The sequence below is a fragment of the Biomphalaria glabrata genome, chromosome 10 (genome assembly GCF_947242115.1).
Source record: "Biomphalaria glabrata chromosome 10, xgBioGlab47.1, whole genome shotgun sequence".
Taxonomy (NCBI): Eukaryota; Metazoa; Mollusca; class Gastropoda; family Planorbidae; genus Biomphalaria; species Biomphalaria glabrata.
This window is the reverse complement of record NC_074720.1, coordinates 35,599,258-35,671,346: the sequence shown is the minus strand read 5'-3', so window position 1 is coordinate 35,671,346 and position 72,089 is coordinate 35,599,258. Positions and strand designations below refer to the sequence as shown.

At 34.8% G+C, this 72,089-nt stretch overlaps 1 protein-coding gene across 1 annotated transcript; it reads left to right on the top strand.

Annotated features, from left to right (window-relative positions):
* Nucleotides 1–28,617: 28,617 nt before the first annotated feature.
* LOC129928511 (uncharacterized) lies at nucleotides 28,618–67,076 on the top strand. Its single transcript, XM_056043080.1, has 11 exons — nucleotides 28,618–28,708; nucleotides 40,921–41,070; nucleotides 42,019–42,220; nucleotides 42,658–42,740; nucleotides 44,676–44,794; nucleotides 46,657–46,798; nucleotides 48,836–48,981; nucleotides 56,334–56,469; nucleotides 57,612–57,863; nucleotides 62,753–62,908; nucleotides 65,837–67,076. The coding sequence occupies exons 1-11, from the start codon at nucleotides 28,669–28,671 to the stop codon at nucleotides 65,908–65,910; spliced, it is 1,500 nt and encodes a 499-aa protein (XP_055899055.1). The 5' UTR covers nucleotides 28,618–28,668; the 3' UTR covers nucleotides 65,911–67,076.
* Nucleotides 67,077–72,089: the final 5,013 nt, after the last annotated feature.

Sequence of the window (72,089 nt, the reverse complement as noted above, 5' to 3'; positions counted from 1 at the left end):
TAGTGTTTCCCCTTCCACTTTACATTCTTGTTGAGAAATCTTATAATTATTTATAATATATTGTAAATCCTGGTGTGTACTTAGCTATAGCGGTTCTATGGGATGTGGGGGATTTAATATTATAATATTTTCTTGCGCATGACGTAATGATAACAGGCCAAGGTGTGGTGGAAGTAGTGGAAATTTTTTGAGAGATGAGAACGATTAAAATACTTATGATCAGGCCACTGATTACTCATGACAACCATCTTTCACTTTATTTTATTTTTTTTATTTTTCAATCGCTCTTTCTTGAAAATGGGCGCGTCATTTTTAGCCTTGAAATAAGGTTTTATTTTTTAGAACAAAGGCTGACTTCACCCATCCTCAGGATATCACGTCACCCATTTAAGTTTTCCTTTATCCTTTTAAACATTAAAGTTGTAAATTGTATTATAGGCAAAGAGAATTACAAACATTGTTCAGCAATATGAATCAATGGATCGTCTTTTGTACCTACAATCAATATCAATCTATCTTAATGATCTAGATCAGGGGTGGGCAACCTTTTTGTATCACGGGCCGCATTTAAAAAAGTTTGGGAATGGCGGGCCGCATATATATATATATAGCTAAGTGTGTAGAATGTCTTTCAACTCATATTTACACTTTATTATAGTCACGTTTCTTTCTTTTTTTTTTCCAAAACACTTCACGTTGAAAAATTACAATAAAGAGTTAGCAATTTTGGAAACCAATTTTACGATTTTTTAAATTTGCTGTTGTCTTTTTATATCACAATAACCCCACAAATAAACAGTTGTAGTTAATGTGCATTATTTTACTTTTTACACTCGTGTATAATGTTCCGGAACTGTGAAACTATCTTACTAGTTGTTACCATTGTGACTGCTCTCAAATTACAGTCAGTCAACATTGACCAGAGATTATACTTGTTTAGTTTCCACAAAAACATTTGCTCACTGAATGAGACAATAATATATGTTCTGGAAGTTAAATGTCTGGACGAGTGAAACCTGCCCTTGTGGAGCATCTCCAGAGAATGCTGACCATGTCCTTCAATGATGCATACTAAATCAAGAGACCTGAGCAAGACTCTTCAAAGACTATTAGGATGACTGCCTGATCTGGAAACCACTGCGCGGATCATCTCAGATATAGAATTACTGACCTCCGACATGTAAAATGAGAACAGAGAAGAAGAAGAACAGATGTATGTGTACTCAAATAGTGTGAACAGCAGCAAAGGTTTTTTAATTTTGAAAATACAGCTTCTGGCACCCATAAGACTCCCGTGGAAGTACTGACTGGGGCTTCTCTTTGCTTGGAGCAGCATGTCCTCTGGAGATGAATCAGCTTCTGCGATAAATGGTGAGCTGATGGTATTGAAAACTGGTTCTTGACGTCTTAAAATTTGCTGTTATAAATTGCGCAATTAAGGAATCTTAATAAGTGTTGTACTTTAATTATTTCACTAAAAATAGTTTCACTAAAAATAGTTTCACTTTTCAGCAAAGGAAGATGACAAAAACTATTTTCTTTTGCTTGGCTGTAGAAATGGGAAAGCCTTGTTTGAAAAGATTCAACATGCATTATTATTTCATATGTAAACAACCCATTGCAATAGCAATTATTAAAAAAACATTAAATCTGTCTTCCACTCTTCATTAGAAATATTGGTAACAAGGTCACACTCAATGTCCTTCAAGTAACATAACAACTTCTTCCTTGAGATTTTATATCTCATTTGCCTTTCCCAAGCAAAGCTAGTGATACGTTGGATTATTTTGTTCATAATTCGGAACTACCCATGGTTAACACCCATATAAGTTTGATGTCTCTATGGTTTCGGTCAGTATAATGTAGAAATTGTGTTCAGCTTTGTGCAAACTTTCCTGTTTAGAGTTTATGGTTGGGATATTTTTTATTAAAAATATTTGTCTCAGTCAAAGATCGAGCTCCATCAGTTGTTACACTTGCCATCTAGGTCCAAGCCTACCCAACACTCAGACATTGTGTCTTGAATTGAGTGTTATGATGTATAACCAATAAGCATAATCTTCGTTTACTTAAAACTTTTTATAATGAGACAATTTCAATAATTTATATATATATTATTTTTAATATTTGCATTTTTATATGTATATACTGTGTGCACACCTAATTTCTATAGGTGTCGGCGGGCCGCATAAAACACTTTGGCGGGCCGCATGTGGCCCAAGGGCCTTAATTTGCCCACCCATGATCTAGATGAACACATAAATTTTTTTATTACATGACCTTTATATTAAAATATGTTAAATTTTTTATAGTTTGTAATGGCATTTAATTCTATTCTAACCTAATGTGTTACACTTTTTGTCATGTAAATAAAAATGAATATAATAAATATTGCTTTTTTCATGATTTGTACAATAACTATTTGTTAGATAAAATAATCAGATGATGAAAAGATCAGGAGATGAAATGACCAGGGGATGAAGTGACTTGGGGATGAAATGACCGGGGATGAAGTGACCAGGGATAAAATGACCGGGAACCTTTTTTTTGTATACAAAGCTTATATCTATTCACTTATGTATCTCTCCAACATTCATTCTCAGATTAAGTTTAAACTTGCACTAGACATGAATCAATAAAAAAAAAATAATTATTAAATTTATTACTGGTGATAAATTATTTTGTTTGATACCAACAAGGGAAATGAATCCTTCAGTATTTACAAATATGTAGGGTTTGGTCTCCTTAAATAATTGTGTGTGCTATTTCTCCCACACCCCTTTTTGGATCAAGTTGAAATTATTGGCTCTTGCTGTTCCTTTGGATACATCAGCTGCATGAAGAGGGTGGAACTGCTGCATTGGCCATGGAAATGAGATGATCCATAGTCGCTTCGCGACTGAAAGAGATCATATATGGGTAATGAATTAATTTGTTTGATATTGAATAAAGAAAATAATTTCTACTTTATTAAGAGATCTTGTAGTATGCCCAGAGTTCTTTCCCTTAGTATTTTTTTAAAAAGATTTTTAAATTTATTTTGCTTGTTTTCTTTTTCTTTTTGTTTTTTTTTAGCGGCCCCTGAAAAGGGAAAAGACGCTATTAGTTTTTTGTGAAGTGTCTATCCGTCCGTCGTCCATTTGTCGTCCCTTTTACATCTCATAAACTAGAAAAGATAGTAAAAATCCGACATCATAATATTTTAAACCAGGGGTGGGCAACCTTTTTCTACCGAGGGCCGCATTAAAAAAATGTGGGGACTGGCGGGCCGCATACATTTTTTTTTACTCCCAATTGAGGAATTACAACAACAGTTAGCAATTTCTTGAACTAATTTTACGAATAATTTTTTTAATTTTGTTATTGATTTTTTTACCTTTAAAGACAATGTTTATTTAGCCTCTTCATGATAAGTGATAAGAATCAAAAGTTTCAATAATTTCTAGATCTATAGATATTTACAATTATTTATTTAAATATATTTGCATTTTTTATATGTGTAATGTGTGGGTACACCTGATTTGTTTAGGCGTCAGCGGGCCGCATAAAACACTTCAGCGAAAAAAGCGAAAAAACTCATTTTTTAAATCTTTTATGCAAGCAGTTTTTTCATAAAAATACACCACTTTTACAACCATTTACTATTAATAGGTACAAACACGGAAGGCTCTTTAGTAGGGCAGGAAACTGTTTACCATATTGTGAACATATTTATGCAAGTGGTTTTAGATTTTTTGTCAATAAAAATATTTTTTTTTACATTTGTATTGCTAAGTTATTTAAGTTCTGTCATACTAACTACTACATTTACACAATTTTTTTAAATACTTTTTTTTAAAGAGGAAAAAAAAAAGAGAAAAAAAGTATGCATATAAATTGGACATAATTTAAAACGACAATCAATAAATGGTTTTTCGTATTATCGCGTGAACTGTGGTTGTTCACTATAGTACACTTAACTAAAGGATTTTTTTTTTCGAAATGTTTTTTTCTTGAGGATTTAAATAAGAGATTGAATCTTTACAAAATAATTAGATCAATTAGATATTCATTATAAGACATTAGTTAGGCCAGGTTCACATCTACCTTCACATTCACTTTCACCTATCCTTTGGTCTGCTGGACCGCTGGGGCATCACACAGGATCTGTCAACCTTCTTTCTCCATTCTTCTCGAATCTGTCATTTGTCTTTGAAAGAATTTAATTCTGATGTTCTTTCTGAAAATATTGAAACCTACCTTTTTACCTGCCTGGGTGGACCACTTCGGGGGCTGATTTTGAGTTTGTGTTTTACACAAACTGTCTTTGTAACCTTGTTTACATTTAATTTAATGAAAAAAAAAAGCATTTACAGTACACTAAATATCACAATGCAAAAATTTATAGAAGTGAATCTTTATTTGTTATTTATCGTGTCTCGGATGTCCGGAACATAGGTACGGTTCTTTTGAAGCTATGACTAAGAGCCATAGGTTGCCACTTCCAAACCATGCACCACACCTGGTCACAACATATAGCAGCTATTAGCTCCAACGATGAGGTTCCGGGTACTGCGTAGAGTCACTTCGTCTGAGAAATACAACTTACTTGATGTTTTAATGTCAATTTTTTTTCTCTCTATGTCCTTCATTGTTAACGTTTATGTCCTACATTTAGGGTTTCCTCTGGGCATGCGGGTGTCAGGTAACACTACCTATTGATCAACGTTTGAGAAATAGGTACAGTCAAAGACAAGATTTCATGTAGAGTAGCTAAGGACATTTAAAAAAAAAAAAAAAAACTACAACGGTGCATTTTTAAAGCGTGCAAACTTTTCATGGAAATTTGAACATGGGTGGATCTCGAAATTGGCTCTAACGAGTTTTCTAGTGTCACGTAGCAAGGTCACGGATGTATGTTCTTGCCTAAATTTCCGTCAGCTTTAAAAATAACACAGGAGTGGTTGGGAAAGTCCACATGCACGAGTGGAGATTGGCTAGGTCTAAAAAAAAAAAAAATCGGAAAGATGGAGATTGTAAAGGGTATTTAGAGGGAAGCATTGGTAGGTGAGAAGCGACTGTAATAAATGTATTGAAATTAAATTGTATGGAGTGTGTATGCTATATTAGTAAAGTGAATCGCCTTTGTTTTCATTTATGACAGTAGCCCGAGCCACACTCTTTACCCAACCTAACCGGACTTGAACTTAAATCGAACCGAACCCTAACTTTATAAAGTGGGTTCGATTGCCATCTGGAATATGCTTTGCTGTAAACCAGGGGTCGCGATCCCCTTGGGGGGTCGATTGACTATTTGACAGGGGTCGCCTATAAAAATATAGATTGTTATTGTCTATATTCTTCTATTGCTGTATGTGTGTGTGTGTGGGGGGGGGGGGTCGCGGCAGAGTGGGGGATTGTAAAAGGGGTCGCCGAGCTTAAAAGGATGAGAACCGCTACTGTAAACGTATACTAAAATATAATTCTAAAAATTCCCCGACTGGAGGAGACCCAAACAAAGTTACGGTAATTTCTCTTTTTACATAAGTGATCTTTTTTTTTTTTTCTTGGGTTTTCAATTATTTTTTTCTTTATTATTCGGGTAGTGTTTCTTAAAATATTATACCGTACTGTACACAGTGTATGAGACAATATTCATTGAGTTCTTCGAAACTTTCGAAACGTTAAGGGTATTGGTGTTTGGGGTATCTAGTAGCACCTATAGTGGACAGGCAGTCGTACTATCTATTAAGGGTAGCTTAGCTCAATCGTGGTCCCCATTCTGCCCGGGAACGCTGCCCTGCCTCATCGTGGCGCCCGGGTGGAAACGGTCGTGAGAGAGGACGGTTAGGCTAAAGGGTAGCACAACAAGGCTCCCGCGGGAGTGCCTAAGAGTGTGCGAGAGCCTCCTCATTGCACTTTGCGGATATGTAAAAGAGCTCTCGCAGCCGTCCCTCTAGGGGCCGTTACATAAATTGCGTGCCCCGCACGGTTAGCCTGGTAGGATAGCCGCCTGGTCGTGCGGTTTGCACGCTGGATTGTCGTTTGGATTTATCGATGGTCCCGGGTTCAAACCCTGCCCTCTTCCATCCCCCGTCGTGCTGCGGGAGGTTTGGTCTATGAAGTAAACTATCTTCAACTCTGAAGGAACATCCGAAACATGTAAAACATTTTACAAACATTTACAAGATCAACGGAAAATGACGGGGGTCCCGGTGGTGTGGCCTTCGGCTAGGTCTCTAGTCCACAAGTCCGGAGTGTCCATGTCCACCGGAAGTGAACTTACTATTATTATTATAGCTTTTATATTATTAATGTCATAGATTTTATATAGCGCTACATTCATGCCTTTAGCACAATGGCCCAGTCTCATTTGAACCAGTTGGGGGGGGGGGGGGAGGGTGTAAAGGGACAAGGTTTTTCTGTGATGCCTTTAGGAAGCAGTCGGGTGTCGAACCTCGGGCCCCCTTCATAGGTAGCCAACCCAAGCCAAGTCAAAGCGTACTTAGCCTCTCGACCACGCTTCCCACCATCAAATAAAGTATTTATAAAAAGCTTCACTCTTTAAAACAGATATCGTTTGCCAGACCTTAAGACACTTAATTTTGTTATTACTTGTAGCTTGAAGTGGTGTCTAGTGACACCCCCCCTCCCCGGGAGACTCATCTAGTGGTAGACAGTTGAGTCAAGTGTGGGGGGGGGGGGAAAGAACAATGAAAATGTTATTAAATTTAAAAACAATACAATTTGAAAAGAAACTTATCAAAAATGTGAGAAATTATTATTTTTTTTTTTAAACTCCACCATTGGTCTCGTTTTTGGTTCTCTGTTGAGAAGTGTTCATCTATCTTAATAGTAACTTCTTCTGAATTAGCCACTAGATTGCCTAGAATCTAGAACACCATCACATTCTTTCTTAAGTGGCTTTCTTTTCCCTCTTTTAATTATTTTGTGGTTTTAATATTAACAGTCGACCGGCGGCGTAGCAAACACCTCTATTTTGCAGGGCCGGCCTTAGGCCACTGCAACCTATGCGGCCGCAGTGGCCCCCGCACTTTCATAGGGCCCGCACTTTCTTAGGACCCCCGCTAATTCAAGGTGCATAAATTATTAAATTAAACTATTTTATAACTTAAAACAGATTTCCCGCGCCCTCCTGTCGATTTACCACAAGCTCCTGGAAGTCTCCCGAAATTGCAAAATATACCTTAAAATATACGGAAATATTTAGACAAAAATTGTTCTTTTGGGTTGTCATTCAATTTAGAAAACGCCAATCTTACGCGCGTCATTATGCATCAGCGTAATTGTGTAATCTGGTGAAAGAAGCTTCTCGCGCCTCAAACTTATGAAGAATTACTTGAGGTAAACAATGCTCAAAGATTGATTGAAACATTTGGTAATTCTTGCTATTGAGCGTGATCTATGTAGGAAACAGAATTATTATGATATACTGAATGACTTTGCTACACGCAAGGCTCGTAAAGTAATTCTGTACGTAGTAAAGAATGAATAAAATGCATAGACGAATTTATTTTCTAATACAAACTCTTAAATTTCACTTATTATCCGCTTCCATACCCAAACTTGGCCCCGCGAAATCTGTTTCGCATAGGGTCTCACAATGGTTAAGTCCGTCCCTGCTATTTAGTGACGGGTGAATAACATAGTAGATTACTTGTTCTCTTTCCATGACTTCTTGGTCACAATGGTTAAGTCCGGCGCTGCTATTTAGTGTTTGTAAAATGTTTGTTTGTAAAATGTTTTACATGTTTCGGATGTTCCATCAGAGTTGAAGGTAGTTTACTTCCTAGTCCAAACCTCCCGCAGGACGAATGGGGGGGGGGGCGTGGGGTAACTCTATCCGCAGAAATAAAAGAGTGATCTTTCCTTTACTTCTTCTCGACCAAACTCTTGAGCCATGAAGAAAATTATATATAGAGATATAGATTGACATTGTACTTTTGATACATCTCAGTGTTTGATAGGCGAGGTGACTACGTGGTAAAGCTTCCGAACTGGGGTTCGCGGTTGGAATCCTGGTGAAGACTAGGATTTTTAGTTTTGGGATCTCTGAGTCCAGCTCTGATGGGTACCTGACATTAGATGACATTAGATGGGGAAAAGTAAAGGCGGTCGGTCGTTGTGCTGGCCACATGACACCCCCGTTAACCGTAGGCTACAGAAACACCTAACCTATTCATCATCTGCCCTATAGATCACAAGGTCTGAAAGGGGAAAGGGGGCACTTCTTCTATGCAGCTTTTTGCTTCTTAGCTGTTGGCTCTTTTACAGTCTTGCGTTTTCTGATTGTTTATTTATTCACTTGTTCCGCAAAGCCATACATATTGCTGGTTATATTAGGTTGTAGCGTTCAAGGAACTCGTGGGAACAGTGTTTATAGATGGCTGAGTGTGTTGGTTGTATTTTATTGGCGTGAAGATTCAAAGGGGTTTGTCCTGTTCTGAGTTGGAAGATTGTAGATTTATCTTTGCGGGGGAGGAAATTGTTACTGTCCATTTTTTAGCGACCCCCGTAAGGGGAAAAGTCGCTATTAGGTTTGTGCAAAATGTCCGTCTGTCACACTCAGATCTCGAAAACTAAAAGAGAAATGAAAAATATTATTTTACCATGCGATGCGGGTTGAAAAGCTTAGGTGCAACGGCTACTTTTGGTTTTCTAAAAGAAAACCTTTCAGTTTATAAAATTAATTATGCTAGTGATTTTTTCATAAAAATACACCAATTCTAAAAAAAATTATGTAAATGTAAGGTAGGCAATGTTCTAATATGTTAACAAAGAAAGACAATTTTTCGTGTATGTTCAGTATCACTTGGTCGAATGTATATATCAAATGTAAAAGAAATGTTCACAACAAATATAAATATGATTTATAGGTGTTTTTTTTTGGTCAACTAGCTGCTAAAATTAAAAGTAAACATTTATATTTGTTTATAAAGGCTAAAAATTCACTTTGTATGTAAATATCACGCTAATTTTTTTTAAAATAAACTTTCTATACAGCGATTTTCGTGCAGTAGCGCGACAAGCTGTCGCATGACATGATACTAATCAGTTCCCTCAAAATTTTTAAAATAATTAGATTTTATTCATTTTTTGTTTAGTGCCCAGAATAAAAGACGCTTATTTTGTGCGCCTTTTGTCTGTCGGTTGGTCTGTCTGTCCCGTTTAAAAAAAAACACTCTAAGAGCTATTAAAAATCATATTTAACATTTCCATTTCCAACATTTCCAAAACATCTCAATAGTTGTAAGTATCTATAATAGATTGTTCCTGGTGTTTTTGTGAAAAACAAAGCAATCCCAACGAAAATTAGTTTTCTCTTCTAACTTATATTTCATTTAATTTCCATGCTTAAACGTTGCAAAAACAGATGATCAATAATATGTTGTTCCGTTTTTTTAAAAGTGTAAATAGCATATAAATGCTAAATGAAAATCTCTATACTGACTTATATTTCATTAACTATAAAGTTGTTCCGGATATTGTTTTATAAAAAATAAATTGTCCAATGATTGTTTAAAATCGCATAATTGACTAATATTACTCGTATATTCTTTAACAATATGTCACTATTGTTTAATTATTATATAAAGTTGTTCCGTATTTTCATCTTCATTTATGTCAAATGACTTTATTTTTTGAAAAATATCGACAATAGGTTGTTCAGGATTTTAAAATAAGAAAGTAATTTACTAGAAACGATTATTGAAAAACATTTTTTAGACTTATTTTACATTTAAGTTTCTTGCTGAAACATAACAAAAGTTTTTTAATCGGTTAAGAATGTTCCAGATTTTGTTTTGAAAAAAAAATCGACATACATTCTTTAAGTTTCTTACAAATCGTTGCCTAAAATTTCCGCATTTTATATGAAAATTTACTAACGCCAAATAACTGTTTGAAATCCCTCTTCTAATAAATAAAACAAAGAATCTTCTTCATTTACGAAAATAGGTTGTTCCGGATTTTTAATGAAATTTTTAAAAATTCTATTCATGTAAAATCTTACTTATCTCTTACACATTTAATTGTCTAGCAAGGACGTTACAAAATCTAATTATCTTTAAAATCATGTTTCGATTTTTAAGAAAAAAATAACTTCCTAACACCAAATTATGGTATGAAAATCTTTCTACAAGGCTATGTACATCTAATTTTTGTACAAGACCATCCCAAAAATTTTATTAACGGCATTAGATTTATCTGGAATTCTCTTTTTCTCTCACTACATATACAAACATTTGGAAAAATCTATTATACATACTTAAAACTATTCCGATGTTTTGGAAGGAAAATTAAAGGTGAATCAAATTTTCAATAGCTTTTATATACATTTTTTTATATTAACATTACGGACGGACAGACTGACAGACGAAATGCACAAAAATGCGGCTTTAATCCTTTTTAAATCCTATACTCTTAAGCGAGCAATTCTTGTATGTATGTATATATTATATATAAATATATATATATATATATATATATATATATATATATATATATATATATATATAAATTTTATTTCAAAAACGGCTCTAACGATTTTCTTTAAAATTTCAAGGTATGTGCATATTAGTGAGAAAAAATGTTTTATGAATGAAAATTTTCCATGACGTAAACGGGAAAAACGCTGCTTACGTCACTAGGCTTACCGCAGTACACTAAAATATTTCTTTGCAAACAATAACGAGTTTTAAAGGATCAATAGACCTAATTAAACATTTGCGCACCATCTTACTGTAGATTGATTTATTATAGAACTATGAAAGAAAAGTAATGAAATTAAATGTGCCTATATATGATTAGTTATTGTGTTTTAAGTGCTTAATAAGTTGTTTACACTTTAATTGTGTAGAGCGGTGTAGATACCTTTTACTTTGTTGTTTATTTTGCTGGTGACCTCCATCTGTCTCGTTCTGAGGTTGCATGCAACCATGTGCTCTCTTCTATGTCAGCTAAGTCAAGTTTGCGCCATAAGCTGGTCTTTTAAGGATTTCGGTGTTACGTCGACCACTTTTTAGCTCACCAAAAAAAGACTGCCTTTGGCATGCGTTCGTCTGAGATTCGTCTCCCATACAGGATACTGCTCTGTCCAGCGTAAATGTCGGACTTAAAGAATTCCCTCTATACAAAGGCCGCGGATACACATTTGAGACCAAAAGAAAATTTGCTGCCCAGGACTGACGCAGACGCTAAAAGAAAATCTTAATCGAGCATCGCGGACAATGGTTATGCTTGCCCTGGATGTGGCAAGATTTGTAGGTCACAGCTGCAATCCTCATTAATTTTCGGACTCTAAGACAAGCCTTATTATTATTATTATTTTGCTGGTGAATTATTACCATGTGTTCATGCTTCAGTGTCTACCTCTCCTGTACCAAAACAAAGGAAATGGTCATAACACAACTTCTCTACGCCTTACTTGCTCACACTAAACATGATATCCATCTAGCGGTCAACGAGTTTGCGTACACTGCAGCCTCTTTTGATTTAACTATAAACCTCGGTAAAAAGCTTGGAGTTATGGCCAGGAGAGATCTGAATGGATGGATGTGTAAAAGCAGGCCATAGCACCACTAGGATGGATGGATGGCAAAAGCCGGTATGAACTTCCTATAGTCCGACAGTCAGGCTGGGCAGGGCACGTATCCCGTATGGGTAACGAGCATATTGTTTGGCGTAACAGAGGTGCCCCACGGAAACGTTTCTTTAGAAAACTAATGCCATGATTTAAGTCTAATAAGAAAAAATGCGCCATTCTACTTTGTCACTAAGTGCATGTTTTACCCTATAACGTAGAGAAGTTACATTGCAAAGACTTTCTTCCAAGCCAATAATACTAGGCCTACAATAGTTTTACGCAAAAGATGGATTGTAAAACTATAAGACGGACGTGAGCTTAGTTTGTCTAGACTGTAGGAGGACTTAAGACTTTAAATTAAATCGACATGTACAATTAGGCCTACAATTAGAACTAACAGAACACTAAAACATCTCTTCAGATTAGTAGTCTTTATCCGATCGTTCATTTTCGTAATTACAAGAATATTCCCAAAATGACTTCGGGTATATAACCTTCCGAAATTATTTAACAGAGCGAGGTTCGGCCACCTGGTACAAAAATATTCTCAAAATGACTTCGGGTATATATCCTTCCTTAACAAATTATTCATCCGAGCGAGGCTCGGTCACCTGATATTGAATTCTATTTGAATTCAGTACACCAATGTCTATGAACCTTCGTTAAATCTCTCGTGTTGATAAAGAATTTTTTTTTGGTACTAGCCCATAGTGACTGACGTAATGGATTTTTTTCCTTTGACGTCATATGAATGAATTCTTTTAATGTTATGCTAAAAAAAAACCTCGGTCAACAATGTCTATGAGCCCTAAAAAACTTGCTCGTACTGATGAAGGCATTTTTTTTAGTCTAACTAGGCCGTGTGACTTTTTTTTTTCCTTTGACATCATATGGAATTCATTCGTTAAATGAAATGCTAAAACAACTTGGCATAGTAATGTCTATTAAACCTCGTATTTAAAAAAAGACATAATAGATTTGTTAAACTAGATCTAGATTTTATACAGTATATCGAGATTTTTAAACTAGATCTATAATTATGTTCTAATTAAAATCATTGTGGATTCTAGATCTAGATATATGACATTGTTACGTATTTTTGAATCTTCTGGCTAGATGCACTAGTAGGCACACAAATAAAAACACAGTAAAGAACTTGACGAATAAGCTCTCAGCTTCATATAACTTTATTGACTATTAATTCTAACAATTCGTCACTGTCACATGTAGCGTAGAAGACTGTACAATATCTGTCAGTTTACAGTTAGCTATACTTCGTTGCAATTCATCTCTTCACTTTTTTCGTTGCAATTCATCTCTTCTCAACTTGCATCGAGCCGTATTCCACAGAACAGACCAACGACACACTTCCCAGTGTCGCTCCAGGTCTCCCAAAGCTGAACCAAGTCGTACTCAATTCTACCGCATCAGAGCCGCACACGTCTTACATCGTCTGTATCGACTGTAACGGCTCACTCACGACTGACTTTCACATTAACTCTCTGGCTTATATAGAGTCCCTAATCGCTCCTCCAAAGTTGCACAAACACTGCTAGTATCATCTGGAACAACACGTGAGGAAACGTCACATCCTGTCTTCATTTATACATGTAGATTCCAGAGAAGACCTGCTGCAGTGTCATCAAGCCGGGGTCACACGTACTGACCTCTTATCTGTCACTGTTCATTAGTAACTGCCCCCTTCTTAGATCTGTTTGTCCCCTGGAACAACACGTGAAGACACGTTACATCCTGTCTTTGTTTATACGCGTAGATTCCAGAGAACACTGCTGCTATGTCATCTCCCTGGGGTCACACGTTGACCTCTACTTGTCACTGTTCATTTGTAACAATATAGACTAGATCAAGATATAGAATTTCAATTTCTAGACCTCAGTTAAAGATTTTGATTTACAAACTGTTGACAATGTAAATATTTAATGATATAAATATAAGTTATGATGACAAACTAATGGAGTAATGACATTGAATTTGGAACATTCTAATATTGTGAATCAATTAATTAAACAATAATTCTACACCTTGCTATCCGACCACGTGACACATAAATGCTCGCAATCACACCAAAACACACTGCTGAATCTAGTACTTAGTGTAGAACTCCAATCCCATACAAACTCCCTGTAAAGACAAAGTAAAGACAAACTAAAAAGGTCTAGTAGACTATCACTATGGCATCGAAACAACTGCGAAAGCAGTCATGCCTTAGATACTCACCCTAAACAGGGGAACACAGAAGAATCTCAACAAACGTTACACCAGCATAACAAAAACACTCCATCAGCTTACAAGCAAGGCAACAAAAAGAAAGTGCGTTCAAAAATAGTGCACTTAATACACATTGGTGCTAGAATGCCATAACCTACGCGCCGACAGTTCCATTAAAATGAAAATGCCACTAGCTCTGTTAACTGTGCTGAGACATTCAAGTAAAAGTAAAAAGTAAAGTTCCCCTTTCAGACCTTGTGGTCTATGGGGCAGATGTTGTAAAGGTCATCTGTTTCAGTGGCCTACGGTTAAAGAGGGTGTCATGTGGCCAGCACAACGACCAACCTCCTTTACTTTTCCCCAACTAATGTCAGGTACCCATTACTCAGAGGCGCCCAAAGATCCCGAAATTAAAAATCCCAGCCTTCACCAGGATTCGAAACCGAGACCCCCGGTTCGGAAGCCAAACGATTTACCGCTCAGCCACCGCGCCTCTTACATTAAAGTACAAGCACGATATCTGTTCTTTTCTTCTTCTTTTTTCTTCGATTACAAATCAATGCTAACAGATTATCTAAAATCGCTCGTCCGATGGATATACCGTAATGTGTAATATATCTCTTTATCAATAATAGGCTATCAGTTTGTAACCAGTTTGTTATTAAGTTAAAATCAATGCCTGGTCGTGCGGTTAGCGTGCTGGACTGATTAACTCGACGTCCCAGGTTCATGCCCTGCTCGCTGCCACCCCCCGTCGTCCAGAGGGAGGTTTGACAAGGAAGTTAATTATTTTTAACTTTGAAAGATCATCCAAAACATGTAAAACTGAAAAAAAAAAACACCTTTTTTTTTACAACGGCAATTGAATCTTTGAAACATTATTACTTTTGAGAATCAAAATAAAATCACGTCTCTAATATTCCTTGCGAATAGGCGGATCCGACAGTGATCCGACGGTGGCCCCCTCTGAGTTTGTGTGATAACACAAACTCTCTTTGTAATCTTGTTGTTGTTTTTTTTTTTTTGGCGTGATAATTTCTCTGCACATATCCTGTGCTTCCTGATGCCCTTTGATTATGCCATCCCACTTTTTGATTGCTGAATTGCATTGACTTGAAAAGATAGATAATTTACCAGTCTAGTTGTTCCCCCACTTTTGATAGTCTATCAGCATTTATTTTTTTATGATGCACGTGTGCCCATTGAACTATTATAATGTGATTTGTTATATTAAATTTAAACAATATATGATGGGTTGTCATGATTAGTGTTGCAAACTCTCTTGGGCTTATGAGAATCCTATCTTATATAATACAGACTTTAATTCAAAAAAGAAAATGATTACGTCCTACGCGTCATGCATTTTAAGTTTGTTAACCAATGACTTAAATTCTGCCAAGTCACTGGTTTTCCTGGCTAGCTCATGCAACCCGTTCCGTGCTCTAATAGCACTAGGGAAGGAGGAGCATTTGTACAAAAGTGTCCTAGCATATGGAACTAGAAATGTGCCTTTATCTTTGTCTTTCTATTTTATTAGCGGCCCCCGAAAGGGGAAAAGACGCTATTAGTTTTATGCGAAACGTCTGTCCGTCTGTCCGTCCGTCCCGTTTAGATCTCGTAAACTAGAAAAGATATTGAAAATCCGACATCACAACATTTTAGTCCATTCAAAGTTCTGATGCAACGGCTACTTTTTTTTTCCGAAAGCGAAAAAATCTAATTTTTAAAATCAGTTATGCAAGCATTTTTTTAAAGAGAAAAAGCTAATTAGTAATCTTGTAAACGTCATTTTCGTGAAAAATATTGAGGAAATAATTTCTTTTTTTTTTTTTGTTGAGCATTCGAAAAAGAGATTCAAAACAATTACATCTATTATAAGACTTCAGTTAGGCCAGTAAAGGCGCGGTAGCTGACCGGTAAAGCGCTTGGCTTCCGAACCGGGGGCCCCGGGTTCGAATCCTGGTGAAGACTGAGATTTTCAACTTCGGAATCCTTAGGCGCCTCTGAGTCCACCCAGCTCCAATGGGTACCTGATATTAGCTGGGGAAAAGTAAAGGCGGTTGGTCGTTGTGCTGGCTACATGACACCCTCGTTTACCGTAGGCCACAAAAACAGACAAACTTTACATCATCTGCCCTATAGACCACAAGGTCTGAAAGAGGAACTAGTTAGGCCAGGTTCACATCTAACTTTGCATTCACTTGCACCTATCCTTTGATCTGCTGTACCGTTGGGGCACTACACAAGATCTGTCAACCTTCTTTCTCCATTCTTATCTCTCATTTGTCTTTGATATAATTTCATTTGGATGTTCTTTCTGAAATATTGAAGCCTGCCTGGGTGGATCACTTCGGGGGCCGATTTTATGAGTTTGTGTTTCCACACAAACTGTCTTTGTAATCTTGTTAAATTTGTTTTTTGTATATTGGTTCAGTGTTTTATGTATAATTGCTACTTTACTTTTGAGTGTTCTGTCCTGAAGGCTTGCTAAATTTTGTAATTTTACTAAAGGTGTTACTCTAGTCAAATGTGAATATTCGTTTGTTATGAATCTAACTGCTCTATTTTGTGTCTGTTCCAGTTTTTTAATGTTTTCTTGAGTTGAGGAGTCCCAAACAGAGGATGCATATTCTATTATTGGCCTAACCAAGGTTAAATAACATTTTAGTTTTATGTTCGTATTTGATTTATAGAAATTTCTTTTAATAAACCCTAACTCTTTGTTTGATTTTTTGATAAATTTCATCAATGTCGTCTGTATAAAGTGCCTTATTACTGAAACAAAGTCTGAGATTCGTGAAGATTAGAGGGTTGAACGTTATTTTTCAAGTAATTATCAATCCATATTTAAATATTATCTAAGTAAAAGGACACATAATTTGAATATTTTAAGTAAGTGACGTCATTTCATCTTCTAACAATAATCTTTGTAACATATATACCATTTCTTTGAGAAGCGTCCGTAACAATATCAACTCACAAATATTTGAATATGACACTTCTGAACGCTTCCGCTAAGGTGATTCTTCGCGAATTTCAGAACGGTGGAAATTCACCCGACTGTTTTACATTATTATGTTGACGACTTTTGTGTGACCAAACAAAATATTGTTCAAACCCAGCCATGCACACCGCCATCCAAGATAGTGCAGAAGGTGCGCACTATTAGTGACTAGACTAGGAAGGATGTTGGCATTAGAGGAGAGAACGATTTCCGACCAAGTCTAGAGCCGAGATGAAGATGCTCTGTTCTAGGCAGATGTCCTATGTGTTTGTCATGTCTCCGTGTAAATAAACGTCTATGTCTCGTTGAGTTGCCTCCCTTAAGTTATTACAATATGTTATTTACAACACGTCTTACTTAACACTATGATCTACATCCATCACGCCCATTACAATGTTTCTCGCCTACTAATATTGGCCAGTGCTACAAAGCTTATATCAACCCACTCTGTCTGTCTGTCTGATAGATCGTGTGAACACGTTCTTTCTCCCACACCTATTCTTGGATGAAATTTCGTACATTTAATCATTGACTTAGACAAGACATGAATTAATAGCAATACGATAGTAACCAATTTGACAATTAATTACTGGTAATTCATTATTGTGTTCAATAGCAACAAAGGAAACTAATACTTTAGTATTCACAGATATGGCTTAATTTGGTTGGTTTAGTCCCCTTAAATACTTGTTAACGCTATTTCTCCCTCACGCATTCTCCGATCAAATTGATACTTTAAACAATTATTTATTGTAACTAACAAAACATAAATCGATAAACAGAAATGCTGAATTAGTCAATAAGTTATTGGTAATTAATTACTTTGTTTGATATCAAATAGGGAAAATAGCTTGTGCATTATTTGCAGATATAGTCTTAAGGACAGAGTTCTTCCCCTTTAGATAAGCTTTGCTTATTATAAAAGGGATTTTTCATATTACGCTTGTTATAAACCTATTATACCTGTTTTTTTTTTTTTTTTAAAGAAGAATGGTACATTTTGATTGCAAATACACTACTCAAAAAGGCGCCGCAGACGTTGAGAGAATGATTTTTGAAGCTAAGAACCCAGGAAACGGCTTTTTTTTTTTTTTTTTGTTACATTCTTTACACCCTACTAGACTGTTGTGGAAGTGTACAGCACTCCCCATTGGCTCCTGATGGCCAAAGGAGGGTCGATGCAATAAATTTTTATTTTTTTTTACTTTGGGCGCTCCACCGGAAAAAGTTTGAGAAACGCTGCTCGGTTCTCTTGGCTAACGCAAAGGAGAAAAAATTAAACACTCTGCATTCTTTCAATAATGCAATTTCTTTTTCATTCTTGATCTACCTTGAAAATAACTTCGTATAAAGTGCATGACTAGATTGACTTATGAAATGTGTAGAATGTAATTATCCACTTTTTGAAGTAACGTCTGTCATATATATATATATATATATATATATATATATATATATATATATATATATATATATATATATATATATATATATATATAAAAGATAAAATCGATCTAAATTGTCTTTTCTTTATTTATAACATTTGTCGTAAGTGCGTTTGTCTCTTTATGTGTGTATGTGTGTTTCTCTGTCTTTCAGTCGGATGGATTTATAGTAATTTTATGCAAAAGCTCTTGGCGCTTGCAGTCTAGCCTTAGTTTTATTGTCTTGTGGTTTAAGCCAATGTGTCAATCGCTGGAAAGGGGGGGGGAGAAAGAAGGGCTAATGGAGTTTGAAAAGAAATTAAAATGTTTGCTCTTTCCATGGTGACTGGCTTGGTGAACAGGAGAGGGAAACAATTTGCAGAAAAGATCGTCCCCCGTGATGGCCGATTTTGTAGGGTAGGTGGGCTTTTGCCTCTATCTATCTAACGGTATCTATCTTATCTATCCATCCATCCATCCATCCATCCATCCTATCTATCTACCGTTATCTATCCATCCATCCATCTATCTATCTATCTATCTATCTATCTATCTATCTATCTTGTACTTTCTACTTAAGGTTTGGTGGTTAGGGTTACGATTTGGAAATAAAATCGCCCCTTCCAAAGTTCTGGATCCACCTGTGATTCCCCTCGAGAACTGAATGACTTCAAACAGTCGCACAAAGAAACATTGTCCTCGTAAGCCCATATAGTTTATGTTTTTTTGTCTGTCACCTAAATAATGGTAGCAAATCCATAAAGAGATTAAAGGCGAATTCCCCTTCTTCCAAAGCTCTATCGCGCTATCTTATCCTTTCTTTAACTTTCATTCTTTTAAGAACTGTATACAACAAAACGTATTGCAATCTGTCTACCTCAAACACTATGGCGGCCACCATTTATTTTTTTGTCCCAGGGGCAAATCAATGTCGAATGTCACGGCAGCAGTATCGAAAATAAAATCTTTGAGTCCAATAAAATCGTGACCCTACTGCTCCATTATGAATGCAGAAACTTCGAGGGGCATGATAGCACTGCGCTATTGGTCGGATATGGTCCGCGGGAAGTGGGCTGGGCATCACTGCTCTGACAGATCCGGCAAACTTCTTAATCCAATTTAATGGACTTAAGGCAGAGAGAAAAAACTCATTATCAAGAAATGGTCAGTGCAAAATTAAATTCCTTCAAATTGCGACAAGGAATCATGAATCTAATAATATGTTTTCACAGCATTGGTTCTTCAAGGCATGTGAAGTGGTACTCTTGCGTTTTTGTTTCTCCCTGATATATGTTTCTGTATTTCTTTTTTTTTTTTACAAAGCTTATATATATATGTTTGTCTGGTAAAAAGTTTTTACATGTTATTTTTCCCACACCCGATTTTGGATCATACTAAAACTTTGCAGAGTTATTTCTTTTACCTGACAACACAAAAATCAATTTTAGAAAAATCAATTAATTAATTAACTACTGGTTATTAATTATTTTGTTTAGTATCTCGAAAAAAGGACAGAAACTGGTGATATAAGCTTAATTAATCCCCTTTATAGGTCGCCGCTCTATATTCAAACTAACAATAAATAACTATACAATCTTCCGAGTCATAAGTACCTCACCAGCAGAGTGGTTAGCACGTCGGCTTGAGGAGGAATGAGCCACGAGTTTCAATTCACGACTTTGACCCTCGTTTTTTTTTGTAAATGCTTTTAAAAGCCAGTTTTGTGAAAATCCACTCAAATATCCATTTCTTTCTCTCCCCCCTCCCTCCTCCCCACTCTCCCAATTGGTCCAGATAAGTGTTAGGATCATAGCGTGGTCGAGACGCTAAGGACGCTTGAACTTGGCTTTGGTTTGGCTACCTATGAAGGGAGCTTGAGGTTCGACACACAGTTGTGTTTACTGAAGGAAGCACGGAAAAACCTTCTCCCAGATACCCCCTCCCTCCCCCCACTGGCCCACAACCGAGATTGGAGACCAAAGCGCTCTGAGCATGCTATAAGCATGAAAGTAACGCTATATAAAAGCTATAATTTAATTTATTGGAAAGCTAAAAGCATGAAATATCGTTAAACAAAAACAAATATGTCAAAATATTTCTTTTCACACCGATTTATTATTGCTAGCCTAAATGTATTACAAATTTAATTACACGACTAATTAATACACCTAAATTGCGTTTTAAATTTTATATATGTATTTTTTTTTTTGTAATTTGCTTGTTTTTAATTATACTTTTACAATCAAGCATATCTCTTGACTATTTAGGAAAAATTATTTTCAATAATGAACTCCGGAGTTATTTCAAGTAATCTTGCATTAAAGTCGCTTGCCAGTTGGATGTGTCGCATTAGACCTCAAAACAATCATTTATTTAATCCAATTTATGGTTATGTCCCATGGAAGGTGCTTTTCCGATCTGTTTACAATTTTTTTCTCATGCTGTCCCTTGAAGATGGAGCATTTAGTCTGTTTGTAGTCCCAACACATTTAATAATAATAAGGCTTGTCTTCGAGTCCGAAGATAAGTCAGTAAAAAAAAGAAAAGTCTAGTTTCCCTTTCAGATCTTGCGATCTATTGGTCAGATGATGTTAAGGTCATCTGTTTCTGTGGCCAACGGTTAACAAGCAGGGTGTTATGTGGCAAGTACAACCGCCTTTACTTTCCCCAACTAAAGTCAGGTACCCATTAGAGTTGGGCGCCCTGAAAATCCCAAAATCTTCACTGAGATTTGAACCCAGGAGCCCAGGTTCAGAAGCCGAGCGCTTAACCACTCAGCCACCGCTTGCTTTCGAATCTGAAGATTATTGAGGTATGCAGTGTTTCCCGTGGTTGCGCAGCCCAAGCTGTGACCTACATATTTTGCCACAACAAGGGCAAGCATAACCATTGTCCGCAGGTGGTCGATTTAGATTTTCTTTTTGTCGTCTGCGTCTGTCCTCGGCAGCGAATTTTCTTTTCGTCTCAAATGTATATCCCTCGACCTTTTTGAGTGACCTTCAGCTGTCTCTTTCTGAGGCCGCGTGCAACCAGGTGCTCTCTTCTATGTCCGCTAAGGCAAGTTGGCGCCTCAGCTGGTCTTTAAAGCGTTTTCGTGGGGCGCCTCTGTTACCTCGACCACCTTTTAGCTCACCAAAAAAAAGACTGCCTTTGTCATACGTTCGTCTCCCATACGGGATACGTGCCCTGCCCAGCGTAACAATGACGTATTTCTAAACCAGTGATGCCCAAAGTACGGCACGCGGGCCAGAAACGGCCCGCGACGTGGTTCCATCCGGCCCGCCGAAACGTCGGCACAAAAAGTAGAAAATCCTCCCCCTTTCAAAAAAGTTGAAAATGTATCTTTACCTTCGTTACGGCTCTCGTATTTTTCTCTGATGGATTGGTACCATGACGTTTAACGAGTGTGCGTTTATGAGTTTATGAAATGGAACTCTGAATGTAGAGTCTACCAGAAAAGTGAATGGATCTTTTTTGTGGAACATAAGTCAACATAACTGTTTTGTAAAGAAAGTCTGACTTTTTGAGAAACAACAACATATAGAGCGGCATTATTAAACAAATATGAAGGCCTTCTTGGTTTTAGCTGCGTATAAAAGATTGATTAAACTACGTCTAGAGATTGCAGTGTCGATGGGAATATTTACCAAAAAGAGACAAGAAAATAAGTTGGTGATAAAGTTAACTAAAATGTTGCTCACATTTTAAGTAGAGAAATGAAGCCATTTTTAGATGCGTAAAAAATGATATACTTTAAATATCCCAATAAATTAATGTAAGTTCTAGATCCAATATTTTTAAATCGTTTCAGGTGAATTTTGATTTCATTTTTTTTTAATCTTTTGTTGATGTGGCCCGCGACACGCGTGTCGAAAGTTAAAATGGCCCGCAGGTCAAATTAAATTGAGCATCACTGTTCTAACCCAATGTATCCTTGTCTATCGTGAGTGCCAACATATTTACACCACTAAAAAATGGGTGGTTCGGGCAGGCTAGTTTTTCATACCTATATAAACTCGAAAGAACCACCTAAGAAAAACAAATGCAGTCTGCTGGACGAACTCGCAAGTACAGTGACACATTATTTGAAATTTACAATGACCTTTTAAAATGATATTTGCAACCTCTTTGCTTTATCTTTTTTTTACCTTTACCTATCCCTTAGTCTATTGGACCGTTGGGACACCATGTAAGACTCGTCGACCGTCTTTCTCCATTCCTCTCCATCTTTTGCCTTAGTTAGAACCTCTTTCAATGGCAGGCTCATCCACTCTTTTATGTTTTCCTCCCATCGCTTTCTCTGTTTGCCTCTTTTTCTTTTTCCTGGTACTGTTGCCTGAAGGAAGGTCTTAGCGAGCCCTGAAGATGTTGTAATATGACCATAGATTTTAAGCTTGCGTTTTTTTTATGACAGCAGGTCATCATGGGATCCAATCGCTGCAGTAACCCTGTCTCTAATCTCTTGGTTTGTAATGCGGTCTTTGAATGTGATACCTAGGATCATTCTGTAGCTTGTCAATTCCATTGCTAGGATCCTCCTCTCTAGCTCTGCAGTCAGCGTCCAAGACTCACAAGCATTTAAAAATTGGCCATGATCAGGCTGCTTTATCTACTCTGACGTATTTCTGAGCCAATGTATCCTTGTCTATTATGAGTGACGATATTTCCATCCAGCAGCTAATAATAATAACCCAGACAATCATTTCCAAGTAATGCTCAAAGAAAATTCTGTATAGATGAAACCAAGTAACCCTTTCCATATAGAATATGATTTCGAGGTCTCCGTAGGCTCACTTTCTTCAAAGATTAAGGACCTAGAACCAAAGAAATATAAACACGTACACACTAAAGACGGTGAGAGTGAGTAACCTTACAAAGTGATAACGTATTTTGCAAAGATCAGTGTTAGTATATTAAAGTTCTTATCAATTGCGAACATCTGATGTCTAATAACCGTGCATTTGAGTTAATTTGTGTTTTGTATATATACACGTCACATTTTAAAATAGTTCTTTAATAATTAAATTTAAATTATTTTAATACAACTTAGTCTTCATTCACCTATACTTTAGTCTTTTGAACTTTTGGGGCACCACACATGATCTTTTGACCATCATTCTCCATTCGCATTTTTCTTTCACCTAGACTACATCTCTTTTAGTCCATCTTTAATGTCTAACCATCGCTTACTCTGTCTTCCTCCTCTTCCATTCCCTGTTAATGTTCCCTGCAGGAAGATTTTGTGAGCCCTGAAGACCTCTTGATATGGTCATGCATTTTGGGTGTTCTTCATTGTACGAAAACTATTAATGACTTTTCTTCAGAATAACATTGGCAATAATTAACAAAACATTGACAGTGGTATTTCTATTTCATGGTCCTCACCGAGTGGTAGCCTACTTGTTGTTTTCTTTTAATTGAAGCACTGCTCTAGACCTCAATCAACAAGACACTGACATTTTTATTTGTTTCGTGGCCAGGCAGGTCTTTGTCCCTCGGTTATGTTAATGTTAGTGCAATGCTGACAAATATTGGATTCATTCTTTGCCTGCAATGAAGTCTACACATGTTTGAATAAGAAAAAAATGAAATAAAAATAGCTAGCTGTTGTATTTGAGAGTCCTTTCTTTTAAAGGAAAAAAAAACAGAAATTAAAAATGTAGATCTAGTCTTCGTAGGTAAAACATTTGTAAAGACAGGTTTGAAAGTATCAATGTAAGTCAGTTAATTTCAACTCTGTTTAACTGCAAATGCCTCTTAATAAAGAACTTAGTAGACTAAAATCCCCTTTAGCAATGTGCTTTTCTTTTCTTTATTACATCTTCATTAATCTATAAGATTATCACAACCTGAGATGACAGAAGCTGGGGTAGTCTATCGGTGTTATAATAAATGTTATCATTGAATTCCCATATTGACGATATTTTAAAAAATCGAACAAATCAAGATGGTTTATTAACTCTTTCTCTCCGTAGTTATTTTTCACCTTCCGACGGAACTCTTTGTTTTGCTCATTAGTATTTTTTTACAATAACTTTTTCGTTTGATATCAGAAAGTGTTTTATTTGGTCTAGAATTATAAGAAAATGCAGGCTCTTTTTATATAACACAAAGTAACATTTATAAAATCAAATATTAATTTAATCAAATCAACGCTGGTATCGTCAATTAGGAGAGAAAGAGTTAAAATAACTTGTTTACAAATCAAACAATACCATGAAACTAAAATGCTACTTTCATTGGTTAATGTATGCGTCCTTTGTTCGGTACTCTTCACTTCATGAAAACCAAGAAAATGGAACTGACGCAAAGCAAAGCCGTGCGATTTTTAATTAAGAAATATTCAAATCAAACTAGATTTACACCATTAGTAAAATGATGAAATAATAGAGATTCTTCAGAATAGAAGACAAATCGTGTAAGGTAGCGATAAAACATAAATAAAGAGCTTATAATATCTTCTTCTTCTATATATATATATATAATTCTCTTCTTCCCTCAAAAGTTTAAACGAAAAGTAAAGGAAAGATCACTCTCTTATTTCTGCGGATAGTCCACGAGAAAACACAAGAGTAGTGTTCACACTACGGATGGCTGCCTGAGCGCTGGACTGTCGTTTAAATTTATCAAACTCTGCCCGCTCCCATCCCCCTTTGTTCTGTGGAAGGTTTGGACTAGAAAGTAAACTATCTTTAACTCTGACGGAACATTCGAAACATTGTAAAACATTTTTACAAACAAACATTTTACAAACACAAAACAGCAGCGCCGGACTTAACCATTGTGACTTAGACGTCATGGAAAGAGATTAAGTAATCTACTATGTATATATATATGTAAATAGCAGGGCCGCACTTAACCATTGTGGGGCCCTATACGAAACGGATTTCGCGGGGCCAAGTTTGGGTAGGGAAGCGGACAATTAGTGAAATTTAAAAGAGTGAGCTGATATAAGCTTTGTAACAAAAAAAAGTAAATAAAATATAGTAAATGACTCACTATCGTTCTGGAAAACGAGCTGAAAATGTTTCAAAGGAAAAGGTTCCACTTCTATTGTGACATTTTGGACATTCGAGTCATCGATACAAGTTTTGTCATTTTGGTCTGTTAGTTCTGGGTACTCCACGTTCGGCCTTGCTATATTCACTAAAGGACAGGATAATGATAAGCAGTATTTAAAATACGTGTTTTAAAGTGAATAAACACTTCAGCAAAACACCCTAGTAATAATAATAATAGATAATAATAATAATGGCAATGTCTTCGATTCCGAAGATTAAGGATGAGTGCTGTTTTTCACTTGACTTCACAAAGCCATCCGGTGCAGACAAAGCTATAACTTATAAAAACAATTACCCTACGCTCATTTTATGGTTTTATTAATTATTACCTCCCCATATCATTATCATAAAACTTCATCATAGTGAAGGCCTCAGACGTTTAAAGTATTAAGCCTTTCTTGTAAAAGCTCTACGTTTTTTGGCGCAGCCGTTTTGGGAAAAAAAAATAATGGTGCAATCTTTTAGTTACATCACATGTGTTTATTTTGTAATGACGCGTAAAAGAGTTTCTCATTTCCTTGGTGTATGCGTTTTTGAGTTCAAATGTATTTTATGTAAAAAAAAAAAAGGTAACTCTGTCCATCAGATTAATTAGTTAATTATTCTTATATCACTAAGATTTATAATATATAATAATATTATAGTGTGCATATGGTTTTAATATTTTCCAAAAGCAATATGAACAAATGTTACCATATAAATCGATTTAATTTTTAATGGAGACAAAATAGATCAATTTCAACTTCCATAGAACCTGCGCTAATTCAAGGTGTATAAATTATTAAATTAAACCATTTTATAACTTAAAACAGATTTCCCGCGCCCTCCTGTCCATTTACCAGGAGCTCCTGGAAGTCTCCCGAAATTGCAAAATATACGAAAAAGTCCTTAAAATATACGGAAATATATAGACAAAAATGGTCATTTTGGGGTGTCATTCATTATGGAAAACGCCAATCTTACGCGCGTCATTATGCATCAGCCGTAATTGTGTAATCTGGTGATAGAAGCTTCTTGCGCCTCAAACTAATGAAGATAGATTGAAACATTTGGTAATTCTTGCTATTGAGCGTGATCTATGTAGGAAACAGAATTATTATGATATACTGTATGACTTTGCTACACGCAAGGCTCGTAAAGTAATTCTGTACGTAGTAAAAGATGAATAAAATGCAAAGACGAATTTATTTTCTAATACAAACTCTTAAATTTCACTTATTATCCGCTTCCCTACCCAAACTTGGCCCCGCGAAATCCGTTTTGCATAGGGCCCCACAATAGTTAAGTCCGGCCCTGCTATTTAGTGACCTGTAAATATACATAGTACATTACTGGTTCTTTTTCCATGACAACTTGGTCACAATGTCCGGCGCTGCTATTTAGTCTTTGTAAAATGTTTTACATGTTTCGGATGTTCCATCAGAGTTGATGATAGTTAACTTCCTAGTTCAAACCTCCCGCAGGACGGAGGGGTATGGGAGCGGGCAGGGTTTGACAGTCCAGCGTGCAGCCATCCATATCGACGTGTGAATACCCACTTCTTCCCCCCCCCCCTCTTGTTTTTTCGTGGGGCGACTATCCGCAAAAATAAGAGAGTGATCTTTCCTTTACTTCTTCTTGTCGTCCAAACTTTTGAGGGAAGAGAGAATTTTATATATATATATATAGTAAAAAGAAACAATGTTTGTTCTAGAAAATGTTGTTTTTTTTTTTAATTAATTTAATCGACACCTAGTGGGCCAAAACGTCGAATACCGGGTGTACTCAAGACTAATCGTTATAGAAACGTCTGAACACTGACCTACGACGTCGCAATCATGTGGAATGTTTAGACCAGGGGTGACCAACCTTTTGGTTCCATGCACTAATATAATATTTTTCTTTTCTGAATCAGATGCGCCACTTAAATTTGTTAAAGTTTTAGTCTTTTAAAGTATGGTATTTTGTACATATTTGGTTTATTATTCACATTAGTGTAATTGAAGATTGAAGAAAAATAAAACAACTTTACTTATTAAGTCTTGTATTTGTTAACATTTTAGTTTGGATTTATAATTTTAATTTATTATTTCTGTATGACCTAAAGAAAACACTTATAATTTATGAACACTGTCAGCAGTTTTAAATAAAATTAGGTTTAGCAAGTTTTTAACATTGTAACAAAAAGCTTAAATAGGTAACATAAAAAAATGTTCAAAGGTAACGAAAATCGATTGCGTACTGATTACACAATATGATAATCACATCAAACTTTTATTTTTGGTGTAACTAGTTTCATAAACATTTCGCTAAATTGGGACGTCGTAATAGACAATGAATTAAATTCTCGTAAAACTTATTTTTAAACATTGGTTATTATCATTCATTTTTTTTTCTTGGGGTGAAATGCGCCATTTGTAATTGTGCGATGCGCCACCTTTGGCGCATGCGTCATAGGTTCGCCACCCCTGGTTTAGACCAATAGCTCGTTGCCACGTAACCGGCAGATGTCAGGCCCTCTATAACAATTGGTTTTGGGTACGTCCGATACAGGTAAAAAGATTAAAGAACACAGCTCAGACATTCAAATATTGGCCTCCCATGTTGGAAAGTGGTACACAAACACACACATAAATATAAACATTGTGGCTAAGGAAACTGAGGTTAAGGTCAAAGGTTCTGGATTAGCCCCTAGATTGCCTAGAAAAAAGAAAACAATCAGTAATTATAAATTGACATTGAATTTTGCTAGGTATAGATCTCAATGTTTGAAAGGCGCAGCGGCAGAGTGGTAAAGCGGTTGGCTTCCTAACCAAGGGGCCCCGGTTTCAGATCCTGGTGGAGACTCAGATTTTAAATTTCGGGATATTTAAGTCTATTCTTCCAGCTCTGATGGGTACCTGACATTACTAGGGGAAAAGTAATGACGGTTGGTCGTTGTAACGGCCACATGACATCTTCGATAACCGTGGGCTACCGAAACAGATAGCTTTTACATCATCTGCCCTATAGATTGCAAGGTCTGAAATCGGATTTTTTTTTTTTTTTTGCTTTATTTCATTGTTTTAAACACATGTTACCTACAGACAAAATGGTTTGCTTTCAAATAAAAACAAAATAAAAATTCCGTTGAATTCAAGTTGAGAACGACGCAGGTAATGGAAATTTTAAGAAGTATCTTTCGACTCAGATAACCAATCAGCGTTTGCTTTATGAAGGCACGAGACCAGTCGCTTGGCGACAGTCATGTCACGTGACAAGAAACACTTCGAAGTCTTTAAAAACAATCACGCGGGCCAACTTCTGCATTAGGAGGCACTCAAATCCAAGAAAAGCGGTGAGATCTAAAGACTTTGCTAGCTGACTGCCACATCCAGGGCTGTAGGGATGGCTACTTTAGCCTTCCTCCTTTTTGGACTGATTTCGTGTAAGTACTTTTTTGATAGACAATCCTTTTACATATTCATGCTTTACACTGGTTGAAGATTGGGATTTTTAATTTTAAGGAGATTTTAGGAAATTTCGAGATTTTAAGGGTGCCACTGAGTCCACCCAACTCTAGAGCTATTCGGTACCTGAAATTACTTGGGGTGAAGCAATTTGTCTTTGCGCAAGCCACATGACACCCCCGTTAACCCTTGGAAACAGATGACCTCTACATCATCTGCCATTAAGATCGCAAGGTCTGGTTTTTTGTGTGTATTGTACACAAATGTAATTGAGTGTGATGATTTTACTCAAAATAAAATACGGTATAATATAAGTGTTTAGAGAATTCGATCTAGATCTATTAGCCTCTATCTGAAAGTAATAGAATGTAACATTATTTCGAGCAATCTTAAAAAAAAAAAATTTACATTTTGCTTACATAATTGTTAACGCTATTTCTCCCTCGCGCATTCTCCTATCAAGTTGATATCTTAAACAATTATTTATTGTACTTATTAACAAAACATGAATCGATAAACAAAAATTTTCAATTAGGCAATTTATTATTGGTAATTAATTATTTTGTTGGATATCGAATAAGGGAAATAACTTTGTACATTACTGGTCGATATAGTTTTAAGGACGGAGTTCTTTCCATCTAGAAACGCTTTGTTGTTGTTGTTGTTTTATTTTTATATGTTGCTTGTTTATAATTGTGTTAATACAGGGGGGTAACTAGGAATTTTCCATCGTTTGGGGGCCTTGGGGCTTGACCTCTTTTTATATGATCCAATACTAAATCTATAAGCTTGGTATGTTACAATGTTTCCCCCTTATTGTTTCAAAAGAAGTCCCGCTGGGAGTCTAGACGATATTTTTTTTATTGCACCTGTTCTTATTATAAAAGTTGATTTTCTTTTAATTTTTGTAATTTCATTTAGTTTCTTAAACTCACAAAAACGTATTTTGAGTCATCCACCGCAAACAGCAATATCATAAGTTGATTTTTTTTTAAAAAAGACACTGCATGAGTTCAAGGGGCAGCCATCTTTGTTATTGTTTAGACTGTAATCTTGTATCTTGGGTTTTCTCTCCGATTTGGGTTTTTGTTTGTTTTTATTTTTGAAGCTATTATAAATAATATGCTAGATCTAGCTATACTGGTATCATCTAGTCCTAATACGTCTATTAATTAGACTTATAATCTACCTTCTAGAACTAGACTAATTACTACATTAATATGACAAGGTTCTTAAAGGCAATAAAGGTCAATTAATTTTTGGTAATAAACTGTGCTGATATTTATTGTAGGCCTAGTTAAATTTAGATTCTCTATATCAGAACAATTCAGAATAGATATAGACAATATTTAGATTTTAACAATTAAAAAGAAGACAGAACAATAAGAAACGTATTGTATTGACACCAAGTCAAAATTAAAAGAAAAAATAGCATTGCTTTGAAAACACAGAAGTAATGTTAATTCTTGGTATTTTTTAAGACACTATCTTGGGATTTCTTTGGAACATAAACAATAACAAAATAGTAACAAAGATAGCTGCCCCTTGAATTCCTGCAGAATTACCTCTGCTTCTAATTGCCCACGTCTTACTTGCCCATGACACAGTCCATTCACCCTAACCACCAAAACAAACAATGATGGTATACACTTTATTTGAGGCCCTTTGAACATTGCCAGTAGAGGCTACATTGTTTGAAAAAAAAAATATATGGCATGGTCCCTTTCGATCCAACCACCCATCCATTTAATCAATTATTTAAAAAACAAGCAACCCATCCATCTATCCAGCCAACTATCCATCCTTACATTAACTCATTCGATGAAATACATGCTACTGCATCAATCCATCTAGCCAATTTTCATCAATTAAAAAGAACGTATTTGGTGACCATGTGAATGAATATCGTGATAGTAATGGAGCTGAAAACTTAGACACCTCTAGTAAAATTAGAAATAAAATAACAGTCCCTGAATATTGGAAAAACATCAAATTATTTTTTATTCCACCTCTATATTTCTCTCTCTCACGCATCCCCCCCCCTCTCTCTCTCTCTGTCTCATTCTTTCCCTCTCTCTTTCTCTCCCATTCTTTTCCTTTCTCAATCTTTCTCTCTCTCTCTCTCTCTCTCTCTCTCTCTTTCTCTCTTGTCTCTGAATCTTTCTCTCCCTCTCTCTCTCAATCTCTCTTTCATTCTTTTCTTTTCTCTCTCAATCTTTCTCTCTCTCTCTCTCAATCTTTTCTCTCTCTTTATATCTCTTTCTCTCTCTCTCTCTCTCACTTTTTCTTTTAGTTTCTTTGAAACTTGTTTTCATTTAGTTTGAGAAGCACTGCATTAATGTATGTTGCCAACAAAGGTGATGATAAGTTGATGCACAATAATATCCATTTTTCCCCTTACATATCTAATGAAAATGATTTATAGTTGTCTATTGGTGACGTTAACTCTAGATTCGGTCGTTTAAGCTTATAGTAACCGAGACAATAGCTAGACCAATAAATAGTAGTAACTAAGACTAAGACTGCTTTATTGATCCTTATGGAGATTTGTTGTGATTACAAGGACTCTTTTCTCATATAAAGACAACACAACAGAAAAATACACATAAGTACAACAGACACAACATAAAACGTTCATTCAGTGACTACACACAGACATTTTGGTCCTTTTCATGTTTCCTGATCAATGAGTGGCGTTGATAGAGTCTGACCGAGTAAGGTACGAACGAGTTTTTGTACCGCTCTGTTCTTGTTTTGATTGACAGTAGTCGCCCACTTCCCGACGTCCTGGAGCGGGTGGCCGTTGTCTTCCTAGATTTTTTCGATTTTCCTTAGACACTTTTGTTCAAAAAGTTTCTTTAAGTGTGGTAATGTTGTGAGTGTAATTTTTGATGCCTCTTTTATGATGGTTTCTATACGGCGCAACTGGTTAGATGAAGCGTTGCCTTGCCAACAAGTTATTCCGTGTGTATTGTCGCGCCGTAAAAAAGTATTTAGGATCTTTTTATTTAGTTTAAAACTATTCAGTTTGTATAGAAAAAAAAAGTCTTCCTTTGAGAGATTGTTATTAATGATAACGCCTAGATATTTATATGCATTCACTTGTTCTATAGATGTACTGTTTATTTGCAGTTCACGTATAGTTTGTTTATTCTTTCTGAAATCTATTATAAGTTCTTTAGTTTTTGTGACATTCAGTTCTATAATGTTGTCAGTGCAGCAGTTTATAAACTCTTCTATCAAGTTTCGATACTGAGTTTCGTCTCCTGAAATAAGACCGACTATGGCAGTATCATCAGCGAATTTAATGAGTTTAACTGAGTCATAGATGCTTCTTAGGTCATTAGTGTAAAGAGTGTACAGTACAGGAGAAAGTACACAACCTTGTGGAGCACCCGTACATAGTTACTCGAGTTGACGATTTGGTGTTGTTGACTTTAACATACTCGGGCCGTTTGGTTAAAAAGTTTAGAACCCATGCTTGTACGTAAGGGCTGACATTTAAGTTACTCAGTTTGTTTATCATTAGATGTGGCTGTATGGAATTGAAAGCAGAGAAGAAGTCTACAAAGAGCAGATATGTTTTGGGTGTATCGAGATGCTTATAAAGCTGGTCCAAAAGCAATAGAATTGCATCCTCAGTTCCCCTAGCTGCTTTATATGCAAATTGGTGAGGGTCTAGGCTGTTATTGACTTTTGCTACAAGTTGTTTAAGCATATATTTTTCAAATCATTTCATAACTATAGATGTTAGTGCTACTGAGCGGAAATCATTTCAGCTAACTATTTATGGTTTCTGTGGTACTGTCGTTTTCCAGATGTGTGAAATTACGCACGTTTGCAACGAGTAGTTAAAGATGTGAGAGAAGATAAAAGATATTTGTTCTGCGCATAGCTTGATCAGCTTGCCACTAATTTTATCTGGTCCAGAAGCTTTTGTTATGTCTACTCTTTTAAACAATAAGGTCACCTCATCTTCAGTTACAAAATTGACGTAGGGTTCTTGTTTTTCTTTGGTCAGAGTGTTGAAAATTTCTTTTTGTAGGTCAACAAAATCTTCTTTGTCGAAACGAGAATAAAAAATCATTTAGTTCGTTGGCGAATTTCTCCTCACCATCCACTGAAAGTCGTTCTCGTCTTAAGGCGCAGCCTGTTATTTTCTTTAATCCTTCCCAGCATGCTTTTGAGTTGTTATTTCCAAAGAAATTCTCAGTTTTTTCTTTGTATGTTTTTTTTCCCTTCAAGTATTGCTTTTTTTTTTCAGTGTATTTTTAGCATTTTAAACTAGTTAGCCTTATACTTTGTTTTCTTTTCATTAATAAGATGTTTGATTTTTTTTGGTCATCCAGGGCTTATTGTTTCCATAGAGTTGTATTGTTTTGTTGGAATTCTTCTCGCAGAATGATAGATACGAGTTCACAGTTTCCGTTAGTTCGTTTATATCTGGACAGTTCTCAATGAGCATTTCCCAGTTAGTTTTCTCGAATTTTTTCTACAGCCTCTTTAAACCACATCTTGACCGTTTTTATAACTCTCTTTGTAGTTTTAAGAGTAGGTTTGTAATTAGGTATAAGATGTACCATGATATGGTCAGATTCTCCAAGTGGTAACAAACTTTTACATTTGTAAGCCTGCTTAATGTTTACGTAGCATTGGTCGAGACGTACTGGCAATAGTTTGGCAGTGTGTGTTGTCAATATTTAGGTTGTTGAAATCTCCAGTTACGATAGAAACTGAGTCTGGTTGTTTTAATTCTACATTGTGAAGCACATCAAAAATTATTTCCGACGCAGTCGCTGTGTCAGCCATCGGTGGTATGTACACAACAATAACGATCGAGATATTATCACTGACCCTTATCCTAACTGTAACCACTAACACTAACCCTAGCCTAAACCTTCATCCTTAACTATTAAAAAATAAAATATTTTTGCTTAGCAAACATTGAAAAAAAATAATTTTTGTGCCCAAAACCTATCTCTCTTTGCAGAGAGCTCTTTCGTTAATTTTTTACCTTTAAGCGCAAAAGAGCTTCGTTGTTCTTGGACCTTTAGAAAATTATCTTAAGCGAGCGTACCAAGCACTCACAGTTGACATTACACTTAAACGCTCATTTTTGTGAACAAAGTTGGCATTTGAAGAAATTAAAAAAATTTTTTTTTTTTTATGACGCATCTTTCTAGCTTATAACATGCTTAGTGCGCTATGGTCTAATTTTTTTTGTGGACCTGAGTGTGTGTGTGGAGGTGGTATGTGGTAATGGAGAAACAAAAGTTAGTTCGAAGTTGGGGTTACCACTATTGGAAAAAGTGTGAGAAACACTACATACATAACAAAGCACTAGCAGTATTAGTTTAAATTCAATCATATAAGATAGTGTTTTTTGTTTCTTTTTAAATGAAGGGCTGATCGAGACTTTTTTTTTTTAAACCATGAGGGTGGTGGTGGGTTAAATGCATACTGTATGTCCATATGTCATTATATGTTATTATATGTCATTAAATGTTATTATATTTCGATTTCATTTCCCTCGTTAATAGCAGTAACTTCATTTGGATTTTTCTAGGATTTTATTTTTAATTAAAACACGAATACTCATTCATTACTACTATTTGTTCGCGTACGAAGGTGCCTGGCTCCTGGGGCAGGGAGACGTGTCTGCGCCTCCACCTCCTAATAGTTTGAGTCAGTTTTACTAAAATTTTTAATAGTGGCGCTGTGGTGAATATGTTTGTATATAGGATTGTAAACAGCAGTTGATACAACCTGGGTTATTAGATTCAAGGAATTCTATGTTATTTATTATTTTTACTATTTTTTCATTGGTCCATTGGTTGGGACAGAGTGACGGCGCTTGGAGTTTTATTATTATTGTTATTAGATTTAGAGGCCTGAGTCGTACGATACAAGTCAGTTTTATAATTATGTGTATATAGTAGATTCATTTAGTTAACGTTTGATGCTTTGTCTTCAACTACAGATACCCTGATTACTTTTATTAAAGTTATATTTTTTGTTGTTAATTCATCTCTGGCGTCTCTTTAAAGGGAAACTCCGATAGTTTTTCAAATTTGAGTTATTGACATATTTAAATTCTGCGTAAAAAGTTGTAATAGTAAACATTATATCATTTTTTATTTAAATGCTCGGAAAATTTTATATTTAATAAATTAGACAGAAAATTCTCCACGCCCCCCAAAAAAACGGGGTTCTGCGAGATGTTTTTAGTTTTTAAAAACGTGACGTCACAAGGGTGCTGGCTAAATATAGATCTAGACCTATATAACTGATAAACTCTCTAGTCTAGATCTAGACCTATCGGATCGCATTTATTGTTACGCTTCACAGCTAGATCTAGTCTCCACGTTGATTTATAATCGGTCATTGTTTATAAACCTCTATTTCTACTTGAAGAAAATTAAATATTGTTCTTCAGCTTGTTGCAGTAGTTCCAATCTCAAAGATAAAATCAGCAAGTATGCTGATACAGAAATTAGTGTCTCTTTTCATTTGTTTCCAAGATATGAAGTTTTAAAGGGAAAATGGGGAAAATTTATTCGCCTGAAGAGCAAATATTTTACAAAGGCATTAGCTAATTCCTGTTTATGCTCAAACCATTTTGAGAGAAGCTGTTTCAGCAACTTCATTGCTGTGGAAAATGGGATTTTGATTTGAAAAAACTTGAAGTTAATACCAGGTGCAGTACCAACAAATATTGGATTTCCAGGCCAAAGAATTCAATTAATGATACTACTGAGACATTTTAAACAACTGAAGTTCATAAATATAAATGAAATCAGATTTGTGAGCTAGAAATTTACTACGAATACTAGATCTACTATTAAATTTCTTATTTAATAAGTAGATCTATCGTCTACGAAACTCAATTCCAACTTTTTAACTTTTGACCTTGGGGGTGTGTCTCGCCGGCTGAGCCAGCGTCAAGCTCTCTCATCACTTTTTCCATGTCAACCAATGTTAGGTCGAAACAGCACAAAAAAAATCATAATTTTCTTACGGTCAAACATACAGTCATAATTTATACACCATTAGAAATTTCTTTTAAAGTATTTGGTAATAGGCGATATTATGCCGCCCACGCCTGATCCGGTTCTTTCTGTGGTCTTACTGTAGACAATAAGCTCCTAAACCTACCCTCCAAAGCTGCACCATCGCAAATTAATATTAAGCCGAAAATAAAATATTTAGTTTTCAAGTTCTTTTATCATTGTTGTAATGAAAAATACGCCATTTTGTTTACTACGTTCTTAAGAGGATGTAACTCTCCATCCCAGAAGTTTAAAAAACAATAAATTAAGAGCAAGTATCACTGAACTATATATTATTTTGATGGAATTTAGTATGATCAAAATTTAGATTTAGTGCTAGCTTTAGGGTTAGGGTTAGAATTAGGTTTAGGGTTAGGTTTAAGATTAGGTTTAGAATTAGGTTTAGGGTTAGTGTTAGGATTAGGGTTAGAATTAGGTTTAGGGTTAGTGTTAGGATTAGGTTTAGAATTAGGGTTAGGGTTAGAATTAGGGTTAGGTTTATTATTAGGTTTAGAATTAGGGTTAGGTTTAGTGCTAGGTTTAAGATTAGGTTTAGAATTAGGGTTAGGTTTAGAATAAGTTTAGGGGTTTAGGGTTAGGTTTAGAATTAGGGTTAGATTTAGGATTAGGGTTAGATTTAGAATAGGTTTAGTGAAACCTAACCTTAAACCTAACCCTAAACCTAGCACTAACCCTAAACCTAACCCTAAACCTAGCACTAACCCTATCCCTAAACCTAAATACTAAACCTAAACTTAGCACTAAGCCTAACCCTAAACCTAGCACTAACCCTAAACCTAAATACTAAACCTAACCCTAAACCTAGCACTAACCTATCCCTAAACCTAAATACTAAACCTAACCCTAAACTTAATTCCCTAAACCTAGTACTAAACCTAAACCTAATTCTAAACCTAACCCTAATTCTATACCTAATTCTTATTCTAAACCTAACCCTAAACCTAGCAGTAAACCTTTTATTTTGATCCTACTAAACCTAATCCTAAACTATAATATAGTGTTCCAAACGATATATAGTTCAGTGACATTTTTTTCTTTACTTCCTCGCCTCAATTACAGCAATAATAAGGAACCGTAAAAACTAAATATTTTTTTTTCTGCTTAATATTAATTTGCGATGGTACAGCTTTGGAGGGTAGGTTTATGAGCCTATGGTCTACGGTAGGACCACAGAAAGAACCGGATCAGGCGTGGGCGGCATAATATCGCCTATTACCAAGTATTTTAATGATGTAATAACGAAAAAAAATTTTTATCAAAGATAATTTCTTTTTCGCCTCCCTATCAATGAGTATCAATAGGATTTGAGTGCACCGTCGTGACGTCACACAGAAATTCAGTGAAAATCTGACTGTTTTGGATGCGCAGAAAAATTATGTCACAAAAACATCAATTACTAAGTTATTCTTGCAAATAAAAAAAAAAGAATAATATATTCGTTATCTATAAATCAAAACACATATTATATCAAAAATTGTCAAAAAAGAGATTTTTGTTCTTATGCTGTCAACTTTTGCATTTTTTAGTGTATTTACTGAAATGAAGGTCTAAAAAAATGTTAATATTTAATCAATTAATAAATTGATGAAGTTGTTTCTTCATTTTTTCAATAACTTTTTTAAAGAGAGTTTTTTGTTCTTATGCTATCATTTTAAATGAATTTTAATATTAGATCTAATAGCTGCTAGAAAGAAAGACAAAACAGCAACAGAAAAATGTTGGCAAGTAATTCAAGGGAGATAGTCTAGTATTAAGCCTTAAAACCAAAATGGCTATTTCCAATGACAATATAATAACTAGAATACTCTCTTCCTATAATTAGTGGAAAGACAGTACACACCACCAAGGGACAGGTAGGGAGTCCGGGGAAGCGCTGTGAGCTTCCCCAGTGGGGTACGGGGCAAAGCCCCTGAACCAAGCATCCTTTCCGTTATTTTAAACTTTAAAAAATGCATATTCTGAGGTATATACAGTGCAATTAGCCTGCTATTCTTCCGCTTAAAAAAAATCAAAAACTAAATATTTGCTATTTACTGGAGTTCAGCGACTGGTAGAATGCTTTAGTTTTTGTATTGGAGGGGGGAGAGTAATCACAAAACCCCTTTTGGCTACGCTCATGAAATTTGGTGACTGTACTTTACTTACGTTGGCTGCAATGGGGCAGTAAGTAAAGTTTCCCTTTCAGACAATGAGGTCTGAGGCAAGTGATGGTTTGAACCCCTCCCGACTACGCCCATGTGTTATATTATAGGTGTAAGCCTAATTCTCTACAAAATATATAAAGTTTGATAACACATCGAAAACTGGATGGATGCATTCCTAGGATTACATAATGTATTCTATTTATACATGTATGTAGTCTGGAAACTATAAACAATACAATAGTAGACTAATGAGTTTAAAGCTTTTTGGTATTACTTATAGATTACAGACTTTTCTTAAAAAAATAAGATAGTTACGTCCTACGCATTTCATGTGTCAAGCTAGTCTTGCATGTTGATCCGGGACTTAAATGTGCTAAATCATTTGTTTCCTGGCTGATTCAGGCAACCCATTCCATTAAAAAATAAGAGAAAGCAGAACGGTTAAAGAGGTACTTGCTTAATGTGAAAAGCTCTTGCCTTGTCCTAGTACATTCTCAAAAACGCGATTTGTATATATATATGAATATACCATGACCAATTATTTAAAATTTAAATTAAATCTCCTTTCATTAAATATCGGATGTGACAGCGCTATATAAATTATTGTAATAATTTTCATCATTAATGACTTCATACTAAGCATAAGTTTACCAATAATTATAATAGTATAAAAATTTATTTAGATGCAGATCTATTTTTTAATTAAATAATATATTTTTGTAAGCCTTAAATGTAATATTTTTAGATCTATGTAAACAAAAAGAAACTTACTATTTCTTTTCAACTCGCAGAAAGTAGAACTTTATACCCATATTGAGCTGTGAATAAGTTAGGCGGTTAGTAACCTTGTTTTATATTGAAGAGGTAGAGGTATTTTTAGCTTCAAACCTCGTTGAAAGGGGAGTGGGTAGACTCAAAACCTTTTTTGGCTATGCTCATAAATTTGTAATTTGCTTTTTTATATTTTGAAACCACCTTTGGTTTCGCTCATAGCATTTTGAGTGCATAATTTGCTTTTTTTTTTATATTGAAGAGGTATTTTTAGCTTCAAACCCCGCTGAAGGGAGTTTTAACTCAAAACCCCCATTGGCTACGATCATAGAATTTTAAGTGTGTAATTCGTTTTTTTTTTCATTGAAGAGGTGGTTTTTAGCTGCAAAACCCACTGGAGGTTTAAAGACAAAACTCCTCTTGGCTACGCTCATAGAATCTGAGGACTGATGTATGGATTGCTTTTATTCATTGCTCCTTCACACTGAATTTCGACCGTAGTTGAGAGGCTCATGTTTGACAATATTGTCTTTCTCTTTTTAACATAGTTAAGTAAGTCGTTGGATGATTAAGATTCAATTTTAAAACAAAATAGAAATTAAGGGAAAATCAGATTTAGTCTATTGAAATGTGTCAGGTTCAAATTATATATATATGCTTGGCTCTTGTTCTTGTGTTTCTTGACTTGGCTCGTTAGGGGTATGAATGTGTACTCAATTACACTTATTAATACTTGCTTAGTTACACACATAAGAACAATTACTACTAGATACACTAAAACTCCAACTATAGATATCCATTGAAATACGAATAATACTATAATATTCAATAAGAACATAAAGATATCAATTCTAAAATATTATTAATCAACAATCACCAGTCCATCAACTTTCATGTTATATCCATATATAAACACCAGTCCAGGAAGCAATGCTCAACCTTCCTGGACCGGGAGCAAGACCTTACTGACCTAACACACTCTCTCGCACATTCAACGAAGACTTAATCACTCAGTTCACAACATGTGCAACACTTTGCATTCATAACAAGGGGATATAACAATCATGCCAAAATATCAAACTAACATTCATTCTCGCCATACCTCCCCATGACAAAATGGATTTGCCTCATAAAAATGATTAGATTAACTTTTAACAAATTCACCCATGTATCCCTTTCTCACCCCCCCCCCCTTCCAATTTTCCCAACTGGTCTAGATAAGTGATAGGATCATAGTGTATTGAGAAAGCTAAAAGTATGAAATAGCGCTAAACAGTTTTAATTTTGTTGGTATAGCAAACTTTATTACATAAATTATCCAAACTAATTGATATAACTACACTTCGTAGAAGTTTTTTTATATATATTTTTTTATGTTTTCTTTTTCATGTTTTGAACATGATGTCTCAAATGTTTCCTGTTCTCAGAATTGACTTCAATAAATAAATTAATAGACGTACAGAAACAATTAATGCACCGTCTTATGTAGAAATCATTAGCTGAAATGTTAATGGAGGAATTTGATTATGTGAAGTCTAAGACTAAGACTCCTTTTGATCCAACACAACAGAAACATACACATAAATAGAACAGACAAAACATAAAGAGTTCATTCAGCGACTACACACAGGCATCTTAGTCCTTTTCATGATTCCTGATCGAAGGGTAGCGTTGATAAATTCTGACCGAGTAAGGTACGAACAAGTTTTTGTATCGCTCTGTTCTTGTCTTGATTGACAGAAGTCATCCACTTCGCGACGATTTGCCATAGTTATGATGGAGCGGGTGACTGTTTAGTTCCCAGATATTTTCACTTTTTCTTATACAGTTCTGTTTAAACAGTTCCTTTAAATATGGTAATGTTGTGCGTGTGATTTTTTATGCCCTTTATATAATGTTTTCTAGGCGGCGCAACTGTTTTGATGAAGTGTTGCCTTGCCAACAAGTTATTCCGTATGTTAGCAGACTTTGTATAGTCGCGCCCTAAAAACTATTTATGATCTTCTTATTTAGTTTAAAGCTATTGAGTTTATATAGGAAAAGCTCACTTTAAAAATCTCCTTTCAATAATGAACCAATAAAATAAATATGTTGAATGAGACATTACCATCAGCTTTATTTAGGAGGATTTCAATACTAACAAGCTTTTTTACTTTACTTCTTTTTTCTAAAACTTATTAACATAAAAACTTTTGTATGTTTCAGTCTTGGATCCTGTGTTTGGCGCAAGTTGTTCTAGCTCTGATAAATGTTTATCCACAAAATACACTCTGGCGACTTGTGATAAGGACTCAAAAAACTGCAGCTGTTCCTCTGTTTACCCCGGCTACAAGCCTATTCGATCAGGATGTGGAAGTAAGTAGGGCAGTAGACTTTTGAGACAGTAAATAAAATTTCAATCGAAAACAAATATATGTTTCCTTGCCCCCTTAGTCATATAATAGTTTTGGAAAAGAGCTGTTAGCTCCCTGCAATGGTATCTTGGATATGAGTACTGAGCTGCAGAAATGCATTTTTTTTTTTTTGCATCTACAGTCACAGTTCAATATGTCTTTCAATATGCGAATCTAGTTGAGTAAATTATAGAAGTGAATAGCACCAACAAGTGTGAGACATTTGAAGCATGCTGAAGGCCAATACATCTGTCTTGGGGGTCTTGAATTAATTTCTAATCAGTGAAGGGTCACGTTCTAATCATTGAAGGGTCATGTTCTAATCAGTGAAGAGTCACTTTCTAATCACTGAAGGGTCACTTTCTAATCAGTGAATGGTCACTTTCTAATCACTGAAGGGTCACTTTCGAGTTAAACAAGACAACTTAAAGTGGATCTTTTTTCATCACACAACAGACATCAACACAATGATGGTATAACATAAGGTTAAAATTCACCTTTTCTGATGTGAGTAAAATGAATAGATCATCATTGGTGAAGACCTCTCTTTTTTAATGTAACGTTTAAAGTTGATCTTGTTGCTGGATGCTTCTAGGTAAAATGGCTTAAAAGCCATAAATGAAAAATTTATAGTTGTCTAAATTTTTACATTTTTTAAACATGATATTCATCCTGTTTTTATTAATTGGTCAAAAGCAAATTTATGGCTATAATGTTAATTCAACTGACTTTTTTTGTCCCTTGGAAAAATAAAGGTAAAAAAATGGCTATCCTTTGTGATCTCCAATCAGCAATGCCATGCACCCTTAGGGGTTTTAGACATCATCAAGGAAAAAGCTTGTATTTATTTTTTGTTTGTTTTTGACATCATCAATTACAGAGCCTGTATACATTTATTTTGTTTTCTTAGGAAACTTGTACACACCAACTCTTAAGCCATTGGCTCCTTTCAGCACAGAGATGATACCTGGTAAGGAAGCTGTTCTGATCTGCTCCTCTGATGATGGTGCCACGTTGTTTGAGTGGATGAAAGATGGCCTTCTATTTAAAAATGTGACTACCAGCATGTACACTATCACAGCTGCCAGTGTTAAAGATACTGGAACTTATAAGTAATTATATAAAAATCTTTACTATGTAATATTACAAAATAAAGTTGGTTTTATTATTATTTTAAATCAATTATTACCTTTACATTTTGTTAAAAGTAAAAGAAAGTTAAAGCCTATTTGCCATATATATATATATATATAATATATATATATGTAGATATATAGGTATCTTAACATGTGAACAGATTACTACTATGGAAAGAAATGCTGTATAAATTTTATTCTGTTCCCACTTCAGCTCCCATAGCAAAATGACCAGAAAATTTAGGCAGCTGTCATTATATTACATAAGTGAAAAAATGCAGAGCCTAGCATTAAGTATACACACTAGTTCTTTTTTTCTAGCAGAGAAACTATATAGATTTGAAAATACCAGTTTCCTTTAATGCTGCTATTTTCGTTACTGGAGAATTCTAAACCAAATATCTTTTCCACAGGTGCAAAGCAAAACTTAACACAGATAGTTACTTTCAGTCACTTGAAAGTGAGGGCCTCACTATGACATTGATAACTATATTGGGTGAGAAAAATTAGAATTTTTTTTTCTTTGTCAGAAAACAAAAATCTTCAATATCTTCTGGCTTTTACTATTCCTAGTAACAACCCACTAGACCAACAATACAATAGCCAATTTCAATATTGCAATTTTGCAGTTCACTTGAGGTGTTATGACTAGGACTTTGGCGCGAAAAGTTGTTTGTTTCATCAAAAAGGTAGAGTTTTGGCTTAGAGACATTGATGAAGTTGTTTGTTTTATCAAAAAGGTAGAGTTTTGGCTTAGAGACATTGATGGGACTATTAAAAGCAAGCCTAGGATTTTAAAAGTGTATTGAAATTAAACTCAGAATACTTTTGGTAGCTTTAGAGGGTGTTCAGCTTTAGTTTCTGAATTAGGTGTTTATTTAGCAATGTAAGGTTCCCTTCCTTACATCTTAAACTTCTTGTTCGACATCGATCATTAGCGTCAAGTACCTTTATTTTGTTGGTTTTGGAGCTGTGTTATTTGCATATTTGAGTGTTACCTCCATTTAGACTTATCTGCTCAAGACACAGTGGGAGATGCTTAATGTAATGTTTTAATCGCTGCCATATCTCTCATTGTTGCAAGGCTTATCTACCATTAGTTAGTAAAATTTCTATACAAGCAAAATTCATTGATTAACTAATAGGTTAAATTTTTATTGACTCATGTGTTATCATCGACTCAAAAAGTTTGTGCAATTTTTTACATGATCTGATAATGGGAAGTGGGAGAAGTAATGTGTAAAACATTTTCACTGAAAAAATGAGTTTATAAAAGAGAGATAACCTGAAGTGCTTTTCAAAATTGGATGTCGCCATTGCAGACATCAAACATAAAATAAAAAGCAAGTTTTTAAACATGGTGAGGTATATATGAGGTATATATATTGTGCTTTTCAACATTTTATATAATAATTATAAAATAGTCTTTCTAAGTCAATATAGGTTATATGCAATGAAAACTTGCTATATAGACTATAATTAGAATAATTAGTCATAGGTTTGTGCTGTGAATGCCATCATGGACATTATAGAGTGACTTCTTATAGTCCAACAGCTAAGATTGGAAGGGCATACATCCGTATGAAGGACGAACGTATGCCACTGAAAGATGATTGACGTAACCGAGGTGCCCCACAAAAACGCATTGAAGACCAGCTTACGCACCAACTTGCTTTAACTTACATTGAAGAGAGCACCTGGCTACAGGTAGCTTTAGAACAAGACAGCTGGAGATTACTTACATAGGCAGCAGGAAACACATTTTAGATAAAAAGAAATTCCACTGCAGAGGACAGACATAGTGAAAAGATAATCTAAAAACGACCACTGGTGGACAAAGGTTACACCTGCATTGGTTGTGACAAAATATGTAGGTCACAGCTGGGGCTGCATAGCCACTGGAAGTACTGCACTGCTTATTAATCATTGGACTCAAAGACAAGTCTTTAGATTAGATGATGTAAAGGTCATTTGTTTGTGTAGCTTACATTTAATGAGGGTGTCAGGTGGCCAGCACAACGACCAACAGCCTTCTTTTCCCCCAACTAATGTAAGGTACCCATTAGAGCTGGGTGGACTCAGAGGCCCCCAAAGAATCTGAAATTAAAATTCCAGGATTCAAACCCTGACCTCTGCTTCAGAAGCCAAGCGCTTTACTGCTCAGCCACCATGCATCCAGATATATATATACATTTAATATAGAATTCAGTACTCTTTCTTTTTTAAATGGCTAATGAAAGTATTCATATTTATGGTCTTGAAAAAGGCAGTTTGTAAATATCAATAATTATCACGGTGATAAGTTTAGAGTTTTAATTAGCCACTAAATGACCAAATATCACAAATTAGCAATAACATTGATGATGCTAAAAACTCTGAAGTTTAAATCTTTTAAATTATTTCTTTTTATTAAACTATTTCCAATAATCAGATACACCCCAGCCTCCAGTGGTTCTTGTTCATCCTACAGAAATATTTCCAGGTAAAAATGCTAATTTGGACTGCTCAAATTTGCCTAATGGCTTTAACAAGAGCAAGGTCATCTTCCTGGTAAGGAACAAAATTATTTATGTCTTTAACATGTTATTTAATTTGTTATGCTCATGCATTGTATTATCAGATCGTATTAAATATTCTTAATAAACTTTAATGGTGCATTTAGACAACACTGTGCAAGATAACACAATTTAATTGAGATGTGAACTGCAGGAAGAGAAACCATGATAAACGCACTCTATATGATTTGCAACATGATCTGGCTATCAGGAGAATGGCCCAAACCCTGGACCCAATCACTCATCATAACCCTTCCAAAGAAAGGCAATTTACAACTCTGCCAAAACTATCCCACCATCAGCCTCATAAGCCATCCCAGCAAAGTACTGTTAAAAATTATATTAAATTGGCTAAAACCGATAGCAGACAACATCATATCAGAAGAACAAGCAGGTTTTCGACAAGGTTCCAGCACAACAGAACAAATCTTAAACCTCAGAATACTCTGTGAAAAATATCTCCAACACCAAGTGAATCTTTTCCATGTCTTTATTGATTTCAAGAAAGCTTTCGATCGAGAATGACACAGGGCACTCTGGGCTCAATGGAAAAGTACAACATTAATAAAAACATAATCAAAGTTATCCAGAACCTCTACAAGGATGCCACCAGTGCGGTGTACTTCAGCAACACTCTTCAATATCCTTGAAAGGATATTGGAAGATGCTCTCGAGGGCTATGAAGGTACTGTAAGCATTGAAGGAAGAAGAATTACTCACTTGCACTTCTCAGATGACATTGATGGCCTAGCAGAGATAGAAGAAGAACTAGCTGACCTGCGCATTGACAAGACTTCCACAGCATATGGCATGCAAATAAATGCAAAAAAACAACAAATTATGACCAAAAGCCAACAGGGCTTTAAAAGAGGCATCAGTATTGAAGGTGAAAAGCTGACTAGTGTTAACAGCTTCAAATACCTTGGAGCTATTGTCTCGGATTATGGAACAAAACCCAAACTGGACTGGCCCGAATAGTACAGTCCACAGCAGCCCTTTCAAAACTTAAAATAATTTAGAAAGACAAGGGCTTAACCCTCGGCACCAAAATCAGACTGATGCTTTCCCTGATGCTTGCGAGTCTTGGGTGTTGAATGCAGAACTAGAAAGGAGAATCCTAGTAATGGAATTGAGATGCTACAGAAGGATCTTAGGCATCACATTCAAAGACCGCATCACAAACCAAGAGATTAGAGACAGGGTTACTGCAGCGATCGGACCCCATGATGACCTGCTAACTATTGTAAAAAAAACTAACGCTTAAAATCTATGGTCACATTACAAGATCTAAGGGGGTTGCAAAGACCTTCCTTCAGGGAACAGTACTGGGAAAAAGAAGAAGAGGCAGACAGAAAAAGCGATGGGAGAACAACGTAAAAGAATGGACGGGCCTACCATTGAAAGAGGTCTTAAACAAGGCAAAAGATAGGGATGGAATGGAGAAAAACTGTCAACAGGTCTTGCTTGGTTCCCCGACGGTTCAACAGACTAAGGGATAGGTAAAAGGTGAACTGCAATTGTTATTACAATGCAATTAGGGTTAATGTTAGCACTCTTAGGTCTATATTCAGAGCGAAATTGTATGGACATTACATAAACGGCTGGTTTCTGGTTGTTTGGACTGTCATCATGATGGCTCTGAGATGAAACCCAGCCCACTCCTCCTGCCGCCATACTGAAGCAGGTTTTGGCTTATATATAATAATATTTGTTTCTGAATGGTTGTCCAAGACTTCAAAGATAAATCAAACAAATATATATGCATATTTATTCGTTATATCGATCAAGCTTATTTGTCATAATCAATAAATAAAATATCATCAATTATTCTTTTAATTATCATTAATATCTTAACAGAATGGTGATTCAGTCCCAATAACTACTCCTCTAAGAATGACATCTTTACTATCAGAGACTTTTGTAAAGTGTGTATTAACGGATGCAACACTCTTTACTGGGACGGTTTCAAGTGGTGTACAGAAGTTACCAAAAGTTGTCAGTAAGTTTCAAAACCATTTCAGGAGGTACTAAGATAATGATACTTTGAAAGCTTTTTCATTTATTAACTCGCAGCTAATTAAGCATTTCTTAGTTTGATTAATTAGCTGCGTAGGTAAATTGAGATTGGAAGATGCAAGATGTGCTTATGATAGAGGTATTGCTTCAGTCGGATGATTAGTTTGATAAATGATTGTGTTATGTTCTAATAAAGACACTCCCCTATAAACATGCCCATTACGGCCCAGTATCAGTTTTAATTAGGGATATCCCCCTTTGCCCTAATTGCAGCCCTAAATAGCCCAAACCTAGATCTATAGCTCTATAACCTGTAGTATAACTAATTACTTAACAGATCTAGATCTAGATAGCTCTAATTTGATCCACGTGTGTACGTTCTAGAGTGAAGACTGAATAATCCAGTTTGTGCCGAATATCGCGAGCTTAAAAAAATAAATGCTTCTTTTTCATTGGTCGAAAGAAATTTTAACATGTATAAAACTTTTTTTTTTAAATCTAAATCTAGAAAAAACAAAACAAAAAAAAAAGAATATGTTCTCCTTTAACTTTAGATTCTATGTGTGATTAAATATTACTAGATATAAATATATTTTTTGATGTATTAAAAAATCAGACACACACACACATACACTATTTGATTACGAAAAGTCTGCATTAGGCCCATACGGGTAAAACTTCACTATTCCAGTTAGGGATTTCCCCAATAGAACCCTAATTAATTTTTTTTTAAATCTTAATATTACTTACAAAAAGGATTCAAAGCAACATTTAGCTTTAAGACAATTAATACTAAATTTTAAAACATCATAATATTGTTTTTTATTTTATAATAAAGATTTCATCATGTTGGTTCTGGCGTGATTGGGGAAATCCCACACCGGCACGAAAGCGGAAAGACGTAAACCGCCCAATAACTAAAATCCCACACCGATCCGTTAACCTTTTTACAGGGGCGAGTGTAAGTAGGGCAATCTACCCAATGAAACCTTATTACCCCACACCGCGCCAGAATGGTTTCAATAGGGCTTTGTTTATAGGGTCAGTTTGTTTTTGAGAAAGATAAATTTATATTAAAACATGTATGTCCATGTTAAATTTTTTTTGGAAGATGGTATTTGGGGAGAAAACAAGTACAATAGAAAGACTATTCCTCCTTTTTACAGTGTACCTACCTTTGTAAGTGCAATTATTTTGCTCTTGATAATGAATATTAAATATTTTTAAAGTGGAACAACTTTTTAGCCCTCCCCTATCACCGACACCAGAGAAAAAAATCCTGGTTAATCTTCTTGAGATCCAGACTTTGAAGATGTGTGCAAATTTCTCCTTAAAAAATCATTTTGAAAAATTGATTATTTTACACTTATGAATAACTAATAATAATTTTTATTATTTTACACTTATGAATAACTAATATTAAGTTAAAAACTTTGTAGATTAGTTTGTCATTTTAGCTCTCATGTTTATGTTTGTTATGTTATCACAGCGCCTTGAGCCTCATTTTGTTTGTTAACAGCGCTTTATAAATAAAATTATTATTATTATTAATAATAACTACTGGCGAATGCGTAACCCCACTAAGACAATATAAAATTGTAATAATAGGCCGATTGATCCAGACTAATAAGATAGTGAGCAAAACGTATGTTAATGAATAGGGCCTTGTGCAGAAATAACCAAAGACATGTCTGTTAAAGATGAACATTTTTAAGACCAAATTTAATTTCAATAGATATTTTTTATAAATTATATCAATCAAACTAGACCTTTCTCAGTGTGGCCAATTACCTTTTCCAAAAGATATACATTATCCACTGTCAAATTTCTAGAAAAATCATTAGAACGTTTTAGAGAGCAGTGTCCTGGTTTTTTTTACCCATGGAGAAGTTACAATCCAAAAAGAGGAATTGTAATTAGATTGATGAGGTTTGTATAAATGGGCTATGCATACTTAAAGTTGAACCGGGTACACCATCAGTATTGTTTTCTTTGTTTTCACTTTGTTTTATTTTTCCAGGTAGAATTATAGGTGTTGGAATAAGTACAACTGCTGTAAGAAACGAGGTGTACACAGTTCTCGAGAAAGTACCATTAGCTTGTATGACAAGCCCTGAGCCAGCTTATGTCGACACTACATCTACTGCACTTCATTTTGGATGGATGGTAAGTGATCTTGAGTTGAGTAGAAAACTTTGTCCTAATGTATACATACTTATAAAATTAGGAGACATTTAAATACAAGAGACTTAAAGCATAGTGAGAGAAGAAAGAAAATAAACCAAGGAACTGATAAAAACAATGTATTGTAATGAAAATACAATTTCTTGTTTCATAGTTTGTCTAATTGATTCAAAATCAAATCAAATCAAATCTAATTGATTTTAAAAATAACAGATTTGGTAGTTAACCTACATATTATCTTTCGAAACAAAAGTAAATTTTGAAACATTGTGTTTGTTTTTTTAAATATATAATTTTCAATTTTGCAATACCTTTATTCAACTCATAACTTTGTGGAACCTGGACATGCATCTTGAAAATGGCTCTTAATTTTTTTCTAGAAATTTGACAATTGATGTACGTTGTTGGGAAATGAATTACTAGGTCATTATGCCACAACTAGTGAAAATGAATGTTATGAAATATAACGACAGTTTTTAAAGTTTTAGAACTTGAATAAGCAGGAATTGAGAAACCACAATGGTTTGTTTTTTTATCAAAGTTCTATTATTGGAATCAATGAGTCATAACAATCTGAAACAATTGAAATCAAACATCCGAGGTTTTGCAGACAACAATATAAACTGACCGAATCAAGAAAACCAGGTTTGACATCTGGCAAATATAATAAATAAAACATAACGGTCATCAAAGCTTCTTATTTGGTGGCCCTCAGAATTGCTAGAGCTATGAAACCTCATATTATTGCAGATGACTTACTGTTGCCAGGAGCCAAGTACATTGTTCAAGTAATAATTGAAGCTAAATTTGTTAGTTCTACTAAATTGAGCTCAACCTTCATATTTGATGACACTTTTCACAGAATAGCTTACATGTCTTGTGATTTATTGATCAGGTAAACCTGGCAATTATAATTTTCATCGCGTCTCTGCCTGTGATCCCTTCTGGGATTTCTTCAGGCGCCTTGGTTCTCCAACTGTTCCAATTGATAGGCGTCAGCTTCCAAATACAGCACCATGTATTCCTTTGGTGTTCCAGGTGAAGGCTTGTTTCTCTTTTGCAAAATTTTTGAAACGACTACTACTGCACATGCTGTATTTAACAAAACTTGTTCATTGCTGAAAAAGTATACATTTAATAGAATGTGTTCATTGCTGAAGAGTATGCAATCTCTTGCAAAAATATTTGTAGTTTCTGCAAAATTGCTGCTCCAAGTAAGCTTGGGTGTTGGTCTGGATTACAACTTTTGGTATAGAATGAGTCACCAAAAGTCATCAAAACTCATCGATGAATATTAGTACATGCCACAAGAATTAGAAGAAATAATAGTAAATAATGCTAGTGTTTCAGTTTTGTGAGATCAGTGTTTTAAACTGTTTTCAAAGCCTTGTAATGAGTTTGATGCATTCAACAATATTCTGCTATTTTACACTGAAGTAAGATTGCAGTCAAGGGGCTAAGTTCTAAAACGTTTAATTTTATAGTCCTGATGAATTAAAATAGTTTTTAAGTTGAAAGCAAAACCAGTTGGAAGAACATTTATAAGGGTGAAAGTGAACTACAGAAAATACCCTGTTTTACATCTTTATCATCTTAAAATGGGTTCAATTTCCAAAAACATTTCTTTGCAAAACAGGATTTTTCAAGTTGCTAACAGGAGACAGGAGAGCCGCTGGTCGCCCACTTTTATGGTATACGGATGTATGCAAACACGACATGAAGCTCTTCAAAGAAAGTGACCCTTCGATGATTAATAGCAGCAAAGGCAACAGCATTAAGTCTACTTCTGTATTTAACTAGTGGGAAAGATAAAGATATTTTTGGGAAAATGATCTCATTTAAGATGACAAATATGTCTAAAGGGAGTCTTTTCTTTAGTTCACTTTCCCCATTATAAAATGCTTTCAACTGTGGTTTTATATTTATTTTTAATTCATCTCGAATATAAAAGAAAACATGTTTAAAAACCAACATCAGTGTGAAATAGCAGAATATTTTTGGGTGAATCCAACTCATTACGAAGCTTTGAAAACATTGGACAGTTTAAAACACACAACCTTACAACATTAAAGCACTAGTATCTTTTTATATTTCTTCTTATAATACTTGTATCATTAAGTTATATTTGTAGATGAATTTTCATGACTCATTTTGTACCAAAAGTTGAAATCCAGACCAACGTACAAGCATACTTTGAGCAGCACCTTTGCAGACACTACAAATATTTTTATCTTATCTTATTTTTCTTCTTCTTCTTCTTCTAGCCAGCTTTATTGCTGCTGAGCTGTGAGCTCTTTTGCAGACTGTGCCAAGGAAAAAAAGTGTGCTGTTTTCTTCAGTTGTTCAGCACTGCCGTACAGGGTGTTGGTTATGTTGGGCTGTAGTGGAAGTTGGGTCTGCCTAAGGTGGATTAGGGAGGGGCATTCAAAGAGGATATGGTTTACGGTTTCAAAGGGATGGGCGCAGTGTCTGCAAAGGGGGAGTTGTGTGGAGTTTATTTTGTTCAGGTGGTAATTTAATAGTGGTGTGTCCTGTTCTAAGTTGGAAAATTGTAGATTGTTCTTTGCGGGGGAGGAAGTTAATACTGTCCAGTTTGTTAGGCGTAGTCATTTCTTTGTACATGGCTCTGTTATCTTATCTTATAAAATACAAATGTCACTTCAGAAAAGAAGATGGTTACATACATACATACATTCAGTCATGCATGTTAACCAATGACTTAAATTCTGCCAAGTCACTGGTTTTCCTGGCTAGCTCAGGCAACCCATTCCATGCTTTAATAGCACTAGTGAAGAAGGAGCATTTGTACACATTTGTCCTAGCATATGGAACGAGGAATGTGCCTTTATCCTTGTGTCTTTCTGAGCATTTTATTAGATTTTGATTTTATATTTGAAGATTATGGTTCAGTGTTTTATGTATAATTGCTATTTTACTTTTGAGTTTTCTACCTTAAAGCTTTCTAAATTTAGTGATTTTACTAAAGGTGTTACTCTAGTCAAATGTGAATATTCATTTGTTATGAATGTCACTGCTCTATATTGTGTCTGTTCCAGTTTCCATGCTGGTATGAAGTAAGAAAAATATGTGTAAGTGGTTTATGATGTTGCTACATATTCTGTGTTCTTTTTATAAACTCTTTCTGACTCTTTCTTTAAATTATCTAAATAGGTTTTCCTTCTGTTTACAAAGTTTCTTTAATCTTTTATGAAACCAGCATTTATTTATTTTGTTTGATGCGTATTTAGTTGGTATATGATTTTCTATAATGGTTTTAAGATAGTTTTTAATGAAATTCCAGAGGTCATCAACTGGTTGGTTAAGGTCTTTTTCTGATAAGAATGTTTGTTTAAATCTTATCTTATATAATACAGACGTTACTTCAAAAAAGAAGATGAATACTTCCTATGCGTCATACATTCAGTCATGTATATTAACCAAAGTCTTAAATTCTGCCAAGTACAAATTTGTCCTTGCATATGGAATGAGGAATGTGCCTTTATCTTTTGTATCTTTCTGAGTATTTTATTAAATTTTGATTTTATATTTGAAGATTATGGTTCCGTGTTTTATGTATAATTGCTACTTTACTTTTGAGTCTTCTATCCTGAAGGCTTTCTAAATTTAGTGATTTTACTAAAGGTGTTTTTCTAGTCAAATGTCAATATTCGTTTGATATGAATTTCACTGCTCTATTTTATGTCTGTTCCAGTTTCTTAATGTTTTCTTGAGTTGAGGGGTCCCTAATAGAGGATGCATATTTTATTATAGTTGTGTAACGTAGCATTTGTCCCAGAATAAGATTATTCTTTTGGATTTTATATTGGTTACTGCTTTAATCTGACTGTATTGTAATGATATCATGGTCCATCAGACCAGGGGTAATATCATATTCTACTACTAATCCAGGTCTGTTTGTTAAGAAGAGATCTAATGTGTATTTTGTGTTGTTTTTTAGATCTAATTTGTTGTTTTGGTTTTTTAATTATTTGATCTAAACTTAAATTGTGTTAAGTTTCTATAATTTATATTGGGTAGGTTGAAGTTATTCATAGTCCCAGAAACTGCATTTTAATTTTTTTCTTTAAGTGTAGTTAGCTGATTGAATAGTTCTTACATATACTCTAAACTAGAATTAGTTTTGAAAAAATGTCGATTCTGTGTTTTATATACACAGCTGCTGTCACAGGCTGGTCATCTGTAATCACCAGGTTGTGTTGCACTTTCCCCCTGCTTTCTACTTCTGTTGTGTATTCCATTTGCAACCTGGGACCCTTCCATTATGCTCGCTCTTCATGTGGATATATCCAGTACCTATTTTGCCCAACTGTCAGTAATGATTTTGAAGAGCTTCATGTTACATTTACATACATCAGTATACCTTGAAAGAGGATGACCAATGACTCTCCTGCAATTTGCCGAAGTCGACCTTGTGGTATTCTGTAAACATGACTAAGCCAGCCTAGGTGTCTGCTGCTGATAACAGCACTGATGTCCTGGTACCCTGCTCTTCACAGCACTCTTCATTGGTTATTTTATCTTGCCACCTTATTTTAAAGATCCGTCTTAATCATCAGAGGGGAAAGATATTTAGATACTACCTTCTAGCAGAGAGCTCATCACACTTGTCAGGTAGACGAAGGTTTTATTATTGTTAGTCAGTAAGGTATTGTCCCACACTCTTTTCTGCAGCCGTGACATGGTGCCCACTTCCTTGGTTATCCTGTTGCTGATGTCTTTACCCAGTAGAGCATCATTGAAGATGATGGAACCAAGATACAAAAAAAAATGGTCAACAAATTTTAAAGGTTTGGCCATTAATTTTCTGAGAGTTGCAGTATTTGATCTTGATTTAACTAATATGTAATCCAAACTTCTGGTATGCAGCATAGAGTCTGTCAACTTAGGTCTGAAGCTGAGCTGAATCATTAGCCTAGAGAAGTTCCTTGATTAGTACCTTCTTAACTTATGCACTCAATCTGGATACATTGAACAATTTTCCTGAGGATCTTGTATGGAGAAATACACCTTCCATGATGTTGCTGAAAGCATAATGCAGTAGGCAGGAGAAGAATATGCCAAACAGATCAATAAATATATATATACATATATATATATATCAATAAAATATATATATATGTGCATTGATTAGTTATCAAATTATATGCCTTTACACTTAATTTGAAGTTAATGTAAACATTTATAGTTATATATATAAATAAATGCACGGAGTGCATGGAGACAGACTGTGTGTGCTGGGACAACCCTTGCTGAGAACAAAAGAATTGAAGCGGCCTTAATCAAGAGGGAAAAAAGAAAGCCGCCCTGTCCGCTAGCCCTGATTCAGAGGCATACACATGTACAAATTGTGGCAAAGTCTGCCATTCTAGAATTTGCTTGATTAACCACACCAGATTCTGCCCCGTCTCAAGATTAAGCCAAAACTAGTGACTCATTTGGGCGCATCCATTGCCTTTCGAGACAAAAGGAGCCATATAAACAGATAGGCCTAATTAACTAATCTGTGTAGCATGAGTGTGTGTTTATGTATGAGACCACCAACTGTGTGGGGAAGGGTCAATGTAAAATATGTATGTATATATTTAACCAGTTACTAATGTAAATCTCTCAAAAGTATAGTGCAATCTGGCTTGTATAGTGGGTGAATGTGTGCATGAATTTCAGACCAACAACTGATCATCAGGCTTGTAATTTAAAGTCCAAGGACCGCTTCAAGGGCTTAATACTGATAGTAGCTGTTTGTTAATAGTTGGAATCTGAAGCCTTGTAGGTCAATATTTATTTTAAATTTATTCATTTGCTGCAAAAGATATTTTATTAACAGCTGGAACATCAATTGTACCTATTGATAGTTTGAACCTTAGATGGTGCCAAAGCAAAGATTTAATTGTAGTCTGTAGGCCTATTATTGATATCTATGTTTAGATCTATGTAGTTGTATAGAACTAAGAGCATTAGGAAAACCAACTATAGAAGAAAAAAACTCATCCACACCCTCCCTACCAAAAAACATAAATAAACTGATTTTAACAACCTGGTCAGATAGACGTAGTGGGCCTACACATGTAGTCCTAGTGTAGTGTGTATAGTTGATGGTGTTGACCATCACACGTTTTTTTCCTTGGGCATACACAATAGTGTTGAGTGGTCAGGCAAAAAAGATAACAAATTGGCATGGTCAGTCAATCATGTAGATATATAATTATATATGTACATAGTTACAGAGGTCTAGGGTTTCTTAACATTATAGCGTATTTTTTTGTTTGCTAGATCTAATTGTGGTGCTATTAGATCAATTTATTTATTTATGTTTGACTTGTGGTCATCTGTCTATCAATGAACTCAATGTTATGAACTAAACAAATAAAAGGGGGTGGAAGTTGTTCATCTCTACCCTTGTTACCTGTGTAGAAGTGTGGCTTGAAGTTCAACCCCCTGATAAAGATTCTTCTCCAAGTAAATAAACTCAGTTCCCTCATAAGGTGTGACTTCTAGACAGTGTCAACATGTTGACATCTGGCTTATTATGGTCACCTGTCTATCTATGAATTCAATATATGGACTAAACAAACAAAAAAAAGTTGGGGATTGTTCATCTCTACCCTCACATCTAGACAGATGTCTGGTCAGCGTGACAGGTTAAGGAATATTACATGTTCACTATCCCACTCAAAGGTCAAGAAAAAAATGTAAAATGTGTCAGCCTTCGCTGCTATGTAAAATGTGTCAGCCTTCGCTGCTATGTATGAAATGCGAATTTATAATGTAAAGTTTTATTTCTATTTAGATGAACACGCCTTATCTTTTTACTAAAAGATGTTTGGTGCTTAGACATAGTTTTAAAAGTACTTTCTTTTATTTGAAACATTAACGTTAAAGTATTTAAGAACTGACATTATTTAATCATGTCCACTTTTTGAATATTGGCTGTTTTTTTTAATTGAGATTTAGTTTGACGACATTCGACAGTTCCCTTCATAAAGTATTTAAGTTCTTGTTTGACATCGTTTATCAGTGTCGACTACCCTTATATTGTTGGCCTTTTGCCTGCGTTGTTTCAGTATTCAAGTGTTAAGTGTTACCTCCAATTGACTTATCTCGAAAAATCTTAGTGCAGAGGTGCCTTTACTATTCGGTAGTGATATTCTGCCGAAACCAAATATCGATGAACAGTAAAAAAATTGCAGATTATTCAACCGAAGCCAAAGCTGGAGCGACTACCCGGTGCATCGCTAATATAAATAAATATATATATATATGTAATTAAGTTATTTTGATTATTTTCTTTATTTAAAAACACTCTTCTGTCCTAGATTAATTCAACAGTTGTCAATGGCCAAAATGAGCAGACATTGAATTTACCACTAACAGAAGGGGTTTATACCATAACATGTTTTGCTACTTATGATGGCACAGCATTAAGCTCTCCTGCAATAACAATAACCCGAAGTAAGTTATTCCCTACTTTGACTATAACAACAATGTGCTTCTTTGTGTATAACATTGTTTCAAAGACAACTGATTAATTTTATTGAAGCACTTTTCAAATCAACATTTCTAAGGAATAGAATACAGAGCTAAGTTAAATCTAGACTTTATTTCTAATCACAACACAAACAAGCAGAATAATTTTAAAAAATACTTTTTAAAAAACAAAGCTTACATTAATTATATGAGTTAGTTCGGATAATTAAATTTGAAATAGATTCAGACTAACAATAATAAATCTGTGTGATGAGTTACTTCAGATAATTAAATTTGAAATAGATTTAGAATAACAATAATGAATCTGTGCCACTAGATATATTTTAACCTATTGTTTTTGTTTAGCGCAATTTCATGCTTTTAGCTTTCTCAATTTACTTTGATCCTATCACTTGTCTAGACCAGTTGGAAAGGGGTGGGGGAGAAAGAATGAGTTATCTGGGTACAGTAATTGTTTTTCAAATGTATTTATAAAAAAAAAGTGATTAACGTGATTTTGAACTCATGGGCTAAAGCCTTCTCAGGCTTCTCAAGCCAACATGGTAACCACTCTGCTAGGGAAGAGCCTACGAACTTGGAAGATTGTAGAGTGTTACCTATTGTTTCTATTTCATGTTAGTGTTCACTAAGCCTCAGACAACGACCCATAATGGGAACTAATTAAGAGTATACTACCACTTTAGTCAAGTATAATTTCTTTCACTTGTTTGAAATACCAAACAAAATAATTAATTACCAATAGTTAATTAACTAATTGGTTAATTTTGTTATCAATTCTTGTGTTGTCATGTAAAAGATGTAATTGTGCAAAGTTTCAGCTTGATCCAAGATTGCGTTTGGGAGAAATAACATATACAATCTTTTTACCAGAATGAGTGAGTTGATTTAGGCTTTATTAAAAGTAGATCATCTGGATGTTGTTTAGTTTCTTTATAAAGTTATCAAATTGAATTTAATTAATTTGAAGTTAATGTAAACCTTTTTAGTTATATTGCATAAAAAAAATAATTAATGTTAAGCAAGCTTTCATTTCATATATTTCCTTTTTTAGCTAAAAAATTCTTTTAAAAAATTTTGTTTTTATATTTTATTTCCTTCATCTACAGGCAGTAGCTATTTCACTAAGCCTGCCATCAGTCCGAATCCTACAATCCCTGTGTTGGGGAGTCTGCTGACTTTGGCATGCAAATCTTCATACGAAGGAGAATACTCATGGAAAAAAGGAACTGTTTCTATTCCTCGCCAATTTGATGATATATTACAGATGGATAACTTAACAGCTGCTGATTTTGCAATCTATACTTGCAGTATCAAGAGAAGCACAGTGATCATGACCTCAGATTCCTTTGCAGTAAATAGTAAGTTACTAGAAATTTTTTTTGTTTGTAAAATGTTTTACATGTTGAAGATAGTGTACTTCCTAGTCCAAACCTCCCGCAGGACGACGGGGGATGGGAGCGGGCAGGGTTTCAATCCGGGACCATCGATAAATTCAAGCGTCAGTCCAGAGTGCAAAATGCACAACCAGGCTTCTCTAGACCGCACGGTAACCACTCTGCTAGCGAAGAGTGTATGAACATACTGTATGTGTTTCAACTGTAAAAGTCTGGCCTCTATCAGCAGCTTACATTTGTACTTTGAAAAAAATATATATAGCACTCTCATGATATTAAAAGACATCATATACAAAATAGGTTTTCATTAATTGCTAATTTGTTAATACCAATACTAATCAATATTGAAATAATTAACCTACTTATTATATTAAAAGTTGACATTTCATTAATAAACAAGATTACAAAGAGAGTTTGTGTTGCCACACAAACTCAGAGGCGGCCCCCGTGGGAGACGGATCCCTGTCGGATCCACATATTCGTAAGGATTATTCAAGACGTGATTTTGTTTTGATTGTTAAAAGTAATTATGTTTCAAAGATTCATTTGGGGTTGTAAAAAAAAAAATTTTAATGTAAAATCTCCCGCTGGTCGACAGAGGATAGCATCGAGCAGGGTATGAAACCGAGACAGTAGAGATAATCAGTCCTGCGCACTAACCGCACGACCAGGCATGGCTCTTAACCTAATGACTAACTGGTCACAAACTTATTGCCTATTATTGATAATATACCTACACATTACGGAATGACAACTACCGGATATGTACAATATGTCAGAAGAGCGATTTTAGATAATCTTTTGGTATTGAGCAATTTCATTTAAATGGAACTAGAATGAGGATGTAGAAATGGAACTAGAATGAGGATGTAGATCTACCTAAATTAAACCAAATGTAGATGTAATTTAGATAAGGTTTATGTAGGAAGTGGGAAGCATGGTCGAGAGGCTAAGTGCGCTTGAACTTGGCTTGTCTCGGCTACCTAGAAGGGGGCTCGAGGTTCGACACCCGACTCGGGCAGAGTTGCGTTTACTGAGCGCCTAAAGGCAGCTCGGAAATCCAACTCCTAGATACCCCCTCCCCCCCACCGGTCCACAAATGAGATTGGACCAAAGTGCTCTGAGCATGCTATAAGCATGAAAGTAGCGCTATATAAAAGCTATAATAATAATGTAAAAAAAAACACTAGATAATCAATTAATAGACTAATTGCAATATTAGATTTTAAAATAGTAGATTATTTTTAGTATTTTATAACATTGCAATATTGGAATATTGACAATCTAGACTTTAGAAATAAAAATCTACACTTTAAGTCTAGAAATTAAAATTATAGATCTTGATCTAGTCTAAATCATGGCTGTCTGGTAGTGCGGTTTGTGCGCTGGACTCTGGACTGTCGTTTGGATTCATCGATGGTCATAGGTTCAAACCCTGCCCGCTCCCATCCCCCGTCGTCCTGCGGGAGGTTTGGACTACAACTCTGAAGGAACATCCGAAACATATTAAACAACAAACATTCTAAACTAGACCATGAAATTCTAGATCTAGATTCTACAATGATTTTAATTAGAACTTAAATCTAAATCTAGTTTTAAAAATCAAGCTCTAGTGTAAAAAAAAAAATTTAGATTTAGTGTAAAAAATCTAGCTCGTAAAATAAATCTAGATCTAGTGTAAAAAATCTAGATTTGATCTAAATCTAGCTTTTATGTCTTTTTAAAATGCGAGTCACATTACGAGGTTTGATAAACATTATTATACCGATTTGTTTTAGCATTTCATGTAAAGAATTTATTCCATATGACGTCAAAGGAAAAAAATCCACTATGTCACAAGGCCTAGTTAGACTAAAAAAATATCATCTATACGAGCCTATTAAAACAAGTGTGGAGTGGGGAAAAAAAAAGGAAAACAATTTTGTTGTTAACAATTTTTACATTTCATACACAACTATACACAGTTGGTGCACCACTAAGGTATTTCTACATTTATTAAATAATGGACGAAAAATAATTACATTATTCCAGAAATCTACTAGCTAAAAGTTAAATAAACTTAATCTTCATTTGTTGTTTTCTTTTAGCGTCCCCCGAAAGTGGAAAAGACGCTATTAGTTTTGTGTGAAATATCTGTCCGTCCATCCGTAAACTACAAAAGATAGTGAAAATCCAACATCATAATATTTTAGACCATGATGATGCTACAGCTACTTTTTTCTTTTCTGAAAGCGAAAAGCAGTTTTTTTTCATAAAAATACACCACTTTTACAACAATTCACTATTAATAGTAACAATCACTGGAGGCTCTTTATTAGAGGAGGTTACCATTTACCATATTTTTAGCACATTTTTGATAACGGTTTTAGATTTTTTTGTCAAAAAAATATCATTGTTTTACATTTGTATTTGCTTATATATATATAGTTATGTACGTTCTGTCATACTAATTATTACATTTACAAAAAAAAACATTTTTACTTTTTTTTTAGAGAGAAAAAATCTATTTGGTATACATATAAGTTGGATATAATTTAAAACAACAACTAATTAGTAGTTTTTTATATTATCGCATGAACTGCAGTGCCACCTTCAAACTATACAACACTTGAATGGAATTTTTTTTTTTTTGCCTTAGGAATAAGAGATTGAGATCAATTAGATATACATTATAAAACATCAGGTTGGCCAGGTTCACATCTAACTTCACATTCAGTTTCACTTATCATTTGGTCTGCTAGACCACTGGGGCACCACACAAGATCTGCCAACCTACTTTCTCCATTCTTCTCTGTCATTTGTCTTTGATAGAATTTCATTCAGATGTTCTTTCTGAAAATATTGAAACCTACCTTTTTTACAAGCTTTGGTGGACCACTTCGGGGGTCGATTTTGAGTTTGTGTTTCCACACAAACTGTCTTTGTAACCTTGTTTCCTCTTGTCTTGTTGTCTCCTGGTGTTTAAATATTAATTTCTTTAATTCAGGGGAGGTTATGTGGTAGGTCGAAGTTGTTGTTGATCTGGTCCAAGCCTGTTTTTGTACCTCTATTCCTAGAGTGTATGTTATGTATATTTATTTTCTTCTATGGGTGTGGTCCAGGTTTACCTGGAGGCTTAAGTCAGTTGACTAATAGTGTTATATTAGTTTATTTGGGTGCACTTATCTTGTGTTATAAAATATAGACGTTACTTAAAAAAAAAAAGATGATTACGTCTTAAGTGAGTCTTAAGTGTGTTCCTAGGTCAATCTAGTCATGCATGTCAATGGATGACTTAAATTCTTTTTATTGATTATTGTCCTCTTAATATATAAATATTATGTGCATGTGAAAATAAATAAATAAATAGATTAACCCTATAGCCTCCTCTTACTCCTTTGTTGAGTGCATATTATTATTGTTACTTTTAATAGTAGTCTCAAATGTTTATATTAGAAAAATCCCTTTTAATTTATAATAATAATGAACAAATAGATGCAATTTTATAAGACTTTTTATAAGGCATTTGACAAAGTTCACCACCATAGCTTGCTAAAAAATTACTTTCCCATTAATTGTTCATTACATCAATGGATTCTTGATTTCCTGATAGGGAGAGAACAAACTGTAATGGCTCCAAAACTACACAAATAATAGCTAACTCAGTTGTACCTCAAGGAACAGTCTTAAGCCCACCAGTTAGTAATTTACATAAATGACCTACTAAGTTGAATTAGTTCAGGAACAAAAGTCTGATTATTTGCAGATGATTGCATGATATACAGAACAATAAAAAAAACACAGGGTGCTGATTGCAAAATTTTACAAAAAGACTTACAGAAATGGGAATCATATAGGAGCATGTCATTCCACCCAGGAAAAACAACCCAGTTATTAATAGTAACAAAACAACCAATACAAATAAAAACTACTTATTTTATTCAAAGTTAACCAGTTACACAGACTAAAAACTCAAAATATCTAGGTGTAGCTAGGGTGGAAGGAGGGGGGTGTCCAAATATGAAATTATAACAAAATGAAATACAAACATTAGGGTTTATTAAGAGAAATTTTTACAAACCAAATCGAAACATAAAACTAAAAGGCTATTTAATCTTGGTTAGGCCAATATTAAAATATGCATCCTCTGTTTGGAATCCTATAACTCAAGAAAATATTTAAAAAAAAAACACTGGAACAAATACAAAATAGAGCAGTGAGATAAAACATTGAATCATAATATACAAATAGACAAACAAAACCTAATAAAATACTTAGAAAGACACAAAGCTAGAGGCACATTTCTTATTCCATATGCTACGACAAATTTGTAAAATTTCTATTACTTTCCTTGTGCCATTAGAGAATGGAATGCTTTTTTAGGCTAGGCTTACAATGAACCGTGACTACATAACAATCAGTTCATTAAATATTTGTGAATATTACAAATTAATAATATTAACATAAATATATTTATGTCAAAATATATATAATATATGCACAGTTTAAGTCACTGATTAAACGTATGTCTACATTTACACATGAATGTGTAGGACAGAATTGTCTTTTCTTTTGAAGTAACATCTGTTATCTATAAATTAAGATTGATATTTAGATAGATGAAGAGAGAATAATGTCATCACCTAAAAATTTTAAACTAGCAAATCTATAAAATCTTCTATTTTGATAAGCTCTTGTCTAGCTCAGTTAGATGGATAGCTAGGTAGGTAGTTTAGGTAGATAAGTAATTAGGAGGATAGATTGTTACTATAAATACATACATTCACAGATAAGTAAATACATTGATACATAGATAGACATAGATTGATTTTAATATTTAAGTAACAAAATTCTCTAATATTTCTCTTTAACAGTACCTGACATAGGTAACAGAAATAATAATACTGAAAGTTATTCAGGAGAACAAAGTACAGTCAAGGGTCTTCAGCTATCTGACTACACAACGCCGGCTAACATTGCTGGTAATGAAAAAGAGAGAACATCCCCGACCACAACAGTAATTCCATACAGTAAGTAGTAATTGATTGCAACGGTGCTTTAAGTGATCTTGCTATGCTGTCAGGTAAAATTGTGATCATTAGTTGATTGTAGTTTACAGCTTCTCATATTGGGGGTGAAAATGTCAAAACCTGTCTACTAGCACTGATCATGGGCTAACCTGACGGGGTCTGCCTCTAAGTTTGCGTGACAGCACAAACTCTCTTTGTAATTTTGATTCGTTATAAATTAAATGTCCATATGTATAAGAAATTCTACACTAAGGATTAATAAGCAGTTCAGTTTCTTCAATTATGTCATAGTATCTTATTTATCCCCAACTACGAATGTGATTATTATGAGAGTTAGTATGTGATAAGTTAGCAAGACTAACTTGCTAGGGTTTCTTATTACTTTTAGTACCGGTACCTTTTTTCTTTTAGTTTTAGTCATTTTAGTATTTTTTCATATTAATTACACTGAATGAATAAAGCATATAATAAGGCTTGCTTTCAAGTCCGAAGATTAATGAAGAATGCTGTATTACTTATAGTTATGCAGCCCCTGCTGTGACCTACATATTTTGCCACAGCCAGGGCAAGCATAACCATTGTCTGCCTGTGGTTGATTAAGATTTGATTTTTGCCATCTGCGTCTGTCCTCAGCAGTGGATTTCCTTTTGTTCTCAAATGTTTATCCTGCTGCCTTTGTGGGCTTTATCCGGGAGGTGGGGCTATCTACGAAGATCTGATTTATGAGTTTGTGGACATGTACTATTTACATTAGATTTTTACCAAATAATTAAATTTTTACTACCTTTACTATTTTAACTGTGAATAGACCTTGATTTTAATGATATGACTGTATAGAATCTGGCCCTTGTTGTTTAGAGAGAGAGTAGTCCTAAGGGACTGCAGGCACGACATGGCCTAAATTGTGCCGATGTGCCTAAAATCAAAATCAAACCCGCTGCCTTTGTGAGTGACCTCCAGCTGTATCATTCTGAAGCCGCATACAACCAGGTGCTCTCTTCTGTCGCTAAACATTTTGGCGACTAAGCTGGTCTTTAAAGCATTTCACTGGGGCACCTCTGTTACGTCAACCACCCTGTAGCTCACCAAAAAAGACTGCTTTTGGCATACGTTTGCTCCCATATGGGATACATGCCCTGCTCAGTATAACTGTCAGACCATAAGAATTCCCTCTATATTGTCCATACCGGCATTTACCCATGTCTCAGATCCATAAGATCCATATAGAAGAGAACCACCTCTTGGTAGACATTGATTATTGTAGACAGGTGGAGCAACTTATTCTGCCAAACTCTTGCCTTGAGACGTCCAAAAGCACTACTGGCCCTGGCCATATGGTTATCAACTTCCCTTGAAAGTGAGGCGTCATTTGATACTATACTTCCTAGATACGTTTACTGGTCTACCACGTTAAGGGGCTGTCCATTTGTGACTGTCATTCTTATTAAAAACAAAAACATTTCAAATAGGTGCATCTATGACTCTCCCTTGTGCTTGAATGTGAAAAAGCTTACAAATTTGGTTTTGCAGTGCTGAAAATAAATTTTATATTTTCTTAGCAACCTAGCTAACCAAATTTAATTTTTTTTTTTGTTCCGCATATTATGGTTATTCGCCATAGATAAACATTCCAAGCAAAACTATAATAAAAAATAACTAAATTACAAGATAGTTTATGTAGAAACACTAACTCAGAAGAGGTTTCAAAGTGTTACACTGAGGTAAAAGGCAGGTTTCAATATTTTATCATGAATATCAGAAGCTATGAACTACAAACTATCAACAACCACAGCCATATCTCCTTCCATTCAAAAGAAGTGGCTGCGTGTTGAAAGTGCTGCCAGTATTATGATACTGTTAGGCCCACTGATGACACGATACCTCAAGGTACAGAAATATATTGTTATAACTAACCGATTAAAGGAGGCAACTCAACGAGGCAACGATGTTTATTTACATAAGGACATCACAAATACATAAAACAACATCTGTCCTTTAATACAGCTTTAGCTCTAGACTTGGGCGGGACTCCATTATCTTCTTCCTAATGTAAACATCCTTCCTCGCCTAGTCTCTAATAGCACTAGCTTGGATGGCGGTCATAACAATATTTATGTCAATATTATTATCAAATTTTACCTTTACCTATCTCTTAGTCTGTTGGACCATTGGGGCGCCATGCAAGATTCATCGACCATCTTTCTCCATTCCTCTCTGTCTTTTGTCTTAGTTAGAGCCTCTTTGAATGGCAGGCCTGTCCACTCTTTTATGTAGTCCTCCCATCGCTTTCTCTGTCTGCCTCTTCTTCTTTTTCCTGGTACCATTCTTTGAAGGAAGGTCTTGGTGAGCCCCGAAGATCTTGTAATTATGGCCATAGATTTTTATCATGCATTTTTTTTACGATGGTTAGCAGGTCATCTTGGTTCCATCGCAGCAGTAACCATGTCTCTTAGTTTGTGATGCGGTCTTGGAATATACATAAGTATTCAATCAACTGATTGTTATGAAGATATGGTACAAGGCTTGCATAAAGGATATCGTTAAATGATCATCCAATTGATGGTTTCTCGTTCAAGGTCTATGGAAGAAGCCTTCCCCTTTAATGACATGTAGCAATCATAAAAAAAAAAGTAATAGTAAACACTACTTGTTAATAGTTATTTTAAAATATATTTGAACTAAATGCATAATAAATGCATTCTTTCTCTTTTGTAACAAAAAATAACTAGTTCAATTGTTAGTATCTTGCATAGAACAAGAAACACTTAATTTAGAATTCGAATGACATGAACGCAGCTAAGATGATGGTGGGAGTTGAAACCATGTAATGTGTTTACTTTCACTAGTAGCTAAAAAAATCTGAATGCTTGTAGTCTGGCTATATATGTATTTAGGAAAGTACAGCTATGCATTCTCTTCTCTTTCCAGACGGTCAAGTGATTTCGATGGGCTCAGTACTGATCACAGGATTGATGTTCCTGTCTTCAAGGCTTTTGCTTTAAACCTATTGCTGAGGAAAGCCTTGACAAAGTTTGATTATATTTAAGTGAAATCAATTATCACAGACTTTACTGCATTAAGATTCAAAACAATTTTCCAAACTAAACAACTGTATTCAACACGAAACGAAAACAAGAATGAATTTTCTTTGCTAATTTGAATGTAATTTTTTTAATGTTCAAAAATATTTGGATTAGTTTAACTCAATACCGGTAATTAACAATGGTAGTATTTGCTAACTCTCTAAAACTGATAGATTAGAAAATAATATCTCCTATAATACATTGCATGACTTGTATCTTTTATAAAGAAATATGGCAAATTTTGCTGTAATGCCATAAGCATTCCGTCCATCATAATATTTTTTTGTTCAGGCTGATGCACAATTTTTTTTTATTGTTAAGGTACATTAATTATAAAATGATGGCAAAATTTTCTTTTGAGTATATTTACAATTCAAATTTTTGTTTTATAACTTTAGGCTTTTAAAATTTTTTCCCTGTGATAAAACACATATTTGTATATTATGTATGTAAAATGATTCTAATGTATTTTTTTTCTTAAGTAGAAAGGTTGAGCTAATCATTCTATTACTGTGCGCATGTTGAGAGTTCAGTTCTGCTGAAAAATGTTACAATGAAAATGTCATTTTAGATGTAACTTAAGACATTTTTTTAAAGCCCTGATGTTGTGAGAGGAAAGTTCTAGTCTTCCTACCAAATGATGTCACTCATAGCATGTCTAGACCATTTCTGAATATGTTCCAAACTTCGTAGTTCAATTCAGTTTTACGTAAAACCTTGTTTTGGAAAGCAACACTTTTCAACAGAAAAAAAATCAAAGCCCAAAAAAAAAATTTGTGGAAGAACAGGGTAAATATGCTAAATTCATAAAGGCTAACACTTTTAGATGTCGTAAATGCTGTGATGGAATATCGGATATACATAATTTTTTTCAACTGTAGATTATTTTATTGACTTGTAAGTAGGTATGGTATATATGTCTGCACATATTGACAAAATGTTTTGTATCTCCCTGGTAGTCAGATGTCTTTCTATAAGCCTTGCAATCAAAACCTTTGTAAAATATTCCATAAAAAAACTCTATGTTAACTACAAAAACAATAATATTTTAAACAAAAGCTGAGTTATTCCTTTTTAACAATGTTAATGACCTTTTTTTTTTTTTTTTTTTAAGTTAATTTATGTTATGTGATGTCCAAACCCACAGCCCGGGGCCAACATGCAGCCCTTGACGCTGTACTGTGCATCCCCTGGCCAACACTCCATTTATTAAATAGATGATCGGTTACATTGAACTCGGACGATGTTTTAGATTTCATGCGGCCTGCAATACATGTGAGGACATGTACACAGGCCACAGGCCGAAAAGGTTGAGCATCACTGTCCTGAGGGTTTTGTTTTGTTATCCTATTAGACAACTATAAACGACTGATTGTTGGCATCTTGGAATAAACTCCATTTTTTCGGCTTATATCTTCTTGTTTTATTTTGACGTACTGTAAATCTATATATGAAATGTGTTTTTTCATTGGTCCTAGCCGGCATAGTTCAGAATGGAGTCTGATATTATCAGTAGTCTAAAGTTGCTTGTTGTTACAGCTTTCCTAATATATATTTATTCATAACTCTAGCAACTGACATCTCGATTAATGTATTTGTCCCGAGGTTCTGCTGTAATTAACGAATAAAACAACGAAACAATTAGATCAATACACATCAACTTTAATGAACTTTTCCGGCATGTCACACACTGCACTATCTACTTTTGACAACTCACATACTTGCGGTGATTCGCTCCTATGTAAAAATAGATTATACATACACACATTCACCCGTGACACTTGTTTATTTCTAGAGTTGCTGCAAGAGGACCAAAGAGACTCAGACTGAAGAGCTTCATATATACACTGCCAGATTAAAATACTTATGTCCTCTTCCACATATGCACATTGTACACATGCAATATAAAACGTGTCCAACTTAGGAAAGGTATTGTTCGATGTGTAAAGGCTTCCTTATAAGATGAATAGATCTGGTTTGGTAACAAAATTTTGCTAGGGTGTCACATGTCCAGCACAACGACTAACAAAAGATAGCTAGACCATTGAGTTAAAAAAAATTGGAGCCATCATCTTGATTTGAACTCCATATCCGCTGTGCGGAGACCACTTGACTACCAAACAAACTTAAGCATATAGCAAAGAAAAAGGTTACAAATATAATAATTTAAAATTAATATTACAAAAATGATTTCCTCTAAACTAACAATATTCTATAGAAGTTTCATTCATTATAATATAAGAAATAAAAGGGGCGAGTCCAGAACAACTTACTGAAACTTGTGTAGACATTTATCTTATCTTATATAATACAGACGTTACTTCAAAAAAGAAGATGATTACGTCCTACGCGTCGTGCATTTAGTCATGCATATTAACCAATGACTTGAATTCTGCCAAGTCACTTGTTTTCCTGGCTAGCTCAGGCAACCCATTCCATGCTCTAATAGCACTAGGGAAGAAGGAGTATTTGTACAAATTTGTCGTAGCATATGGGAAGAGTATTTTATTAAATTTTGTATTTGAAGATTATGGTTCAGTGTTTTATGTATGATTGCTACTTTACTTTTGAGCCTTCTGTCCTGAAGGCTTTCTAAATTTAGTGATTTTACTAAAGGTGTTACTCTAGTCAAATGTGAATATTCGTTTGTTATGAATCTCACTGCTTTATTTTGTGTCTGTTCCAGTTTCTTAATGTTTTCTTGAGTTGAGGAGTCCCAAATGGAGGATGCATATTCTATTATTGGCCTAACCAAGGTTAAATAACATGTTAGTTTTATGTTCTTATTTGATTTATAGAAATTTCTTTTAATAAATCCTAATGCTTTGTTTGATTTTTTAGTAGTTTCATCAATATGTGGATTCCATGACAATTTTTCATTTATTATAACACCTAGGTATTTTGCGTTTTTAGTCTGTGTTACTGGTTTGCCATGAATAAGATAAATGGAATTAATTTGTTTTAGTTTTTTTGTTACTCTTAACAACTGACATTTTTCTGGGTGGAAAGACATGCTCCAATTTGATTCCCATTTCTGTAATTCATCTAATTCTCTTTGTAAAATATCTGTGTCTTGTGTTGTTTTTATTGTTTTATATATTATGCAATCGTCTGCAAATAATCTGACTTTTGTTCCTGACGTAATGCAATTTGGTAAATCATTTATGTAAATTAAAAATAGTAGTGGACCCAAGACTGTTCCTTGAGGTACATCTGAGTTTACTGTTATCGGTGTTGATTTAGAGCCATTTATTATTACAGTTTGTTCTCTCCCTATCAGAAAATCTTTAATCCACTGATGCAGTGGATCATTAATGCCGAAATTTTTTAATTTTTTAAGCAAACTATGGTGGTGTACTTTGTCAAAAGCCTTGGAAAAATCTAGTAAGATAGCATCTATTTTTTCACTATTATCTAAACCTTTTGAAAAATCATCAATTAGTCCTATTAGTTGTGTTTCACATGATCTATATTTCCTAAAACCATGTTGGTATGGTGTGAGGACATTATGTTTGTCTAAGTGGTATATGATGTTGCTAAATATTATGTGTTCTATGATTTTACTGGTAAGTGATACATTTTGTTACAATTCGTCAATCTACCACGAGATTCTATCCATGTGGAAGTCGTCTATAAGTATATCTGTCCCAAAGGACAAACCAATGGAAAAGAAACGACTATACTATAAACCTGTGTCACTGACATCAATTGTTTCTAAATGTTTAGCAAAACTAGTTGTTGTTGTTTTTTTAACGTATGACCTTTCTAATATGTTCGACCCGTTACAATGTGCATGCCAGGTAGTAAAGGTGTAGATTATGTTATATTGTTATATATTTAAATTTCTATTTACAAACACGAAGCCTAATCCAACGCTTACGCAAGATGTTTTTACAGTGATGTTTCATCCGCTTTCAACACAATCCAAATCCATATCATTGTAGAAAAAAAATGAAACCAATGAAGATAAATAAAATAAGTCCATATAATATTAACAGCTCAATATCTAAAATAGGCCTATAGTTAATACAGAAGCGCCGAAAGGGTCAGTGACGTCGCCATTGTGGTAGCCTACATTTTATATACCAAAGATCTTGAATCAAATAGGCCTACTGTAATATGTAACTTAGTGAATGGCTAAATCACTGCCTGACTTCTCCATATAAATAGGACAACCCCCCCCCACTAAGAGGGCTAGAGTGGGGAGGGCAGTACATACAATCGCCCCCCCCCCCACACACACACACACTTACCCACCGAATTGGTCAAGATACCAGAAGAGGAGCGACATAGTATAAAATTTATATATCAATTCAACTAATTTTGTTCACAAACTATGATTTCTCCATAAAAGTAGGACCGCTCCCTCACACTCAAAGTTCATCTTATCTTATATAATACAGACGTTACTTCAAAAAAGAAGATGATTACGTCCTACGCGTCATGCATTTAGTCATGCATATTAACCAATTACTTAAATTCTGCCAAGTCACTGGTTTTCCTGGCTAGCTTAGGCAACCCATTCCATGCTCTAATAGCACTAGGGAAGAAGGAGTATTTGTACAAATTTGTCCTAGCATATGGGACGAGGAATGTGCCTTTATCTTTGTGTCTTTCAGAGTATTTTATTACATTTTGATTTTGTATTTGAAGATTATGGTTCAGTGTTTTATGTATAATTGCTACTTTACTTTTGAGTCTTCTGTCCTGGAGGCTTTCTAAATTTAGTGATTTTACTAAAGGTGTTACTCTAGTCAAATGTGAATATTCGTTTGTTATGAATCTCACTGCTCTATTTTGTGTCTGTTCCAGTTTTTTAATGTTTTCTTGAGTTGAGGGGTCCCAAACAGAGAATGCATATTCTATTATTGGCCTAACCTAGGTTAAATAACATTTTAGTTTTATGTTCTTATTTGATTTATAGAAATTTCTTTTAATAAACCCTAATGCTTTGTTTGATTTTTTGATAGCTTCATCAATATGGGGATTCCATGACAGTTTTTCATTTATTATAACACCTAGGTATTTTGCGTTTTTAGTCTGTGTTACTGGTTTACTATGAATAAGATAAGTGGAATTAATTTGTTTTAGTTTTTTTGTTACTCTTAATAACTGACATTTTTCTGGGTGGAAAGACATGCTCCAATTTGATTCCCATTTCTGATTTTAGGGAGGAAGGGCAGTATAGGTATATATTCCTATACAAATTGTGTGAATTCTATACTAAAATGCAACCCTACTGCCCCCCCCCTCCCTGGATCCGCCAGTGGTTCCTGGATCCAGGTTTCTGCTGAATCCAGGTTCCATGAAGTTCTGACTTGATCAGAGGTATTGTAAAAACAAAAATAAACTTTTAAAATCCTTAATGCTCTAAAGTACGATCTTAGGCAACAAAGAAACAGCACCTGTTTGAGTAAAACATTGCCACGAAAGCTGTTCAGATTTTAGGAATAAAAATACCATCTGGTTCGACATGATTTTAACATTTTACCATCACAAGAGATTTAAGACACCGATCACAAAAAAAACAAATATTAAACACAAGACATTTTTGTTCCTTTGGTAATTTAGTCATTAATAGATGAATGGATTTTTCTTGAGTTTCCCTGATTTTTGGATATAGCTGCTAGGGCAGCAGAGTTTGAATTCAGTGTTTACCTTTTCCAAGGTGGGTAGCCCGCCATGTCTAAGAGCCCCTCCAGCCCTAATATTACTGGTTTAGGCGCCAGTTTCTCGCCTTGGCTCCTTTTCTCTTAGTGAGAACAGTTCCGCAGTTACCAAATATCTTTGCTAGACGTGATGGACAGAAGTAGGACTGGTTGTAAGAGGCACTCTAACAGTACGGGTAATAAAATACTATAAGGCTAGTTTTGTTTGTGTGTGTATGTGTTAAACCTTAAAACCTGATGCTTATATCTTGACATATTTATTCCCTTTTTTTTTCGAAAAGTAATAATTTGTACGACCGGCGGCGTAGCATACGCCGCTATTTTGCAGGGTCATTACTTTAGGCCACTGCAACCTAAGCGACCACAGTCGGCCCCGCACTTTTATAGGACCTGCGCTAATTTTAGGTGTATAAATTATTAAATTAAACC

What these genes read in the sequence shown, in the direction of transcription:
- LOC129928511 (XM_056043080.1), top strand. Translation starts at nt 28,669, where the DNA reads ATGGCTACTTTAGCCTTCCTCCTTTTTGGACTGATTTCGT. An exon ending in AAAGATACTGGAACTTATAA is followed by an intron (nt 42,221 to 42,657) that starts GTAATTATATAA and finishes TCTTTTCCACAG; the next exon opens with GTGCAAAGCAAAACTTAACA. An exon ending in AGAGCAAGGTCATCTTCCTG is followed by an intron (nt 44,795 to 46,656) that starts GTAAGGAACAAA and finishes ATATCTTAACAG; the next exon opens with AATGGTGATTCAGTCCCAAT.